Source organism: Triticum aestivum, chromosome 4A (assembly GCF_018294505.1).
Source record: "Triticum aestivum cultivar Chinese Spring chromosome 4A, IWGSC CS RefSeq v2.1, whole genome shotgun sequence".
Classification (NCBI taxonomy): Eukaryota; Viridiplantae; Streptophyta; class Magnoliopsida; order Poales; family Poaceae; genus Triticum; species Triticum aestivum.
This window is the reverse complement of record NC_057803.1, coordinates 659,505,532-659,577,620: the sequence shown is the minus strand read 5'-3', so window position 1 is coordinate 659,577,620 and position 72,089 is coordinate 659,505,532. Positions and strand designations below refer to the sequence as shown.

At 45.6% G+C, this 72,089-nt stretch overlaps 2 protein-coding genes and 1 pseudogene across 2 annotated transcripts; 2 read left to right on the top strand and 1 right to left on the bottom strand.

Moving 5' to 3' along the window:
- Positions 1–36,729: 36,729 nt before the first annotated feature.
- Positions 36,730–39,734, bottom strand: LOC123082946 (putative F-box/LRR-repeat/kelch-repeat protein At1g11620). Its single transcript, XM_044505131.1, has 2 exons — positions 38,426–39,734; positions 36,730–37,057 (listed from the first exon to the last, which is right to left on the bottom strand). The coding sequence occupies exons 1-2, from the start codon at positions 39,678–39,680 to the stop codon at positions 36,984–36,986; spliced, it is 1,329 nt and encodes a 442-aa protein (XP_044361066.1). The 5' UTR covers positions 39,681–39,734; the 3' UTR covers positions 36,730–36,983.
- Positions 39,735–47,548: 7,814 nt separating this feature from the next.
- On the top strand, positions 47,549–49,323 carry LOC123082945 (uncharacterized). Its single transcript, XM_044505130.1, has 2 exons — positions 47,549–48,336; positions 48,462–49,323. Exon 1 carries the CDS (start codon positions 47,623–47,625, stop codon positions 48,274–48,276), a length of 654 nt encoding a protein of 217 aa, XP_044361065.1. The 5' UTR covers positions 47,549–47,622; the 3' UTR covers positions 48,277–48,336; positions 48,462–49,323.
- Positions 49,324–52,411: 3,088 nt separating this feature from the next.
- LOC123087927 (protein RDM16-like) lies at positions 52,412–55,525 on the top strand (annotated as a pseudogene).
- Positions 55,526–72,089: the final 16,564 nt, after the last annotated feature.

Below are 72,089 nucleotides of genomic sequence, written 5' to 3'. Positions count from 1 at the left end.
AGCGTAACGTCCTCAGGGACCGACACCGTTGGGACCTAGTGAAGAAGGTTTTCGAGACGAACGCAGTCACAATGGAGTTCATGAGACTACTTGTAATTTTAGTTTCTGATCAATTCGACTGCATGTTAGTCATATTTGTAAACGATCCTTGTGCCTTTTGCAGAGAGAGCAACATAGGATTGAAGGAAATATGCCCTAGAGGCAATAATAAAGTTATTATTTATTTCCTCATATCATGATAAATGTTTATTATTCATGCTAGAATTGTATTAACCGGAAACATGATACATGTGTGAATACATAGACAAACATATAGTCACTAGTATGCCTCTACTTGACTAGCTCATTAATCAAAGATGGTTATGTTTCCTAACCATAGACATGTGTTGTCATTTGATTAATGGGATCACATCATTAGAAGAATGATGTGATTGACATGACCCATTCCGTTAGCCTAGCACTTGATCGTTTAGTATACTGCTATTGCTTTCTTCATGACTTATACATGTTCCTGTAACTATGAGAAATATGCAACTCCCGTTTACCGGAGGAACACTTTGGGTACTACCAAACGTCACAACGTAACTGGGTGATTATAAAGGAGTACTACAGGTGTCTCCGAAGGTACATGTTGAGTTGGCGTATTTCGAGATTAGGTTTTGTCACTCCGATTGTCGGAGAGGTATCTCTGGGCCCTCTCGGTAATGCACATCATTATAAGCCTTGCAAGCAATGTGACCAAATGAGTTGGTTACGGGATGATGCATTACGGAACGAGTAAAGAGACTTGCCGGTAACGAGGTTGAACTAGGTATTGGATACCGACGATCAAATCTCGGGCAAGTAACATACCGATGACAAAGGGAACAACGCATGTTGTTATGCGCTTTGACCGATAAAGATCTTCGTAGAATATGTAGGAACCAATATGGGCATCCAGGTCCCGCTATTGGTTATTGACCGAGAATGGTTCTAGGTCATGTCTACATAGTTCTCGAACCCGTAGGGTCCGCACGCTTAACGTTACGATGACAGTTTTATTATGAGTTTATAAGTTTTGATGTACCGAAGTTTGTTCGGAGTCCCGGATGTGATCACGGACATGACGAGGAGTCTCGAAATGGTCGATACATAAAGATTGATATATTGGAAGCCTATGTTTGGACATCAGAAAGGTTCCGGATGAAATCGGGATTTTACCGGAACACCAGGGGGTTACGGGAACCCTCCCGAGGGGTTAATGGGCCTTAGTGGGCCATGAGGGAGAAGAGGAAAGGCCGGCCAGGGCAGGCCGCGCACCCCCTCCCCCCTAGTCCGAATAGGACAAGGAAGGGGGGGCGGCGCCCCCCTTTCCTCTTTCCCCTCCCCCCTTTCCTTCTCCACCAAGGCAAGAGGGGAGAGTCCTACTCCCGATGGGAGTAGGACTCCTCCAGGCGCACCCCAAGGGGGCCGGCCGCACCTCCCCCTCCCTCCTTTATATATGGGGGCAGGGGGGCACCCCATAACACACAAGTTGATCTACGGATCATTCCTTAGCCGTGTGCGGTGCCCCCCTCCACCATATTCCACCTCGGTCATATCGTTGCGGAGTTTAGGCGAAGCCCTGCGCCGGTAGAGCATCATCATCGTCACCACGCCATCGTGCTGACAGAACTCATCCCCGAAGCTTTGTTGGATCGGAGCCCGGGGATCGTCATCGAGCTGAACGTGTGCTGAACTCGGAGGTGCCGTACGTTCGGTACTTGGATCGGTCGGATCGTGAAGACGTACGACTACATCAACCGCGTTGTTATAACGCTTCCGCTTACGGTCTATGAGGGTACGTGGACAACACTCTCCCCTCTCGTTGCTATGCCATCACCATGATCTTGCGTGTACGTAGGAAATTTTTGAAATTACTACGTTCCCCAACAGTGGCATCCGAGCCTGGTTTTATGCGTTGATGTTATATGCACGAGTAGAACACAAGTGAGTTGTGGGCGATACAAGTCATACTGCTTACCAGCATGTCATACTTTGGTTCGGCGGTATTGTGAGATGAAGCGGCCCGGACCGACATTACGCGTACGCTTACGCGAGACTGGTTTCACCGTTACGAGCACTCGTGCTTAAAGGTGGCTGGCGGGTGTCTGTCTCTCTCACTTTAGCTGAATCGAGTGTGGCTACGCCCGGTCCTTGCGAAGGTTAAAACAACACTAACTTGACGAACTATCGTTGTGGTTTTGATGCGTAGGTAAGAACGGTTCTTGCTAAGCCCGTAGCAGCCACGTAAAATTTGCAACAACAAAGTAGAGGACGTCTAACTTGTTTTTGCAGGGCATGTTGTGATGTGATATGGTCAAGACGTGATGCTATATTTTATTGTATGAGATGATCATGTTTTGTAACCGAAGTTATCGGCAACTGGCAGGAGCCATATGGTTGTCGCTTTATTGTATGAAATGCAAACGCCCTGTAATTGCTTTACTTTATCACTAAGCGGTAGCGATAGTTGTAGAAGCAATAGATGGCGTAACGACAACGATGCTACGATGGAGATCAAGGTGTCGCGCCGGTGACGATGGTGATCACGACGGTGCTTCAAAGATGGAGATCACAAGCACAAGATGATGATGGCCATATCATATCACTTATATTGATTGCATGTGATGTTTATCCTTTATGCATCTTATCTTGCTTTGATTGACGGTAGCATTTTAAGATGATCTCTCACTTAATAATCAAGAAGTGTTCTCCCTGAGTATGCACCGTTGCGAAAGTTCTTCGTGCTGAGACACCACGTGATGATCGGGTGTGATAGGCTCTATGTTCAAATACAACGGGTGCAAAACAGTTGCACACGCAGAATACTCAGGTCATACTTGACGAGCCTAGCATATACAGATATGGCCTCGGAACACGGAGACCGAAAGGTCGAACGTGAATCATATAGTATATATGATCAACATAGTGATGTTCACCATTGAAACTACTCCATCTCACGTGATGATCGGACATGGTTTAGTTGATTTGGATCACGTGATCACTTGGATGACTAGAGAGATGTCTGTCTAAGTGGGAGTTCTTAAGTAATATGATTAATTGAACTTAAAATTATCATGAACTTAGTACCTGATAGTATTTTGCTTATCTATGTTTGTTTGTAGATAGATGGCTCGTGCTGTTGTTCCGTTGAACTTTAATGCGTTCCTTGAGAAAGCAAAGTTGAAAGATGATGGTAGCAATTACACGGACTGGGTCCGTAACCTGAGGATTATCCTCATTGCTGCACAGAAAAGTTACGTCCTGGAAGCACCGCTGGGTGCCAGGCCTGCTGCTGATGCAAGTGACGACGTTAAGAACGTCTGGCAGAGCAAAGCTGATGACTACTCTATAGTTCAGTGTGCCATGCTTTACGGCTTAGAACCGGGTCTTCAACGACGTTTTGAACGCCATGGAGCATATGAGCTGTTCCAGGAGTTGAAGTTAATATTTCAAGCAAATGCCCGGATTGAGAGATATGAAGTCTCCAATAAGTTCTACAGCTGCAAGATGGAGGAGAGTAGTTCTGTTAGTGAGCATATACTCAAAATGTCTGGGTATAATAATCACTTGATTCAACTGGGAGTTAATCTTCCGGATGATAGCGTCATTGACAGAATTCTCCAATCACTGCCACCAAGCTACAAGAGCTTTGTGATGAACTATAATATGCAAGGGATGAACAAGACTATTCCCGAGCTCTTCGAATGCTAAAGGCTGCGGAGGTAGAAATCAAGAAGGAGCATCAAGTGTTGATGGTTAACAAGACCACCAGTTTCAAGAAAAAGGGCAAAGGGAAGAAGAAGGGGAACTTTAAAAAGAACGGCAAGCAAGTTTCTGCTCAAGAGAAGAAACCCAAGTCTGGACCTAAGCCTGAAACTGACTGCTTCTACTGCAAGCAGACTGGACACTGGAAGCGGAATTGCCCCAAGTATTTGGCAGATAAGAAGGATGGCAAAGTGAACAAAGGTATATGTGATATACATGTTATTGATGTGCACCTTACTAATGCTCGCAGTAGCACCTGGGTATTTGATACTGGTTCTGTTGCTAATATTTGCAACTCGAAACAGGGACTACGAATTAAGCGAAGATTGGCTAAGGACGAGGTGACGATGCGCGTGGGAAATGGTTCCAAAGTCGATGTGATCGCGGTCGGCACGCTACCTCTACATCTACCATCGGGATTAGTTTTAGACCTAAATAATTGTTATTTGGTGCCAGCGTTGAGCATGAACATTATATCTAGATCTTGTTTAATGCGAGACGGTTATTCATTTAAATCAGAAAATAATGGTTGTTCTATTTATATGAGTAATATCTTTTGTGGTCATGCACCCTTGAAGAGTGGTCTATTTTTATTGAATCTCGATAGTAGTGATACACATATTCATAGTGTTGAAACCAAAAGATGCAGAGTTGATAACGATAGTGCAACTTATTTGTGGCACTGCCATTTAGGTCATATCGGTGTAAAGCGCATGAAGAAACTCCATACTGATGGGCTTTTGGAATCACTTGATTATGAATCACTTGGTACTTGCGAACCGTGCCTCATGGGCAAGATGACTAAAACGCCGTTCTCCAGAACTATGGAGCGAGCAACTGATTTGTTGGAGATCATACATACTGATGTTTGTGGTCCAATGAATGTTGAGGCTCGCGGCGGGTATCGTTATTTTCTCACCTTCACAGATGATTTGAGCAGATATGGGTATATCTACTTAATGAAACACAAGTCTGAAACATTTGAAAAGTTCAAAGAATTTCAGAGTGAAGTGGAAAATCATCGTAACAAGAAAATAAAGTTTCTACGATCTGATCGTGGAGGAGAATATTTGAGTTACGAGTTTGGTCTACACTTGAAACAATGCGGAATAGTTTCGCAACTCACACCACCCGGAACACTACAACGAAATGGTGTGTCCGAACGTCGTAATCGTACTTTACTAGACATGGTGCGATCTATGATGTCTCTTACTGATTTACCGCTATCGTTTTGGGGTTATGCTTTAGAGACGGCCGCATTCACGTTAAATAGGGCATCATCAAAATCCGTTGAGACGACACCTTATGAACTATGGTTTGGCAAGAAACCAAAGTTGTCGTTTCTTAAAATTTGGAGCTGTGATGCTTATGTGAAGAAACTTCAACCAGATAAGCTCGAACCCAAATCGGAGAAATGTGTCTTCATAGGATACCCAAAAGAGACTATTGGGTACACCTTCTATCACAGATCTGAGGGCAAGATTTTCGTTGCTAAAATCGGATCCTTTCTAGAGAAGGAGTTTCTCTCGAAAGAAGTGAGTGGAAGGAAAGTAGAACTTGATGAGATAACTGTGTCTACTCCCTTGTTGGAAAGTAGTTCATCACAAGAACCGGCTCCTGTGACAACTACACCAACTAGTGAGGAAGCTAATGATATTGATCATGAAACTTCAGATCAAGTTTCTACTGAACCTCGTAGGTCTACCAGAGTAAGATCCGCACCAGAGTGGTACGGTAATCCTATTCTAGAAGTCATGTTACTTGACCATGATGAACCTACGAACTATGAGGAAGCGATGATGAGCCCAGATTCCGCAAAATGGCTAGAGGCCATGAAATCTGAGATGGGATCCATGTACGAAAACAAAGTATGGACTTTGGTTGACTTGCCCGATGATCGGCAAGCCATTGAGAATAAATGGATCTTTAAGAAGAAGACTGACGCTGATGGTAATATAACTGTCTATAAAGCTCGACTTGTTGCGAAAGGTTTTCGACAAGTTCAAGGGGTTGACTATGATGAGACTTTCTCACCCGTAGCGATGCTTAAGTCTGTCCGAATCATGTTAGCTATTGCTGCATTTCATGATTATGAAATTTGGCAAATGGATGTCAAAACTGCATTCTTGAATAGATTTCTGGAAGAAGAGTTGTATATGATGCAACCAGAAGGTTTTGTTGATCCAAAAGGTGCTAACAAAGTGTGGAAGCTCCAGCGATCCATTTATGGACTGGTGCAGGCATCTCGGAGTTGGAATAAACGTTTTGATAGTGTGATCAAAGCATATGGTTTTATACAGACTTTTGGAGAAGCCTGTATTTACAAGAAAGTGAGTGGGAGCTCTGTAGCATTTCTGATTTTATATGTAGATGACATATTATTAATTGGAAATGATATAGAATTTCTGGATAGCATAAAGGGATACTTGAATAAAAGTTTTTCAATGAAAGACCTCGGTGAAGCTGCTTACATATTGGGCATCAAGATCTATAGAGATAGATCAAGACGCTAAATAGGACTTTCACAAAGCACATACCTTGACAAAATTTTGAAAAGGTTCAAAATGGATCAGGCAAAGAAAGGTTTCTTGCCTGTGCTACAAGGTGTGAAGTTGAGTCAAACTCAATGCCCGACCACAGCAGAAGATAGAGAGAAAATGAAAGATGTTCCCTATGCTTCAGCCATAGGCTCTATCATGTATGCAATGCTATGTACTAGACCTGACGTATTCTTAGCAATAAGCTTGGCAGGAAGGTACCAAAGTAATCCAGGAGTGGATCATTGGATAGCGGTCAAGAACATCCTGAAATACCTGAAAAGGACTAAGGATATGTTTCTCGTATATGGAGGTGACAAAGAGCTAGTCATAAATGGTTACGTTGATGCAAGCTTTGACACTGATCCGGACGATTCTAAATCGCAAACCGGATACATGTTTTTATTAAACGGTGGAGCTGTAAGTTGGTGCAGTTCTAAACAAAGCGTCGTGGCGGGATCTCCATGTGAAGCGGAGTACATAGCTGCTTCTGAAGCAGCAAATGAAGGAGTTCATTACCAATCTAGGTGTCATACCTAGTGCATCGGGACCAATGAAGATCTTCTGTGACAATACTGGTGCAATTGCTTTGGCAAAGGAATCCAGATTTCACAAGAGGACCAAGCACATCAAGAGACGCTTCAATTCCATTCGGGACCAAGTCCAAGTGGGAGACATAGAGATTTGCAAAATACATACGGATCTGAATGTTGCAGACCCGTTGACTAAGCCTCTCTCACGAGCAAAACATAATCAACACCAAGACTCCATGGGTGTTAGAATCATTACTATGTAATCTAGATTATTGACTCTAGTGCAAGTGGGAGACTGAAGGAAATATGCCCTAGAGGCAATAATAAAGTTATTATTTATTTCCTCATATCATGATAAATGTTTATTATTCATGCTAGAATTGTATTAACCAGAAACATGATACATGTGTGAATACATAGACAAACATATAGTCACTAGTATGCCCCTACTTGACTAGCTCATTAATCAAAGATGGTTATGTTTCCTAACCATAGACATGTGTTGTCATTTGATTAATGGGATCACATCATTAGAAGAATGATGTGATTGACATGAATCATTCCGTTAGCCTAGCACTTGATCGTTTAGTATACTGCTATTGCTTTCTTCATGACTTATACATGTTCCTGTAACTATGAGAAATATGCAACTCCCATTTACCGGAGGAACACTTTGGGTACTACCAAACGTCACAACGTAACTGGGTGATTATAAACGAGTACTACAGGTGTCTCCGAAGGTACATGTTGAGTTGGCTTATTTCGAGATTAGGTTTTGTCACTCCGATTGTCGGAGAGGTATCTCTGGGCCCTCTTGGTAATGCACATCATTATAAGCCTTGCAAGCAATGTGACCAAATGAGTTGGTTACGGGATGATGCATTACGGAACGAGTAAAGAGACTTGCCGGTAACGAGATTGAACTAGGTATTGGATACCGATGATCAAATCTCGGGCAAGTAACATACCGATGACAAAGGGAACAACGTATGTTGTTATGTGGTTTGACCGATAAAGATCTTCGTAGAATATGTAGGAACCAATATGGGCATCCAGGTACCGCTATTGGTTATTGACTGAGAATGGTTCTAGGTCATGTCTACATAGTTCTCGAACCCGTAGGGTCCGCACGCTTAACGTTACGATGACAGTTTTATTATGAGTTTATAAGTTTTGATGTACCGAAGTTTGTTCGGAGTCCCAGATGTGATCACGGACATGACGAGGAGTCTCAAAATGGTCGAGACATAAAGATTGATATATTGGAAGCCTATGTTTGGACATCGGAAAGGTTCTGGATGAAATCGGGATTTTACCGGAACACCGGGGGGTTACCGGAACCCTCCCGGGGGGTTAATGGGCCTTAGTGGGCCATGAGGGAGAAGAGGAAGGGCCGGCCAGGGCAGGCCGCGCGCCCCCTCCCCTAGTCCAAATAGGACAAGGAAGGGGGGCGGCGCCCCCCTTTCCTCTTTCCCCTCCCCCCTTTCCTTCTCCACCAAGGCAAGAGGGGGGAGTCCTACTCCCGGTGGGAGTAGGACTCCTCCAGGCGCACCCCAAGGGGGCCAGACGCACCTCCCCCTCCCTCCTTTATATACGGGGGCAGGGGGGCACCCCATAACACACAAGTTGATCTACGGATCGTTCCTTAGCCGTGTGCGGTGCCCCCCTCCACCATATTCCACCTCAGTCATATCGTCGCGGAGTTTAGGCGAAGCCCTGCACCGGTAGAGCATCATCATCGTCACCATGCCGTCGTGCTGACGGAACTCATCCCCGAAGCTTTGCTGGATTGGAGCCCGGGGATCGTCATCGAGCTGAACGTGTGCTAAACTCGGAGGTGCCGTACGTTCGGTACTTGGATCGGTCGGATCGTGAAGACGTACGACTACATCAACCGCGTTGTTATAACGCTTCCGCTTACGGTCTACGAGGGTATGTGGACAACACTCTCCCCTCTCGTTGCTATGCCATCACCATGATCTTGCATGTACGTAGGAAATTTTTGAAATTACTACGTTCCCCAACAAGGATTGCGTCCAAAAGCGACTCACCATCTGAGGCGTTGGCGAGGCCCAAGTGGGACACTCCATTCAACCGGACATTGAACATATTGCAAGGACTCCCGGTGGAGACTCGACCGTCGTATGGACGCGTGCACGGTGTCGGAGACGGCGCAACGTGCAAGAAGTACTACCGTGAGACCACAGAGGAGAGAAAGGAAAGACGGAGGTTAACTGAAGAAAACATCGACAAGAAGGTTGAGATTGCGGTTGAGAAGAAATCATCTGAGACCGTCGCAACAGCGGTAGCTACCGCAAAACAGGTGGTTGCAGATATGTCTACTGTCTTGGTTCCGGCCGTTTTCAATTGGATCAGGCAAAATACAGAAAAAAAAATGCAGTAGACTTTCCCCTTGCTGACTTCTTCGGGAGCAGCTCGGCTAGCATTGCACCAGCACCTGCAGCCGCACCAGCTCCTGCACCTGCTCCCGCACCGGCTCTTGCACCCGCCCCGGCACCGGCTCCAGCACTGGACGTGATTGGCGGTGCTTCTTCTTTGGCTGAGCTCGACGCCCTCACGGTATCTCTCACACCGGCCCTTTTCAATAAATGTATAATCTCCCGTTTTCGTTGCCTTTCGGATGTCTCACATTGCAAACATTTCTTTGCAGGCTGACGTAACCCCGTGCACCATATTGTACACCATCGGCGACCAGAAGGTGGACGTGGGGAAGGCGACGATAATGGAGCCGAAGGAACCATTGTTCCACAGCCGGCCGATCTCCCCGGACTTCTTCAAGGTTTCCGTGGCCAGTGTCAAACCAGGCCACGAGAATTTGCCTCCTCTAGTACTACGGGGGGATGACGACCAGATCCCGTGGCGGCTTGGTGATTGCAATGGGTGGGTCCTGTTGTGACCAAAGAGTCTCCTTCGTCTGGAGGAGGCCGGGAGCACACCCACGAGCACACAGTTAGGTATGAACATCAACACCCCACCTACCCAATTAGCGTCGGTTGTCATGCTGGGTGATAGCGGACAGGGTGAGGAAGAGGCTCCATTAGTCGCTGGTGACGTCGCCATAGATGAGGATGAGGATGACGATGACACTCAATAATATGTCAATACTGGCGCCTACATAGGGTTTGAGCATCATAAGTCGGTGCCTGGATTGTCGCCTCCGGATTCTGAACGTATTATGGACGAACTTCTGGTAGCAAAGAAGTCTAGGAAGAGATTAAGGAAAGGCAACAAAGTTGCTTCTATGATCCAGCCGCCTTAGCAGCCTCGGGTTCAAGACCGTATAGATATCCCCGGTGCGGCAAAATGGCATATCCCCGGTGAACCAATCGTACCTAAAGCAGCGATCGGGGCCAGATTCAACGATGTAAGGAGACTTCATGACGATGTGCTATGGATAGATAAAGTCCTCATCGCCTCGAAAAATCCAGGATACCCACTCTACGTGGTTAACATGCCGTGGCAATTGTCATACGTCGACACATTCCCCGCGGAGAAGTTCTTCCTTTGGTTCGATTACATCTTCGACATGTTTCACTTGAAGAAGCTGGATTTTATGTTTGTCCGCCTTTATGCCTTGCACATGAACTACCTGGTCGGGGTTGAGCAGATACCTTATATCTGTGTCGCTGACCCATACTTCATGCACAAGGGCTTCTTCGCAATCTGCGCAAAGCACCGTGAATACGCGAGGGACTACCTCATCAATTTCATGCTCGGCAATAAGGACAAGGAGGCGATTCTCATGCCTTATCATCCCCTTTAAGTCATCCGCACGGATATCCTTCCTTCGATTTCAATCATTCATTTGCACGGTGGAGGCTAATTGATTTGAGGTGTACTTATTTTCTGCAGCGGCGGGCGCGCCGTCCCCATCATCCTCTACCCCCGATACTCTCAAGCTCTTTACTTGGACTCGTCGAAGAACATTAACAAAAAGGATTACACCCACATCATGTCTGTTCTCGAAAGTGCTATGTTTCACTACGGCACACGGGGTGGAGAGGTCAAGGACAAGAAGAGAAGGAACGGAAGGCCCCCCTTCGGCCATAAGACCAACTTCTGCTGCATCCAGCAACCGAGTGATTCTCTTAATGATGGATTCTATGTCCTACACCACATGCTAGAGTACAGACGGGATCACCAGAACCTTTGCATGTCACCTAGATCCGGCGATGCCCATATTCTGCAATAGGCAAAGAAGTTAGGAGACATCGAGGATCATCGACTTCGAGATGAGTTCTATCACATACATCGCGAACTTGCCCAAATCATCATGAAGGAGGTCGTCGAAAAAACAGGGATGTTCTACGAAGAAGGACAAATGTTGCGGGAAGACGTCCGAACACGCGTAGCCACTCAGTGTCTCGACCTGAAGCCTTTCACTAAGCTCGGGAACTATCTCCCTGACATGGATGGATGGCACGACATGTTGGAGTGATTGTCGATATATGACAATGTGTCCGCTTAGTCCATACTTTCTGTATGACAAAACTTTGAGTTATGCACGACGAAACTTTATTTGTGATGTAATTAAACGGTCCTCCTCGATTAGCAAAGATTACTCTAGTTAGGGCATTTTGGGTACGATGAACTTTGTTATTTATGCTTATGATATGTTGCTTCTATTTTTGCCAAGTCTGTCTCTTTTTGTTGCTCAACTATATATGTTGCATATCATCGACTCATGTGACGATGCAGGTGCATATATCTTCAATGGCGAAGAAGTCCTACGCCAGGAGTATACGACGAGTGGCCGGAGTGTCAGGCACAGGTGCGCTGGTTTCCGGTTTCCGAGCGACGGCCAGTAGTTAGTTTAGGTTCACGCTAATGCGAGAGAGGGATACGAACTCATGTACTGCATAGTTCCGCTCTCACTCATAGAGATAGCTCTTCTCGCATATATCATTGTTTAGATGGATGACGATGTAGTTGCAAGTAATCTAGACTTGTATCGCTATTTTAGAGATGATGACGAGAGACCACTTTGTGTTGGATGATGATTATGATGATGACATGATTTGATGAGACTATTTGTATGTATATGCTATGATTACATTTGTATGTGTATGATATGTTAAAGATTATTGTATAAAGCCTATTCAAATACAAAACAAATATGCAGAAAAAAACAGAAACTAATAAAACTAGCAGTAGCGAGGGGAATAAAGTTAGCAGTAGCGCTCCCTTACCAGTAGCGCTTCCTGCTAAAAAGCGCTACAGATATTAGCAGCAACGCTCTGCACTAAAGCTCACTACTGCTAGCCATGTATAGCAGTAGCGTGGGATGACACGCGCTACTGCTATACGTTAGCTGTAGCGCCTTATCAGTAGTGCGTCATCCCGCGCTACTGATGGGCAAAATACCCACACTACTGCTAGGGTTTTCCCTAGTAGTGGACACATGTACGATTTCCACCCATTTTGCTTCACTGGAGCATGTGCTTGTAGTTCAAATTTGAGTTATAAACTACATTAAATGCATAGAAAATTTAATTAGTAATATATACAATGACCAAACGAACCATAAACAGTTTCAAACTTCGACACGACACTCCTATTATTCTATGTTGCCTGTAGAAAACAAAGTTTAAGGCTTGAAGAGGCAATGATTATTGTTTCGCCCATCGAAACCATGAGGGTTGCGAGAAGCTTTGGTTTGTAAGAATCTTGTAATGTAGCTTCGCTCAAATTGGACAATTATATGTACCATGTAGTGACACCCTGCCAAGTTTCACGATTCCCTGGTGAGTTTTGGATTTACAGAGATTTATAAACCGAGATTCACAATGTTTGTGGCCAAGGCAGGACGGTGAGACGGTTGAATTCATTCCCATTCGTTCCATGGGACCTAAACATGCACCTCAAGGACACACATGTACGTTGTTTCTAGCCATTTTGGTGCACTGTAGCATGTATTTGTAGTTCGGATTTGAATTATGGCATGAAATGCCTAGTAAACTCAATTAATGAATAAAAAGGGTTAAATGGACCCTGAATAATTTCAAAGTTCTGCGTGAATCTCACGTTGTTCCGTGTTGCGTGTAGAAGAAAAATCGAGGCTAGAAGAGGGAGAGATTATCGTGTGGCCCACAAGGGGACACATTTCCCTATCGAAACCACGAGGGTTCTTGCGACAGGCTCCGGTTTGTAAGAGGTTTGTAATAAAGCTTGGCCCAAATTGGCAATGTTTTTACCACGACATATATGTGCCATGACATGACACCTGCCACCTTTGATGACTTTCTGGTGGGTTTTGATTTATAGGGATTTAAAAACCGAGATTCCAAATGTTTGAGGACGAACCAGGACGCCGGTAAGATTGTAATTCGTTCTCATTCTTGGCATGGGACCTAAACATGCACCTAAGGGCACATGTATAATTTTTCTAGCCATTTCACCATTTTGGTGATCTGGAGCATGTATTTGTAGTTCAGATTTGAATTATTGACATTAAATGCCTAGGAAACTCAATTAGTGTATAAAACGCCAAATGGACCCCGAATAAGTATAAATTTCAGCATGGATATCATGTCATTCCATGTTGCCCGTATAAGAAAATACAAGGCGAAAAGAGGCAGTGATTACATTTCGACAAGAAGGGGAACACGTTTCCCTATGGGGACCACGAGGCTTCTTTGAGAGAAGCTCCAATTTGTAAGAGGTTTGTAATAAAGTTTGGCCCAAATTGGACAATGTTTTTACCACGACATATATGTGCCATGACGTGACATGATGCCTACTTTCATGACTTTCTAGTGAGTTTTGAATTTACAGGGATTTAAAAACCAAGATTCCAAATGTTTGAGGACGAGCCAGGATGTCGGTACGGTTGTAATTCCTTCCCATTCCTGGCATGGGACCTAATCATGCACCCAAGGACACATGCATGTATAATTTTTCCATGTTGGTGAACTGGAGCATGTATTTGAGGTTCAGATTTGAATTATGGACAATAAATGCCTAGGAAACTCAGTTGGTGTATAAAAAGGCCAAACCAACCCTGAATAAGTTTAAAGTTTAGCACGGATATCTTGTCGTTCCATGTTGCCGGTAGAAGAAAATACAAGGCGAAAAGAGGCAGTGATTATCGTTTCCCCCACAAGGGGGACACGTTTCCCTATCGGAACCATGAGGCTTTCTTTGAGAGAGACTCCGGCTTGTAAGAGGTTCACCGTGCGCCGCAGCCCTCCACCGACACCCCTACCGATCTAGGGTTAGCGTAGGCCGACGGGAAGCACTACCGCTGCCGCTGCCCACGCACACACATGCCCACGATGTCGCCCCTCCACCATGGCCACCGGCTCGGGCTCCTGGAGCCAAGGAGAAGGTAGCCTACCATTAATCTTTAACCTACCCGATCCATAGGATTCATCAATGATTTATTTTAGGCTTGATGGGCATAGTCTGCACTCTGGAATACTGCACTGTTAAACTAAAAATGAGTGAAGCCAGAAAGTTTGTTATCTTCCACTTTTCTTGTGTTTGTTCTTGCCATGTATGATTATCATTTTGTACTGAAGGATGTACACTGAGGATTCATTTAGCATCCATAATAATCATTTGATTAAATGATTCAAAACTCAATTCATCTTTGCTCCATTAGGCCCACGAAGCCATGTGTTGATGTGCTCACCGAAATCCTTTCCCATGATCTAGCAGCTTCTTTTTTCTCTTCATCTACAAAATACAATACATTGTTGTCCAAATATCTTGCAGCTTTCTGTAACGGAAATTTGCAGATGACAAAATGAAATTATTTAGATATAGATGAGAAACGTTAACCTATTTGACAAAATAATGGCATCTAAATAGTTCTGCATAGTGAAATTAAGAACAATACCTGTGAATTCTGACGATTTTCAATAGTTCTAATGTATGTTAACTTTATAAAATACTCCCTCTGTAAAGAAATATAAGAGCGTTTATATCTTAACCACTTTTTATTGATAGCCCTAAAAAAATTATTGGGAGAAACACCATAGATTTCTATGAGCGCTAATTGTGTACTGGTCAATTAGACTTAGTAAAGTAAAACATGATTCTGCAGTTAACTATGTCATACTGTTAGTAATCCACACCAGCCCTGTAGGTAACTGGGTCATCACACGCAAGCAGAACCTGAATATAGGATAAGCAGTGCATTGTGCAAAACTGCAGTTATCTATTTTTTAGCATAAGAAAAGTTTAAAGAGAACAATACTTGCTAATGGACAGTACTGCATGAGTGTTACATGCTACAAGTTTAGCGTAAGTATATGGGCAGGAGTGCTCCAGAGTCTCCCACTGTATTAAGAATTTTTACCCCTCCAATGAAAGATCTATTGGTGATAAATATTTCCTATTGAGACAAATCTTCTACTGTTCTTTTGTTGAATGCGTATAAGGCACCCTGCAGTCTCTCTGCATGGAAAATAAATGCTCTACTTGGTACACTCATGACATTAGACCTTTCAGCTCAAGTTAGAGATTTTCATGTGATGGTTCTGTATAGTATATTTTTTAGGGTGCTTCCTATTTGGATATGATGTGCTTTTGGATTGGCTAAAAAGATTGAATATTCATGTAAATGTATTAGTTTAAATTTGTTTATTTAGTTGCAGTTGCAAAAAAGATCGAACATTTCCATAAATATGTTAGATCTCCTTTGCATTCACACAAAAATGTAGCCCAATGAAATCTCAACTATATATGTTTCAACCACATTATGCCAAGTTCGCATCCGTTTGACAGTTTCTAGGAGCACGGGGCAGAGGAGCGGAGGCCTGGGACGCAGCACGGGGTAGAGGAGCGATGGCGTGGCAGTTGCGCAGGTGGAATGTTCGTGAGGAAAAAGCGGTACAGATTTCTAGGGGCTAATTGGTGGGATTAATTAACCATGCGCTTAATGTATGTTCGGATGGGATTTTAACACCTTCCAAAACTATTAACATTTCTTAACATTCTGTCATGTTTAACGGGCAGACTTGCTTGCCTTTTGGAGTTGGTTAGCACTCCAAATGTGATATGTAACATCTTGCTACCGTATCATTGTCGTCAAGTTATATTCAAAAGTTTGACTCTGTTTGTTAGAGCTTTCATACACCTTTTCACTTTACATATGTAAAACTGGCATAGAATGGGTACAAAATGGTTTGATGGAGAATGATATGTCATAAGAATAAGAAAGCAGTATAATTTTTATCTAAAAGTGTTGCTTCTTGCAGGTATGAAGAAGTAACTCTACCAGAGAACATCATGGATATGGAGATGGAGCACCCATGCTTTCCATAGATACAGATACTGATACTGTCAGGTTCCTGGGAAGGGTAATCATTGTCAGTGTGCAATCTGGAAGTTGAAACTGCGACTAAATACATAGTAAGGGCTTCTACGTCATAGTTACTATGACTTACCACATGGATTGTCTTTTCTGTCCCCTAGCTTCTATCTGAACTTCCTACACTCATCTTTATTAGGATTTGGATGAATGGTATGTCGATGTCAACCTAGATGATGACTACTTCTGCACCGAGCATCGTCATCGAGGTATTTTTTTTCCTGCACACAGAAATTAAAATGTGTAGTGATAGATGAAAATGGAACCTAAATTCAAATGTTATAGCTCGAAAAACACTTGTATGCACAAATAGTTTCTACCGTCAACCTCCATAAGTGAAGCACAAACCTTGGTTAATACGATAATAAACTATTGGCTGACGGAATCCAATAGCTGGGATTTGTTGGAACCAGAAACTTGAACTTGTAATGTACTTTTACCATCAACTGCTAAGCCATTGATTCTTTAGTATTTATGCCTGAGCATTAGGTTTGTGTAGATTATATCGTTAGGTATATTTTTTGCTTACAAACATGCTCTGAACTGAGATGTGTCCATCTGCCTGCAGCTCCAAGATCCATAGAGCAGACAGGTTAGAAGAAATAAGATCGACCTTCTGCAGAAAAGAAAATGAATTGTGCTAAGTTGCGATGATGTTGATGGGAGAAATTATTCATGACAAGTATCTCAAGTATCCCAAATGTTAGTGTAATTACAAGTGTTTCTTAGACTGTTCTGTTACATGTCTGTAATGTGATATGTTGAGATATCGCAATTGTGGGTTGCCATATTTTCATGTGGAAGTTTATCTGGCGAAGCTCTACGCTTTGTGTATGTGAGCTTTCCACCAGTATTAGTTGTATGTATATTCAAGTGTTGCACCAAGTATTATGCTCGCTTGCATTTACCCAATTGACAGAACTTTATGTTGGGTATTGTCAATACAATGCTCTGTCCTGATCAATCAACTTGAATCAATACGTGGTGCAAACAAAATTCTTTCTGTTTATTTTAATTCTCTCGTATGTTTGTAATACTAGTGGAGACGTGTGTTTCCATGTGCAAGCTTACTAGTATGTCTAAAATTCAAGAAAGAGTTGGAGAAACGGGCCAGTGGTGCCCATTGAGTGTTGAGGGATCAATCAATGATAGTGACCTAACGACATTTTGTTTCCAGACGTAAAATCAAAACCGCAACACAGATTTACACCCAATACACAAATATAAAGAGTGTACTAGTTCCAAACAATTTTTTCAAGCAACCTCACGGCCAGTTCCGCCATCTCACGATAACAGAACAACAAAGTAGACCATACAGACTGGCCGCAACAGCTAAACAGCTCCTGAAGCATGGTGTTCAGGATCCCAGAAACTCAACCACAGTTTGCCACTAGCACTTGACCAAACACGACTTATAAATAGTCTGGACACTTGACATAACATGACCTCTGAAAATCTGTGCACACTTGTTATACTACCACATAATTAGCTCCTCGACATCCTTAACATGCTGCTACTGGGATGGGAACACTAGATAAGTAGATATAGATGCAGTTCAGCTCAGTTGCCACTGTACATCAGATCATCCTTGTTGCAGATATAGGACCAACCAACAATAAACTTCACCCTGCAGAATCCAAGGTTGCAAGTACCTTTACTTGTGAGGGAGACTCTGGACCTGAATTCAACGCAGTCTTCGTGACGAACACCTGCCTTTGTGTAGGCTTCCACCGAGACCGTGAGCATTCCCTCGCAACCCACACTTAGAACTCAAGATGGCAACGGGGCCCCGAAACCCGCGTCCCCGCGGGCTTTTACCCTATTAGGGGACGGGGATGGGCGTATTTTCATCCCCGCGGGGCTGTCGGTGGGCACATTATACAACCCGACACATTTCATGGGTTTGCACCCGTTTAGGTAGTCCCCGAACCCGAAACCCAGCAAACCCGGCAAAATACATTTTTTTTACCGAGCAGTGCTCCGGTGCGGCCCAACCCAAAACTTAGCCTGAGAGCGACCGAGCCCCCCCCCCCACCCCGCAGTGTCGAAGGCCAAACCAACCCCTCGCTGGGGTGGCCAGTCGCTCGCTCCTTTCCCCTCGCTCGCTCCTTTCCCCCTCGCTCTAACCCTAAACCTAGGACCCCAGCTGTCGCCTGGCTCGATCCCATCTCGCAAGATCTGCCGACCACGATCTGCGCCAGTGAGCCTCCTCCCTCCACGTCTTCTCCACCACCGCCGGTCTGATCTGGAGAAAGGGCGTCGCCACCGGTGACAAACCCCATGGTGGCCTCTTCCCGTCCCAAGTCTGGTGAAAGGGCACCACCGCCGGTGCCGCCGGCAAATTGGACATCTTCTTGAACAATGTATGACCGAAATAGCTTCCGAATCTATTTTGTTTCTTTCCTGCAGAAATATGCTTATGTTGCTGCTGAAATTTGCTGAGTATTGTGCTGAAATTTGTTGTTGTTTTGCTGCTGAAATGATATCATTGTTGCTACTATTTATCTTATGTTGCTGCCTCTGAAATTTACTATGTATGTTGTTTAAATCTGCTGAAATAAACTCTATATAGTTGTTGAACCATCTACTACTTTTTTGTTGAAATTTGCCCTTGTTATGCTGCTGAAATGTGCTTGTTTTGCTGTTCAAATGTTGTTCTTTGTCGCCACTATGTTTGTTTAAATATTTTGATTTTCTCGTGGGTTCCCCGTGGGTTCCCCGAAACCCGATGGGTTTAGGGGACGGGTGGAAAACTAGCCCCGCGCACGGTGATGAGAACGGGGACGGGTTTGCGATTTTTTCGTGGGGATGGGTTTGGGAAGGCAAAACCCAATGGGTTTCGTCCCCGTTGCCATCTGGACTTAGAACGGCCCTTTGAAGGATAATACGACCATCTGGATCCACTTGCAATGGTCCTTCTCCAGAGTCAAGCAGCACAAATTCCTTATCAAAGGGAGCAATGCGGGAAATCACGTGACCTCTCGAACCATCAGGCCATGACCCTTCTATAATATCAGCACAGACGATGGTTGCCGCAACCGTGCTGCCAATCAGCACAGAGTTGACCTCTAATGTGCAAAAATTACCCCTCCAGCGACGACATGCAAGTCCCCTCCAGCGACGACATGGAACGACAGGGAAGGACGTACGACAGCCCTTGCGCTCGAGCTCGACGGCGGGCGCTGCTCGAGACGCTTGCGGTTCTCGTCGGATCCTACAAGAGATCGACCAGATATGTAAACGGAAAGAGGAAGTTTCATCCAGGACGAACAATGATTGGAAAGCAATGAGAACAGGAACGTTCCCAGCAGGCAGCAGCGTCTTACTCCGTCTGTTTCTTGTAGATGTTTCTCGTCCGGACACCGGCTTGTTCTTTGTGATGCACGCAGGTTCCAGTCAGGGGATCAAAGCATCGAACACATTGCCTGCATGCTAAGCTTAAACGAGACAGAGAGTGAAGACGACCGAGGACGTGCGTACGTCGTTGGGAACGAGGAAGAAAAGTGGTGGGTGCGGGAAGATATATAGATTGCTGAAGTCCAAGGGCGTCGACGGGCGTATATATGAGGCGAGCAGTTCTACCGCGGCGATGGCTTCTTCCACCCTGCAGCTACGGACCGTGCTCGCGCAACTAAAGTTGGCATGCGTGCTGAACTATTGTGTACGCGTCCGTATCCTAGTTGTTTTGTATCCGGTCTGGTATCGTTTTGGTTATAGAGTCCGAGTAGGTTTTGTTAGGTCGTGCTGGAGCGGGCCTAGCTAGTAGCTAGGTCTTCCTCGAGATCACTCAAAAAAATAAATAGCCCAGGAGACATGCGATGCGAAAAAATTGGGTGGCGAACACACGGGACGAGAAATTGGGCCAGAAAATTTCTGATGGAAACACACATTGTGACAAATTGACCTAGGAACACATGGCGTGAGAAATTAGGCGGAAATATTCTGTTGGTAATATCAGGGCGGGATCACAAGGCGCAACAAATCAGGGCGGCAATTTCGGGGTGGAAAAAACATGATGCGAGAAATTGGGCGTAAACTTTAGATAAGTAACGGGGAAATTTTCTCTTTCGGCCAGAAAACAATGACAAGGGAAACTAGTTAGTATCACCATACACTAGTAGAAAAGGGGGCAATGGTCCAGGCCGGGTCAGCCCATTAGTCCCGGTTCAATCCAGAACCGGGACCAATGGGGGCATTGGACCCGGTTCGTGAGCCCCGGGGGCCGGCCAGGCCACGTGGGCCATTGGTCCCGGTTCGTCTGGACCTTTTGGTCCTGGTTGGTGGGACGAACCGGAACCAATGTGCCTTGCTCCTGGCCCACCACCATTGGTCCCGGTTGGTGGAATGAACCGGGACCAAAGACTTCCCTTTAGTCCCGATTCAAGCCACGAACCGGGACCAATTAATTGCCTATATATACCCCGCGAGCAGAGCACTCTCACTGCTCTGTTTTTTGTGGCCGGTGAGGAGAGAGCTTTGTGGTGCTCTAGCTCACCTCCTATGCACACGAGGTGTTCGATGGAATGCCCGAGCCACACTACTTAAGCTTTCTCCTCTCCAAGCTCCACCTCCAAGCTCCATTTTTCTCAATATTTGTCTAGGTTTAGCGGTCCGTCACGTCCCGTCCCCGTCTTCACCGCCGTCGATCGCCTGTGCCGATCTCGTCGCCGGCACCATCGTGGTGAGCCTCTTGTTCTTATCTTCTTTCTGAAAGGAAAAAAAAACTCTTACTTGTATGTTCATATAGATACTTGTATAATTTTCTTACTTTTATTATTGCATCTTATATAGTGCGATGGTTTTGGTATCCGCCCCCGTCGGCCCTCGTCCTGTCTATGATTCAGATCTGATATATATTATATTTTCATAACTATTGGTTCATTTATTGTTTATGACAATTATGCCGACCAACGTGACATAGATTTTATTTATCTAAGAGGTTGTTGAACCGGAAATTCCAACCGACCCTATTGTCGAGAGGTTAAATTTAGTTGAAGAAGAAAACAATTTGTTGAAGAAAAAAATTAGAAAAATTGAGGAGGAGAAGATGATATTGGAGTTGCATGTTGCGGATGTCGTCGATGATCACAAGATCAAGATGGATTCATACCGAGGCTTGGTATCATTATGCCGTTGGATCAGTTGTTAAATTGGTTGCGATTATGATCGCATTTATTTTCGCATTGAAATGTTTTACATAGTTTCAGTGTATGGTTTAATTAATTTAGATGCTCTGCAGAGCTTTATGTTGTTAGATGAGAACTATGTATGTACTTTGGTTTTAATGTGATGATGAACTTCTATTAATTTGGTCACTTAATTATCTATTCATGATGTTCTGTAATGATTTTTGACACACTTAATTATATATAATGCACGCAGATAAACTGACAATGGATGTACGGTTCAAGACACACCTCCGAGTACATTAAGGGCGTGCATGATTTTCTCGAAGTGGCTGAGGCAAACAAGCAGAATGGTTTTATGTGTTGTCCATGCCCTATATGTGGGAATACGAAGTCTTACTCTGACCGGAAAATCGTCCACACCCACCTGCTTTACAAGGGTTTCATGCCACACTATAATGTTTGGACGAGGCACGGAAAAATAGGGGTTATGATGGAAGACGGCGAAGAAGAAGAGTACGATGACAACTATGTGCCCCCTGAATACGGTGATGCTACTGAAGATCAAGAGGAACCAGACGATGTGCACGATGATGCTGCAACGGGCGAAGCTGCTGAAGATCAAGAGGAACCAGACGATGTGCCTGATGATGATGATCTCCGCCGGGTCATTGTCGATGCAAGGACGCAATGCGAAAGTCAAAAGGAGAAGCTGAAGTTCGATCGCATGTTAGAGGACCACAAAAAAGGGTTGTACCCCAATTGCGAAGATGGCAACACAAAGCTCGGTACCGTACTGGAATTGCTGCAGTGGAAGGCAGAGAATGCTGTGCCTGACAAAGGATTTGAGAAGCTACTGAAAATATTGAAGAAGAAGCTTCCAAAGGATAACGAATTGCCCGACAGTACATACGCAGCAAAGAAGGTCGTATGCCCTCTAGGATTGGAGGTGCAGAAGATACATGCATGCCCTAATGACTGCATCCTCTTCCGCGGTGCGTACAAGGATCTGAACGCATGCCCGGTATGCGGTGCATTACGGTATAAGATCAGACGAGATGACCCTGGTGATGTTGACGGCGAGCCCCCCAGGAAGAGGGTTCCTGCGAAGGTGATGTGGTATGCTCCTATAATACCACGGTTGAAACGTCTGTTCAGAAACAGAGAGCATGCCAAGTTGATGCGATGGCACAGTGAGGACCGTAAGAAAGACGGGAAGTTGAGAGCACCCGCTGACGGGTCGCAGTGGAGAAAAATCGAGAGAAAGTACTGGGATGAGTTTGCAAGTGAGCCAAGGAACGTATGGTTTGCTTTAAGCGCGGATGGCATTAATCCTTTCGGGGAGCAGAGCAGCAATCACAGCACCTGGCCCGTGACTCTATGTATGTATAACCTTCCTCCTTGGATGTGCATGAAGCGGAAGTTCATTATGATGCCAGTTCTCATCCAAGGCCCTAAGCAACCCGGCAACGACATTGATGTGTACCTAAGGCCATTAGTTGAAGAACTTTTACAGCTGTGGAATGGAAACGGTGTACGTACGTGGGATGAGCACAAACAGGAGGAATTTAACCTAAAGGCGTTGCTGTTCGTGACCATCAACGATTGGCCCGCTCTCAGTAACCTTTCAGGACAGACAAACAAGGGATACCACGCATGCACGCACTGTTTACTTGACACCGATAGTATATACCTGGCAAGCTGCAGGAAGAATGTGTACCTGGGCCATCGTCGATTTCTTCCGACCAACCATCAATGTCGAAAGAAAGGCAAGCATTTCAAAGGCGAGGCAGATCACCGGAAGAAGCCCGCCATGCGTACCGGTGATCACGTACTTGCTATGGTCAATGATTTACACGTAATCTTTGGAAAGGGTCCCGGCGCACTAGCTGTTCCGAGTGACGCTGGGGGACACGCACCCATGTGGAAGAAGAAATCTATATTTTGGGACCTACCCTACTGGAAAGACCTAGAGGTCCGCTCTTCGATCGACGTGATGCACGTGACGAAGAACCTTTGCGTGAATCTGCTAGGCTTCTTGGGCGTGTATGGGAAGACAAAAGATACAGCTGAGGCACGGGAGGACCTACAACGTTTGCACGAAAAAGACGGCATGCCTCCAAAGCAGTATGAAGGTCCTGCCAGCTATGCTCTTACCAAAGAAGAGAAGGAAATCTTCTTTGAATGCCTGCTTAGTATGAAGGTCCCGACTGGCTTCTCGTCTAATATAAAAGGAATAATAAATATGGCAGAGAAAAAGTTTCAGAACCTAAAGTCTCATGACTGCCACGTGATTATGACGCAACTGCTTCCGGTTGCATTGAGGGGGCTTCTACCGGAAAACGTCCGATTAGCCATTGTGAAGCTATGTGCATTCCTCAATGCAATCTCTCAGAAGGTGATCGATCCAGAAATCATACCAAGGCTAAGGAGTGATGTGGTGCAATGTCTTGTCAGTTTCGAGCTGGTGTTCCCACCATCCTTCTTCAATATCATGACGCACGTCCTAGTTCATCTAGTTGACGAGATTGTCATTCTGGGCCCCGTATTTCTACACAATATGTACCCCTTTGAGAGGTTCATGGGAGTCCTAAAGAAATATGTCCGTAACCGCGCTAGGCCAGAAGGAAGCATCTCCATGGGCCATCAAACAGAGGATGTCATCGGGTTTTGTGTTGACTTCATTCCTGGCCTTAAGAAGATAGGTCTCCCTAAATCGCGGTATGAGGGGAGACTGACTGGAAAAGGCACGCTTGGAAGGGACTCAATAATATGCAGGGACGGATATTCTTGGTCTCAAGCACACTACACAGTTCTACAGAACTCTACCTTGGTGACCCCGTATGTCGATGAACACAAGAACAGTCTGCGCTCCAAACACCCGGAGCAGTGCGACGACTGGATTACATGTGAACACATCAGGACTTTCAGCAGTTGGTTGGAAGCACGTATCAGAGGTGACAACACTGTTTGTGATGAGCTGTACTTGTTGTCCAGGGGACCATCTTTGACTGTATTGATTTGGAAAGGATACGAGATAAATGGGAATACATTTTACACGATTGACCAAGATCAAAAGAGCACCAACCAAAACAGCGGTGTCCGCTTTGATGCAACAACCGAGAGGGGAAAGGACACATATTATGGTTACATAGTGGACATATGGGAACTTGACTACGGAGTAGATTTTAAGGTCCCTTTGTTTAAGTGCAAATGGGTCAATCTGTCAGGAGGCGGGGTACAGGTAGACCCACAGTACGGAATGACAACAGTGGATCTGAAAAATCTTGGGTACACTGACGAACCGTTCGTCCTAGCCAATGATGTGGCACAGGTTATCTATGTGAAGGACATGTCTACCAGACCGAGAAAGAGAAAAGATAAGGAAGCGAATACATCATACGATGAGCCAAAGCGCCACATAGTTCTTTCAGGAAAAAGGGACATCGTGGGAGTGGAGGACAAGACAGACATGTCTGAAGATTATGAAAAGTTTCATGAAATTCCTCCCTTCAAAGTCAAGGCTGACCCCAGCATCCTGATAAACGATGAAGATTATCCATGGTTACGGCGCAATAAGCAAATGACACAAGCGAAGAAAAAGTGAAGACTTTCTCCCGCAACTATTATGATGATACCATGCCAACTTTGTAACTGACGAGTATGATACCATTGTCCGTTTTGTACATGCACATGCTATGTGGGTCAATTTATGATACCATGCCAACTTTCAACTTTTTCAGAGTTCATTTGAAATGCTTTAATGTCTTATGGTTCGGCCCTCGTAATAATTAAAAATAGCAACAATAAGTATTTTGTTGTAAGTAGAAACAAAATAAAATAAATAAAGCAAGAAAGAAAACAAAAAAACAAAAAAGTGTTTTCAAATTTGAAAACTAATGGCACTAACAGAAAGTTTATAATTTTCCTAAAACTAAAAGCAAAAACAATTAAAAAATAAAGCAAAAAACAAAAGAAAATAAATAATGCAGAAAACAAAAGAAAAAAACAACAATAAGTATTTTGTTGTAAGTAGAAACAAAATAAAATAAATAAAGCAAGAAAGAAAACAAAAAAACAAAAAAAGTGTTTTCAAATTTGAAAACTAATGGCACTAACAGAAAGTTTATAATTTTCCTAAAACTAAAAGCAAAAACAATTAAAAAATAAAGCAAAAAACAAAAGAAAATAAATAATGCAGAAAACAAAAGAAAAAACTGGAAAAAAATAAATATAGCAACAATAAGTAAAGAAAACAAAAAACAAAAAATGCCTCCTACTGGGCCCCCACGGCCTGAATACGACTAGAAACCCTACTATGGGCCAGGATTCAGGCCCGCAGTAGGCCCAGAAGGCCCATCAGGCAAAGCAATAGCAAGTAGGCCCGAAAGCCTGCGGTGGAGAGGAGCTCGAGAGGGGTGCGGCAGTGGGGCTTATAAACCACTGCGCGCCCCTCTCGACTAGCGAGGTGGGACTAAACTTTGGCCCCGAGGCGGGCAGCACAGAGGCCTTTGGTCCCGGTTGGTGGCACCAACCGGGACTAAAGGGTGGGCATTAGTCCCGGTTGGTGCCACCAACCGGGACCAAAGGCCGCCGGTTCCCGCCCTTTGGGCTGCCGAAAAAGAGGCCTTTGGTCCCGGTTGGTGGCACCAACCGGGACTAAAGGGGGCATTAGTCCCGGTTGGTGCACGAACCGGGACCAATGCCCTTCGTATATATACAGCACTTAGCAGTTTTCGCCAAAATCCATCTGTTTCTTCTCGCCCCGACGCCTCTGCTCCTCGTCGCCGTCGCCGCCGAGCCCTGCCCCGACGCCGTCAGGCTGTCCACCTCGCCGTCGCCGCCGCCGAGCCACTGCCCCGACACCGTCGCCGCGCCCGCCGCCCCTGCCGGCCCCGACCCCGTCGCCGTCGCCGCGCGCGCCGCCCCTGCCCCGACCCCGTCGCCGTCGCCGCGTGCGCCACCCGTTCTCCGACCCCGTCGCCGTCGCCGCGCGCGCCGCCCCTTCCCCAACCCCGTCGCCGTCGCCCCGACCACACGGCGCCGCCTTCGGTCCGGCCGCCGGCGCCCTTTCCTCTTATTTTTTTTTGCATGTTATGTATATGTTCTCTGTGTATATATATGTATATGTTCTCTGTGTATATATGTTCATATATGCAAAAGTTAGATTTTAGAAAAACTTTATATATGCAAAAGTTTAAATCTTCAAAAATTTATACATATATGTAAGTATATATGTATGTATAGATGTATGTATGTGGATACATGAGGGGGGTTGATATACCCCCTCTCCGATAGCATTTTTGTGCATTTTAGGTTAGTGTATATATATGTTGATGTATATATGCAAAAGATAGATTTTTAGAAAAAATACTATTTTTTCTGTTGATGATATGATGATGTTTTTTTTTTCATATATGTATTATTATTTTAAGTTGTTAGTAGATATCGATTTTAGGTTAGTGCATTTTATCACTGATTTTAGGTTAGTTGATCAATTTAGTGCATTTTATGTTTGTTGCATTTTAGGATAGTGCATTTTATGTTAGTGGAGAGGAAAAAGTAAAATAAGGAAAAGGAAAATAAGTAGAGAAAGAAGGAGAAGAAGAAGGAGAAGACGAGGAGAGGAAGAAGAGAAAGAAGAAGAAAAAAAGAGGAGAAGAAGAAGGAATAGAGGAGCTTCTTCTCCTTTTTTTCTCCTCTTTTTTTTCTTCTTCTTCTTAATTTTTATCGGGAACGAGGGTGTCGAGGATCGCCGAGGGGTCGAGGGTCGGGAACTAGGGTAGAGGGTCGAGGGTCGTTAAGGGGTCAAGGGTCGAGGGTTTCAGGGTCGAGGGTTCGAGGTTTCTAGGGTCGAGGGATCGAGAGGGTCGAAGGAAGAAAAGAGGAAGAAGGAAGAAAGAAGAAGAAAAAGAATGAGAGGAAAAAGGAAAATAAGAAGATGAAGAAGAGGAGAGGAAGAAGAGGAGAAATAAATAAGAAGAGGAAAAAGAAGAAAAAGAAGAGGAGAAGAAGAAAGGAATAGAGGAGAAGAAGAAAAAATAGAAAAATTTCTATTTTTTCTTCTTCTCCTCTATTCCTTTCTTCTTCTCCTCTTTTTTTCTTCTTCCTTCTTCCTTCTTCCTCTTTTCTTCCTTTTCCTTAATTATTTTCCTTTCTCGTCGTTGTCGCGTCGTTGTCGATATAACCCCCTCGAGATAACTTCGACATGAGGGGCGGTCGATATAAATACCCCCCCCCTCGGCCCTCTCGCTCGACCAAAACTCTCGAGGACACCCAAACCCTAGAGAGAAAACGATGTTGGTCTCCTACCCCCTCCCGCCGCGCCCCTACCCGACAAATTAACTCTCTCGAAGCGTTGTTGTGTCGAGGCGACCCCAAACCCTAGAGAAGCAGCGTCGAGGCCACTAACATGATTCCTTATTGTGATTAGCTGGCTAGTTCTACGTTTGCCATCTGTACCATATATAAACATGTTGTAAATATTTGCAGAAACTATGGAGCACTGCCGAGACGAAGAAACAGAAGCGATATTGAGGGACATAATCGCAAATGGAAGGGATGAAGTTGCGTCATTTCTCCTCGACTCCGTTGGTCAGCTGGAAGAACGGGGTGAAGAAGAGGGCTATGTTCATGATGGCTTCGGCCCATTAATGCCGGTACAAGAACAGGACTATGTTCATGATGGCTCCGATGACACAATAGAGGAACAAGAAGGAGACCGTGTTGACTGCTCCGGTGACCGAACCGAGCCCAGCCAGGTATATATATATATACTAGTTAAGCCCGTGCTGACTAGTTAATTGATGCTTCCATTGTTTTGGTATATGTACACATATTAATTACTCTCGTCTTTCTTCCTTATAATTTCTAGCCCTCCGGATCGAGCACAACTTCGGTAAGGAGACGAGGCCCGAAGAAAAAGTTGAGCTCGGATGAAAAGTTTGAGATCATAGAAATCGCGCCCGACGGCGAACCGATTGAACCCATCCGGACAAGGAAGGCATTTTCTTCTCAGTGCGGGGTTCTTGTTAGGGACAAGATCCCGATCAGCATCCAGCAATGGTATAAGCCTAAGGAGGAAGACCCTGAGGTGTCTTATGTCAATGATATGCAGAAAGAAGATCTTTGGACTCAGCTGAAGGCAAATTTCACCCTACCGCCAGAGGAGGATCCGGAGAAGCCAGTTAAAGAGGAATTAATCAAGTCTTGTGCTCTTAAGAAGATGGCAACCCTAATGAGGAGGTGGAGGAAAGAGCTGAACCAGTTTGTCAAAAATAAAAAGACACCAGAATTCATCGGCAAATATGAGAAGATCAAAGATCACTGGCCCGCATTTGTGGCCCACAAGACATCGGAAAAGAGTAAGAAGATGTCGGAGACAAACAAGAAAAATGCTGCGAAGAAGACGCTTCACCATCGCACGGGGTCAGGTGGCTACCTGCAAGCCCGGCCTAAGTGGTCCAAGGCTGAGAATGATCTGCTTGAAAAAGGGATCGAACCAGAGACAATGAGATGGCCAGACCGTTGCCGGACTTGGTTCTTCGGGTCTGGCGGAACCTTGGACCCTGTAACAGGGTTTTGCCAGTGGACGGACGAGCAACTGAAAATACCAGTCAAGAACCTTCGACACTATATCGATGCAGCGCAGCGAGGGACGTTCCTTCCAAACAGGGAGAAGGACGAGCTCACAATGGCCCTTGGGAATCCTGAGCACCCTGGACGGACACGAGGCATGCCAGGCTCCATTCTGTGGAAGGTTGGTTTTCTGGACGCAGGGGGTTACAAAACCCACGAGAGGAGGAAGAAATTGGAGCAGGACCAACTGCAGGCTCTACACGAAAGGGTAATGGGGCTAGAGGATCGAGAAGAGGAACGAGAAGCAGCAGATCGCAGCAAACGACCTGCCGAAGCTTCCCCCGAAGCTACCCCGCCATCTCAGCGGAGAAGCAGCGTGGCTTCCACCGAGCTGCTTCAGCCGGAGCATGTCTTGACGGCTCCTGCCAGCTATCTCATGGATGGTATCACGGAGTCTCAAAATTACCACATGATGGCGCGATGGATGACTTTGAAGGTCAAGGCGGCTGTTGGCCAAGTTTATCCTAGTGGACCCAGCACAACTTATCATTGCCAGCCGATTCCAAAAGGATATGCTAAGGTGATGGTGGATGAAATTACGGAGGGATTTGAGGACCTCGTGCTTGACCACCCTACCGGTGAAGGGGAGACTAGGCTGGGTTCTGCTCTGAAGACTCCATGCCTATGGAAGAAGGAGCTCATCAACCTTCTGAACTGAACGCCTCTGCCTCCTCCTCCTGCTCCGGTGAGTCAGGGCACTCCGCCTCCTCCTCCGGCGAGTGACGATCAGGGCATGCGTGGCGGCACTCCGCCTCCTTCTCCGCCTACGCTGGCGCTCCCGAGCAGCCAGCAGCATCCTCCTTCTCTGCCTCGCCAGCAAGGGCGGAAGAGACCCGCCGCCGCCCCGGCTGCTCCGGCGCGTCGTACTCCTTCTCCTCCGCCTTGTAAGCAAGAACGAAAGAAGACACACGCCGCAGCCGCTCCGTCTGCTCCGGTGTCTAGCAGCACAACCAGAGGCGGGAGGCAATACAAATACGGTCCATCATCTCTCAAGCCTCTAGAGAAGTTACCGTACGAGAGGTCCGAGGAGGAAAACGATACGATTGTGCGGACCCACGTGAAGGAGTTCTTTGAAGGGGTGAAAGCAAAGAGACATCCACCTCCGGAGGAGAAGGTAGATCCGGTGAAAGCAAAGCGCACTATCAATGCCCTGAGGAAACCACCAAAGTCTCCGCCGAGAACCAACTATGAGCGCATTACTGAACAGACATATCTCCAAGCCCAGCGGTCGGGAACTACTGTCAGTGCTAAAAGGTCAAAAGAACGAGCAAAGGGGAAAAAATTGCCCAGCTCGGCGAACAAGCACAGCAATCGTGCCCCCCGCTCAATGTGTCTAATGCTCCGGGGACGGTGGCCGGTTATGGCAATCTTGACGATTACCTGCCTGACGATGCACTTCCTGATTTCTTGGAGGTGGACGGACACAGATACGAGTACGGGAAGCCTCTCGTCAAAGATGAAAAATCTCTGACAACAATGATGCGAAGATTCCATAATTGGTACATGGAAACCTGCAGAGAGTCTGAGGGTAAGAATGCTTTGTATCTGCATATTAAAGAGGAGCACGATCTCGTTGCAAATGATCTGTTGACTGTTCCATTTGAGGAGTTCTTCGAGTTCTTCAATCAAAAGGCCCTCGATAAATTAATGGTCTTTTGCTACTGCCTGTAAGTACTATTTCTGTCATTAAGTCTCTATATATAGCTCGGCTCTTTCATTGCATGTATTTATAATTAATTATCCTCAATATATTATGCAGATTGAAGATCGTCGAGTGCAAAAAACAAGAAATTTATGATATTGGGTTCATTAACACAAATATCATAGATGTATTTCTGGTTGAAAAGAACGTCAAAGAGGCCGAGGACAACTTGCTACGATCGTTGATAAAAAATCAAAACAAAGATACCATACTCTTTCCTTACAACGGCCCGTGAGTGTTACTGTCGTGTGCATATTCGGTTTCCCTTATTACTCAAGCGAGGTTATAGTAATGTAATTGATGAGTTATGCATGCGTGCGCAGGTACCACTATATTCTTCTGGAGATTAAGCTTGAGCGTGGACTAGTAACCGTCTTAGACTCGAGACGGAAAGATCCCAAAACCTATGCGGACATGACTGAAATGCTCAGCAAGTAAGTTCAATCGATCATTATCGCACCATATCGGCAACTTTTTGTTCATTTCCTGATATCTCAAGTAATAATAATTATTTTCTTTGTCTTGCAGGGTTTGGAAACAGTTCACCGCAGAAGCTCCGGGACTGCCGAAGGAGCTGCGATATACATACCCGAAAGTAAGTACTACTGGCTAGCTAGTTGCGCGCATCTCCCGTTGATTCTATAGCTATACTTTCATCAATGCCATTTATAATGCTTCATTATCAGTTTGATTGACCTCTATTTCTCGTAAAGTGCTTGTGGCAGGAGGAAGGGAATGATTTCTGTGGATACTACGTGTGCGAGTTCATCCACACCGCGACTTTGAAAAACAAGCGGGGCTACTCTAGAAGACAATATGAAGTGCGTAAGCAATAATATTCACAATTTCATTTTATTACACCATCATTTCTGTTGAGTTTCATTCATATATATGTATTAATTAACCCCCTTCTTCAAATTAGACGTGGCAGATGCGGAATGAACTCCTAGAACCAGATCGCATGAAAGCAATTCAAGAGGAATTGGCGGGATTCTTTCTTGACCACGTCATCAGTAAAGCCGGAGAATACCATGTGGAAATTGATTTCAAATGCTAGGGGTTTGTAATTAAGAGATCTTATACATATTGTACATGTATGTAGCCAGTAGCGTCGGATACATGATACGAAAACTTGTTGTTCGACCAATCTCTCGGAGAAGGAGAGGTCGATCGATCACTTCTCTCGGTATGCATGACGAACTTCTGTACTGAATGGTTCTCTCGATCACTTATGTATATATAGTATGTAGCGTCGACCAAGCACGGACATAAGAGAGGACACTTCTCTCTATTAATTAGCTAGCTAACACAATATATGAAACACCTAAATTAACCCCCCAAAACCCCCAACCTCCCCTCCTTTCAAAAAAAACAAAAACCCCAGCCACTGGAATGCTGACGCGTGGATGCCTTTTGGTCCCGGTTGGAGCCACCAACCGGGACCAAAAGCCCCCTCACTGGGCTCGGCGCACAGGGCCACGTGGAGGCACATTGGTCCCGGTTCTGGTTTGAACTGGGACTAATGAGTGGAGGTATTAGTAACGGCCCATTAGTCCCGGTTCATGAACCGGGACTAAAGGCCCTTATGAACCGGGACTAAGAAAATGACACATGACCAAGTGGTCAGCTTGGTAAGATATCAACAAAAATTTGCAATCAAAGAAAATTAATGAGACATGCATAAAGAACTTTCTGGTGAACCAATCATAACTGATTTTCAATCGCGGTCCAAAAATAAAAATTATAATTTTTTTCTCACCTCCGTGGCATCGATTTAGCCATCTGATTAAATTTTGTGTGGGGTTTGATCTTCTCATACCTCCTTAACATAATTCAGTTGTGTTCATTCCCTGGACTGGTTTCAATGAGGCAACGGTTTCTTACTACCGAGGGAGTTGACCTAGTGAATCACGAAGGACCACTTAAGGTGGATGAAGGTCGTATCAATCATGTGCCACGTCTCACCACTCTCTTCGATGGTGCTCTCCATGTCATCGGCACCATGGCCGCAAACTCAACCTCTATGCCCACACCCTCCGGTGAACATAGTCTAGTTTTGAACTTTTTTGAAATATCCTAAACTTTTGCCAGCAAGTGGGCATGCCAATGATAGGCGTTCATGCCCGATTTGCATGAATTTTGACACTATATGCATGTTGTGTCGCGTCATGTCATTTATCGTCCATTTTTCATCGAGAGAAACTCCGGAAAATGCAAGAACTGTCCAAAATCCAAACAATTTGGTATGGCTCCTTGAATTAGTCATAAGCTCGTGGAAAAAAATGGTGTCATTTGCGATGCCAAAAAATATAATACAGACCCTCCGTTGAACAAGGCCTATTTATAGACATGCATGAAATGACCCTAACTTTTGCCAGCAGGTGAGCACGCCCATGGTAGGCATGCATACCAAGTTTGAATGATTTTCGACACAGCATACAAGTTGTGTCACGTCCGGCTATTTATCGGCCATTTTCATAGAGAAAACTCCAGAAGATGCAAAAAAATGTTAAAAACTCAAACAACTTGGCATGGTGCCTTGATTTAGTCATATAAGCTCATGGAAAAACTTAGAATCATTTGACGATGCCGCAAAAAAGTGCTGTCGTATGGACCCTTCTGGCCTACCCGGACACCCTCCATTGAACATGGTCTACTTTTTAGCATACATCAAATGACCCCAACTTTTCCAGTAGTGGGCATATGCCCATGGTAGGCATCCATGCCAGGTTTGAGTGATTTCTGACACCATATGTAAGCTGCGTCATGTTATGCCATTTATCATCCATTTTTCACCGAGAAAACTCCAGAAAATGCAAAAATGTCAAAAACTCAAACAACTTGGCATGGTACCTTGAAGTTGCCATATATGCCAACTGGTAAAATATGATCATTTCACGATGTCGAAAAAATATGCTCTCGTATGGACCCTTTTGATCTACCCCGAACACCCTCCATTGAATATGACCTATTTTGTACATGCATGAAATAATCCCAACTTTTGCTAGCAGTGGGCATGACCATGGTAGGCGTCCATGCTAGGTTTGAGCAATTTCCGCGTCACGTCTGGCCATTTATCACCAAGAAAACTCCAAAAAATGGAAAAAATATCAAAAGCTCAAACAACTTTGCATGATGCCTTGAATTGGTCATACAACAGGCCAATGAAAAAAAATTGGGGTCATTTGAAGAATGTCAAGAACATGGTCTCAGATGAAGTCTTCTGGCGTAACAGAACACCCTACATTGAACATGTTCTCCTTTTAGACATGCATGAAATAACCCTAACTTTTGCCAGCAGGTGGCATGCCCATGATAGGCATCCATGCTTGGTTTGAACGACTTCCAACACTGTGAGCGTCAAACCATCGCGGCTTTGCTGAAGCAAAGCAAGCGACCGACACGACACAGGTCAGCCCACTTCGAACGAGCAACCAATTTTGGGAACCTTTAAGATGATCCCTGATTCTTTTTACTATTTTGTCATCTTTTACAAAAAATTTCCTGTTTTCTTCATGTTTTATTTTTTTTTTGCTTATTTCTTCCTTTTCTCTTTTTTTACCTTATTATGCTTTTTTCTATTTCTTTTTTCCATAAATTTAAAGTTTCAAAAAATGTTCAGAATATTAAAAAAATGAATTTCTAAAAATTGAAATTCCATTTTTTTTTCATGTTTTCCAAATTTAATCCGTTTCAGAAAAGTTCAGAATTCCAAATTCCAATAAAAGTTAAAAATTCTATTCTTTTCAAATTGTTCATGTTTTAAAAAAGTTCACCGTGTTGAAGAACTATTTTCAGCGTACATTTTTGTAACATTTTGTTCGGCATACATTTTGTTTGAGGTATAAAAAAAATTTCATCATGCATAGAAATATTGTCCAGCGTGCATTTGAAAATAATTCACGCTATATTTGAAAAAAAAATCAGTGTGTATTTTAAATTTGCTTTTTGAAAAAATGTTTAGATTTCGAAATTTGTTCACAATTTAAAAAAATATTCACATTTAAGAAAAACATGATTTGAATAATAATATTCAAATTTCCTTAACTATTTTGAAACATTGTTCGCATTTTCAAAAGGTTTTGTTCACATTTTTTTCATGAAATATTGAACAAGTAAAAAAAACCTGGATCTACTGCTCTAATTAGTACTCCTGAGCTGCTGCCCAGGCATCAGTTGTCAGTTGACCATTTCCTAAGCTTACATTTCACATTTTTTGGACCGTATACCATTCTGGAGAAGACTGAAGTCAAACTTCGTAAAGTTTGACCAAGTTTATAAAAAACAATATAGACATTTATCATAATATATCTATACGATATGAAAGTGCATTCAATAATAAATCTAATGTCGTTGATTTGTTATTGTATATCTTAATATTTTTGTTTATAAACTTGGTCAAAGTTTGTAAAGCTTGACTTTGATCAAAGCTAATATGCGAACTAAATAAAAACGAAGAAAGTACTTAAAAGTTGGCGTTGGTCGCTAACTGGGCTGGCTAGCATGGTTAGGTTGGAAGTTCGTTCTCCTTCCACTTCGATGCCTTACCAGCTTCTGAAATTTGCTTTGCGTGGTCCTGATTGCCGATATGTATCATCCCTATCTCCATATATACACTATTTTCGCCGATTCACGTGCATACATGGATATTCCTTTTATAGTCTCAAGTTTCATTCCATCTTTCTTGTTTCAAAATTAACATATTGTCCAATGCTGTATTCTGGGACAACTAGATTAAAGTGTATGATTGTGCCTACAAAAGTTTGAACATCAGTTAACACATAGCTATAATCAGACCCACTACACATACTGAATCTGACAAAAAAAGAAGCATATCCAGGGCAATGTACCCCTCCAGCTCCATACCACCCATTAAGCTCGTATGTAGGAACTAGGAAAGACTAGAGAATGAAATTTTTTTGCACATCTTTTGCGCATGTGAGCCTGTAATTTTTTTCATATGCTCCGGTTGATTTGAAAAAGAATCAAAACTGATTTGATAATTACAATTCTTTTGCACATGTGAGCCTGTAATTTTCCTTAAAATGTCTACTTTGTGTGCAGCATAAAAAAGAGGGAACAAGCATGCACAGTCTGTTAACTCTGTACAACACACAATAAACAATTAACAAATTATATGTATTCTCTGTTCTACAGTTCTTGAAGGGCAATTGTGCGGGCTGGGGCACACATGAAGCACATCGGTGATTATTCAGAAACACCTCCTGAGCTGCTGCCCAGGCATCAGTTGTCTGTTGACCATTTCCTAAGCTTACATTTCACATTTTTTGGACCGTATACCATTCAGGAGAAGATTGGCCCGGCAGCATGCAAGTTAGACCTCCATATGTCACAACTTAAGCCTCTTGTCCCAGATTTACACCCAGTACACTTCTCTGTCGAGTCCGGTGTTACAGGATTTGGAACCTGAAGAATGCTGGACAGACACCCGGTAAAGAAGGGCAATCGGCAAATTCTAGTGCAATGAAGCAATCTGCCACAGGACAGGAGATGGCGACCTCGGGAGATGATGCGGTGCTGCACAAGCGCAATCCGTCGGCTGCAGCTTGGGAACTAGCTGCGCCTCAAGGGTGAACCAATGTCATGACTGGCTACAGTGCAGCCACACAACAACAGGAAGTTTTTTTTTTAGAGGAAAAGAGCACCAGGCTCCGGTTCCATTGCACGACAACAGCGACAACATGAAGTGGGCCCAAGTAATGGAAGAAACTACTTTGAACTCTCCTTCTAACACTCTCACCTGCAGCTTACTCTGTAGCTCTTCTATTCTTACACCGTTCGCGCGAGGTTTGCTCATATCTGCGCAATAGAATTCTGAAACGTGCCTGTGCGATGTCCAGGGCAGCAGCTGACAGCAAGAAAATAGCGACGGTTGTCACCTATTCAAATAACACATTAATCCAGAAGAATAAAAAAACACTATTGCAATGAGTCAGAACAATGTATGAAGAAATAGCAACACTAGAATGCATCAGAAGCACTTCTTCCAGGGGTATAGTATGATATAATTCGAAAATAAACCATGTTTATCAATGGCATATTCAGACTAAGGGCTTTTTTACATCACCCAATTTATTATGTTAAAAGGAAAAAACAGTACATGGGTCCTGCTTGCAAATTCTGGAAGCATAAATTCTACAGGTAAGAGAAAACACATAAAAAGTTTCCGTAAACCGTGATATCACCAAAGCCCGGCTCAACGAGATAGCAAACTTTAGTCTCGTGCTTGAGGGAGCAGAACTACATAAAATCAAGGATACAACCGAAAACCATAAAACGCATATAAATTAACAGAAAAGATCAGTATTCTAATTGATGTGTTGTGCCGCCTGCTCCACCTTCACCTTGTCCCCGACCATCAAGATCACTAAGTCCTGCATGAAGAACACTGTTTTAAATAGCCCGCTATAGCTCCGCTATAGCACGCTATAGCGTTTACAAAAAGTCTTGCGCTAAGAGACTTTGGTCCAAACAAATGAATAAACATTTTAAATAGCGCGCTATAGCTCCGCTATAGCACGCTATAGCATTTGGAAGAGGTCCGCCGCTAAGATGCTTAGCGCGCTATTTAAAACTTTGATGAAGAATGAAATGATTTACAGAAGCATCGACTAACTTTCAGTGATCGATTGGGTGAAATTTGTTTACAGTAGCCATTTAATTTACAAATATTCCATAAAGAGTGCACAATAGCTCCAAACCTAAAGATCGTTGTCCTAGATAATTTTCAAAAAGTTCCAATGTCATATATCAACCAAGGCGATAGGAAGCTCATGATTTCAATGTTTAATGGCCAGTTTATCTTCTACATTAAATCATTCTTTCCAAGAAGCAACTATTAATACTTCCCAAAAAGATATCCCAAACTGTTGTATCTTGCACAGTTTATAGCAAAAATTACTAGTTCAATACGGTCAGGGTTTTTCTAAGGCTTCCATTGAGCTATAAGTGCATTGATTTCCACAGGGCAAAGGTCCTGGTAGTGATGACCGATGGCTGACAGTAAACTTCCTGGGAGACAATGATCTTATCCTGAGGTTTCTGACTAAAGAGACTGCCACCTGAACCAGAACCCTTCGAAGGGACACTCACTCCTGTAGTTTAGCATTCAATCATCATTTTGCAGTACATTCGTTTGCAATAAGTTAGATAGTTAAAAATCAGTACTTCTGAATTAAGGTCAACAGAGCCTTTTGTTCTGACTTTTTGTTCCACCAATTGCTGCTAGGAGTAGGGTTAGCAGATGCTGCAAAACCTGTTGTGGGTGACTACGTATGCATGGACTACAACTGACAGAGCAGTGGCCTAAATAATACAAGTTTCCATTTGGAGTTTTCGAGACCTTTGAGTTAAAATGCAGTTATTATGTTAACTTGTTCGGTTACACAATCCAGCATTTTGTACCAATAAAAGATTAGTTGTTCAGATTTTTGCCAATTTCCAATTATTACATATCTCGTGGATGCCACAATGATCTGTACCATGCCCATACAAATATGAATTTACATAATACAAGTTTCAAACAGCGGCAATAGGAAAGTGAGTGAACAATATAATATGATCTGCTATGTTATTTTCTGAATAACAATATCAAATACAACAACAATACTTCATCAAGCAGCCAAAGAAATAATAATAATTGATATAAAGGAAATTAAATAGCCAGTCCAACACTTGCCAAACAAAACCATCAGAGAAATACTATATTTTCGTTATAATGCCATGTAAATGCATGTTATTACCTGCAGCAGCAGCAGCAAAGAAACTTTTGAATGGATATGGATAGATAGTGGACAGCCGATTATCAGGGTTGCTTTTAAAGATCTCCTCAAACTGCAATGACTCGAGATGGACCATGAACATGCCCCTAGATGTTGACAGAAATGCCACATTATCAGATTCATCCCCAGCAATAAACATTACTCTTTTGATCCACTCCCCTGATTTCAGAGGGAGAAGCCTGCGCAACTCGATAGTCTGTCCCGGCATCCACCCAGCAACACCGTCAAAATCAGTCGTCCTCTCCCATAGTTGTGCTTTGTAGGATTCCGACATGACGATGAAACCAAGCGCGCCACCGAGAGTACTCAAATAAAGTCCCTGATGGTTGGCGTAGGCATGTGGTGGCACCTCGATCACGGCTAGGCTCTGTCTGTCAAGATTAAGCTCAAGGATATCCACCTGAGGGCCAAAAATGAACCAGCACAGTGAATTCCCAAGCAGGATGCTTCTACTGCCAAGAGAAGGAGACATATCAAATGGAACCAAGGTTGAGATGAGATAGGCCCAGGCTCCCATCTCCGACGAGTAGACACAAGCTCGTGCGACGCCCTTGCTGACGCACGCCAAGACCACCTTGAAGGGGCTCGAATGGCAGGCACCATGCACGTGGCCCTTGTCGCCGGCAGCACAGAGCACATCCGCTTGCACACGGGACTCGCTCCAGTCGTGACCACCCAGCTGCGTTGGAGTGCCTATGCAGCGGCGGTCGCCTGTGACGGGATCCCACACTAGGACCTGGCGGCAGCCCCTGCCGGTACGGGCGCTGCTGGTGAAGAGGACGCGGCTGTGGCGGCAGCTGTGGACGGACCAGATGTCGTCGAGGCGCGGGGAGAAGAGCTCGGGCGGGATGAGGTCCGGCGGATTGAGAGTCGACCTGAAGGGGGTTTCAATGAAGCTGGAGTTGAAGAACACGCCGACGATGGGGGGTTCGCGGTGGTGGGCGCAGAAGCGGCGGAAGAATTGGGGGTCGGCGACGATGCGGCGCCAGCGCTTGCAGACGGAGGAGACGCGGGGGAGTGAGGAAGGTCGCGGGGGGAGCCGCAGGAGTATCTCCATGAGGAGGTCGTCGTCCTCCATCGGCGAATAGGCGGGCGAAATCGACGACCTGCGCGATGACGGCGAGGAGGTCGAAACTGCCTGCGTCGACGCAGCCGCGCCACTCGCCTTCATCTCCGAATTTCTCCGGCAGCGGCGGCGAGGCTGGGCGGCGCGCATCTCGGCGGCGGCGGCACGGGAGGTGCGTCTCCAGTTCACGCAACCGCCGCGATGGGGTACGTATATCTTGGCTGCGCAGAGAGGGCCCCGGCCAGGACTCTTTGGGCCACAACCGCGACTGTTTCGTCTATTGTCTCAAAAAAAAAAAAACAAAGCTGTTTCGTCTAGGGCTCGTGAACGGCGCAGCGACTTTTGGCCTCCTCGCCTTCAGCTGCCATATTGGCGATGCGAGGTGGAGCGACCTCACATCTTCAAGACTGTTATGTTTTTGTTAACGTCTAGTGATTTTCGTATTTATGGAAATAAAAGCACTCTCTTCCTTTTTAACGGTGTCATGAGGTTAGAGAGTTTTTTGTCCTCGCAAATCCGATTATTCGGATCTGATGAGTTTATGCTAGCGTGTCAAGCAATTTTTGTTGGTTTGGTTCTTTGTGGAGCTGAAATCTTTCATCGACAACATGCCGATGATATCATTGTTCGATGACCTGCACTTCTAGGGGATCATGCCCAAATACGTTCATCGATCAAGACTTCCCATCTTCTTGGACGAGCGACTAAAGGCGCTTTCAAAAATCATTATTAGTAACGTTCGTGCGGGTGAAAGAGGGACAACATTGTTGCTGCAGTCCAATTGCAGCCTTTTTACCGAAGTCTTTGGAGAATTTCTTCTAGCAGAGATTAATACCGCGAAGGTGTTTCAAGATTCATTGTAATTGTTGATTATAGGAGTTACATTGCATTTTTCTTGGATCTTAGATCCAAATCAATGTAGCTGTAATTGTTATGAGTATGAATAAAATTACAGGTGTTTCTAAAAAAAGCACAAGCAAAGTGTAGGTCGGTGATCTTGGGAGGTGACAGCCACCATTGGAGAGGGGGGGGGGGCATGGAGGTCAACTTACAGCATGTATCGTGCATTGAGGTCCCACCATGGCGGTGACGCCCAAGGGCCATGTTTTCTCCATGGAGGTATTGTTGAGGTCATTCCGTCACCCTTGGCCCAGTTTCCGGGAGAAATCCCATATTCCATTGTAGATTGTTCGACGGCGTCAAGTACTCCTTGCTGGCGGCGTTTGGGGAAGATTGGGTTCTCAGGTGAGTGGTGTGGCGTGGAGAATAATGGTTGTAGGGATCCTAGGGTGGTGGTGGCGAGGTTGGCTGGTTCGTCGAGCTCCCGCAATTATTCTAGGGTGTCCTCCAGTTGTGGCCTATGTGGTTGTGTCCCGAAGGTTTGACACCCTTGATCCTATGTGGAAGGAGGTACCCCCCCCTCTCGGTGGTCTTGACTTGCGGAGGCTATGGATGCCGGTGAGTCTTATGCATTTGTTAGATTTGCGCTCCCGTTCTATTTTGGACTTTTGGTATGCCTGCAATTCTACTTGTATTTGATTTGATTTTCCCTTGTAGCTTTTCTCTCTACACTTGGGTGTTCATGGTATGCGGTGGTGCATTTAGTGTGACTTGTCCACGACAAGGCGGCGGAGTTTTCCTTGTTGGTTGAGAGACCAACAATTCTCCTAGCTCTCAGGTGAGTGGCCCTACTTGTCGGTGGTGCGACACTTTTCGAACCAAGGCGATAAGGTAAGGTCCCTCTCTAGGGCTACATAACGATGATGTTGTGTATCTTGATCAAGATGTCTCTTAAACACAATATGACCTTTTTTCTGAACACCAGTTACAACATAGATGCGCACGCACGCACGCAGAAACTTGCACCGCAGACACGCATCACACAGTTTCTATCAACGAGAATGAAGGGATAAATATGTGAGTTGTGGACACCGCCTCCATTCTAAAAGAAAAGTCAAATTTGTTACAGGCCTAGTTTGGCAGCAAAGTATTTTTTAAACTGTGGTAATTGAAAACCAAAGTATTCTCATGGATGGGCAAGGAATACCACAGTTTTTTAATAACAATGTTTTTCTCAGTCTTACATGTGTTTGGCTGGTGCTGTCTTATCAAAGTTTTGACCCAAGTATTTCGAGTGGATGACTGAGTAATTAGCGACTGTTAACGGCGGCTGGCTGCATGCAGCCGCCATGCACCGTCCGACTCGATCTAGCTAGATACTAGGATCTGTAGAATATGACTATCTCTGATGCACCTACATGCACGTCAGCTGATCTAGAATATGTCCATCCTTCGTTCACGCATGGCCTTTGCATGGGCGGCTGACATTGAAAGCTCCAACTAATCCACCTATAGCCGAGGAATCGATGGAGAAGCATGCAAGATCATTGCATACTAATCAGTGCATAGACAAGCTCATACCTTTTTTCCGTGGTGGTGAGCTTGATTCACTCATGATGAAGAGAAGAGATGGAGATGACGCCGGCTGGAAGGACCCGAGAGACCTACTACTCGTAAACAAATCAAACTGAATCGGCTATAACATGGAGATATAATACAGGTCGTTTTACCATATAACAGAAAGAGGGAAAATAAGATGGGATCGTAGTATATATCCTTATCTTGATGTATACGGCAACGTCAACTGCGATCTGCCCGACGTTTTCTCTCCGTTCTGTTTTAAGAAAAGAGGTCGCCAGATACTTCAAAAAGACCATGGTTTCTGGCAAATACTGTGGTTTACAAAACTTCGTTTTTTTCTGAAACCAAACACAGCAAAGTATTCGAAACCGTGTTTTTTTCTTTCAGAAACCGTAGTATTCTCAGAAAACTTTAAAAAAACATTGCTGCCAAACGCAGCCTAAGCGAAGAACGGCGGAAGTCAAGACACGTACAGCCTGAGTTGAATCGATACACCTCTCCGTCGCTACCGCGCTGAGTTGAATCGGATGCCATACTTACGGTGCGCTGAGTCTCCACAGTCCGTACACAAAGCGGCAGCAGAACAGAACCGTAGACCAGCAGAACCCTAGACGCAAGTGCTCGATCGATCTTTCCTGCGCGAACAGCGGCCTGCTGCTCCCCCACGTCGTCCCGCTCACGCTGCGCGGCCTACAGCAACCGCACGAGCCCGCGCTTCTTCGCCCGTCCGGTCGCCTCGACGTAGCAGCCGGCGGTCGACGGCGATCTTGGATTCCTGCCTCACTACGGCAGCGGCTCCAGATGGATCGTCGACCACTGCAACGGCCTCCTGCTCTACCGTGACCGGAGGAGACTCTCCGTTGTCAACCCTTCCACGAGCCGTTGGGAAGACCTTTCCTAGGAGGACGATGACGGCTGCCACGACTCGTGCCTTGTGTTCGACCCTGCCGTGTGTCTGCACTACGAGGTATTCTCGCTCGAGCCCGGGAAGGTGATAGAGAACCCAGCCGAACCCGATTTGATTGAATGCCCACCATCCACATGGACGTTAAATGTATTCTCATCCAGCACACGTTAGTGGCAGAAGAGGTTGTTTGTCCGTGAAGCCGAGGCTACAGAGACTGTGACTAATGTGCAGCTAGATCCAGGCATCCAGCAGAGCGAAGATCAATGTGGTGGAACGGCCGCGGGTGTTGCTTTAGCAATGTGTATTGGCGAGGATCACTCTACCTGCTGCATTGCTGTGGTGTGTTTGATGTGAGGTATATACACTTCATATATAGCACATCTCTGCAAGATCACCTTTTCAACTCATGTAATATTAGTTCTCTATATATGTCACGGACAATTTTCTGATCATATTTTTCGAATGAATGACCATGTTTGCAGGTTATTTTTATCAAACAGGAAATACCGAGTGATGAAAATCCCAATAAATATTGATGAATGCAAACAAGCACGGCCTTACATTGGGAAATCGGAAAAAGGGTTGTACTTTGCATCAATGCATGATAGTTTTCGACTTCAGGTTTGGACACTCATGGAATCAAGTGAACGAGTAGATTGGGTGTCGAAGAACAATATCAATCTTAAGGCATGTGCAACTGTAAAGTCACATGGATCAAACAGTATGGAAGGAACCCTAAAAACTTGGATTTTAGATGATGATGATGACGACGATGATTTAGATGGAAACAATGCAAGGATAATGATAGAAAATCCGGATTGGGACTCGGACGATGATAGCATTGTGAATATTGAAGATGCTTATGAAGGTACCTGCAATGATATCGGCTTTCTCGGGTTTCACCCCTACAAAGAAGTTATTTTCTTGGGGTTAACATCATCCCAAGGAGGAGTAGGAGTGGCTTGTCATTTGAATAGCTCAAAATTTCAGTATCTAGGCATACTAAGCCAACACACTTACTGGCTTGGCATACGAGGATCGATTCCATACACCCCTTGCATTAGTGGACATCTTCTAAAAAGCTTCAGAGAGTAGTGTAAATAATGCATGGTACCCTGGTCTTTGGGTCCTTTTTTGTTTATGATTATTTCCATAAAGAATACCCTGCAAGTATGTCACTCTAACATATTTGGATTACTTTCCAGCCGTTGGTTCTTTTTTTTTGTATTATAGTATCTATAAAACCTCTCTCTTGACTTAACTGCACATGTGTATGGTATCGTAAAAGTTAACTTAACCCAATTGTTTTTATCCCAGCGATTCAAAATAAAAAAGGTTAGCTACATATCGCAATGACACCAAAGGCCGATGTACACCAGCCTCAAATATTTTTACCTAATTACTTAATAGTGCAGCTGCACTATCTCGCTATGTCGGGCGCACCCTCGAGCTGGCTGTCTGGCAGCTACGCGTGAGGCGCAAATGTCCACGCATGTGATGTATAGTTATTTTGGGCATAGTCTAGTGGTGGATTGTCCGTAAAGATTGATTGCATGCATGTGCTGACATCATCCCACTTTATTCCATCTCAATTTTTTTGAAAAGCTATAACTTATGAACTGGGTATCAAAATTAAGATTCGTCTTCACCATTAGGTTTCTCGCGATGAGATCTTCAAAACTAGATCCCATATGGACATGTTTTAATGAAAAAATTTCAGAAGCAACTTTGGTTCCAGATGAGGCAACTTCAGTGCAAACAGAAGCAACTTTGTTGTGCCGCGTGTACTAGTGGATTTATCTAGCAAGTATATTGTAGTAGCATAAAAACCATGCCGGACAAATTTTCATCATATATAGGCAACTAAGCATCAACTGTAGGCAACTTTGGCATTACATAGAGGCAACTTCAGCACTAAAGAAAGCAACTCATGTTATGAAGGTGCATACAACATATATTATGCATACACAGTCCTATTATCGTATCCATGTTTTGTAAAAAGACGGTAAAACATCCTCCTAGTTTTCTTTGAAGTTGCCTACAACGTAAAATGTCGATCAAATTAGGATTAGTGCTAAAAAATGGTAGACAACTTCCCTCCATTAAAAGAAACCAGTAGTCAACGATGTGCAACTAGTTAGCAACAGTGAACAACAACAGAAGTCGATAATATCCCATCACTCTTCCTAAGCAACTTTTCTTCTACGAGAGACAACTTAAGTTATAAAAATAGGAAACTTAACTACATTTCGTGTTGTAGATAATTTTGTTTAACATTCTCCTAACTTACTCACTACTACTTTCAGGTTGCATTCCATTGAAACTTGTATGTCGTTGTTTCTAAATTCCCTCGAATACTATGAAGTTGTCTATCGTCGATGCTAGTTTTTTGTCATTAATAGTTAGTTGCCTATGGTGGGTGCTATAAGGTTGATAGATATTGTTAACTAGTTGCTTACCAATGATGCCCAACAGCATCTCATCGCTAATTAGTTGCCTACAGTATTATGAAAGTTGTCCATCATCGTTGCTCGAGTAGTCTATAATTTGAACCATAGTCTTATGGTAGGCAACTTAGAGGTGAATCTAGTTAACTTAATAGTCATGGTAGCCAACTATATAAGGACTTCCCATTGGTAGGGAGCCATATTAGGAAAACTAAGAAGTTGCTTTCTTGTAGTAGTAAAGTTGCCTCTGTAGCACCCAAAGTTGCTCTGAGAAAGCACGGTGTGGAGGATGCACATGGACGTGGGGACCGGGTGCTTTTTTTTTCTATTTTTGATGTCTGGGGCGTCGGATCGAACCATATTTGCTTTGTATGGAAAGTGTGCCCAGACGGTCCCTCGAGTGCACGAGTGCTGTCTATCCACGTCCATATTTTTATATCCAAGACATATACCTATATAATTTGTGTTTCGAATAAACTTTTAAGACACACCCATTAATCATGAGATACATGTGCAAAATTTTCCGTGTTTAATTTTTGTCTTTTTTGCGGTTAATTTTACACTTTATTGTTCATATACATTGTGAAGTGAGGACGCATATAGTCAAACAGAAAGTATGAAGTATGGCTTTACTGGAATGAAAATTTGAGGGTGGCCATAACGAGATTGTAGAACTCAATCGGATAGTGATACAAAAAGTATCAAATATAATTTTATTGGGTTCAAATTTTGATTGATGAGGACCAATGTTTTGGATTCCACATGCAAAAAGAATCTCATGAGGGGCACCAAAATTTTCTGTTACCGCGTAACTAATAAATACCAGATGTAAACGGTTCTTTTGAATATAACAAAATTTTCTGATCGATAACCAAATCCCACATGGTGACTATAACAACATTACAGAGTAGCCGTTTGATCAATATTTTTATAATACACATGGTATAGAACATAGCAATGATGCCAAAATGGTACATGATAATTGAAATGCAAGCTCCACCTTACTAATAGAGGGTGACTATATACATGTAAAGTACTATAGTCAAGTGAAACATCTTTATGACAAGGAATAGAAGATGAATGGCCTACTGGTTGGAGATCCTGATGTGGAAGGCGATAAAAGCTATTATCTCCACTACATCCAACACGAGGCCTCCAAATCTTGACCAGGGAGTTGCCACCACCGAAGCCACGTCGACAACAGAATCACCCACCGCCCTACCCTCGCTACCCTCATAGCCAAGAGGAGGCTCACTGCCTCCGATGTAACATTGCTCGCTACAAAGCCACCCGCACAACCTCCCCATGTGGGGCCGCCACCCCGACATCCAAGAATGACACCATGATGCCGCCAGAACATCGAACTGTCGAAAATCCGACACCTTGGCACACACCACGCAGGAGCGGTACAATCGTGTCGTAGCACCACCTCAGCCAGAACAGGACATCATGAATGTCGCACATGCACAAAGGGAGTCCCCAACCACAGACGTCGGGTCCCAGCAAGATACAACAGCCAAACATCAACCGAGGACAAAGACCTACGACCTATATCCTCACAAGGGAGGGGCCCGGGGCCCGCTGCCTCCCATACAAAAGCCCCCCCCCCCCCCCCCCCCGCCCTAAGGCCAGTGATCAGATCCTTACCACCACCTGATGCATGCCACTAATAGAAAAACACCACCCCCAAACGCGCGTGAGCCCTACGCCACCGAGAGGTGGCCAACACGTGCCAACCACAGCCGAATCTGGGCCAAGGCCGCACCCAACCAACACTACCGCTACGAGCCCGCCCTGTCACCGTACCCAAGGGCACCACCGCGCCCCCGCGATGCTGCGAAGTGTACACTTTGTCGCCGCCACGACACACTCGTGGATCATGCCATCACGCGCGGCACTTACACCCGATTGATCTGCCTGCACCGCCAATGACCAGCACACGAGGGAGAGATACCCTGCCACCGGCGACGCCGCACAGGCTTCACCCCAACCACGCACAAAGAAAGGGGAGAGGGAGGAGAGGAGACGAAAGATGGTTACAATGTTAGGACTCCCATGGCACGAACGGGATACGTCGCTGGAGCGGGAAGGGTGTTTTTGCAAAACATGCGCAGGGATCCTCCATGAACACATCTACTAGCTAGTAAGACGATTGAAAATATTAATGTGAATTATTTTGTGAAATACCTTAGACGGCCCGCACTTATGTACTTATTATCTCCATACAAACACACAGCGGCGGCAGTCTTCCTCTTCATCTCTCTCAAACAGAACGAGCCGCAATCTAAGGACTAAGGCCGGCCCCTGCGCGGCAGCCATGGACGACAAGACGGAATCCCTGCCGGACGACGCGCTCGCCCAAATCCTCCGCCGCCTGCCGCCGCGCGACCTCGCCGTGTCCCGCTGCGTGCGCAAGGCGTGGTGCGCCATCGTCGACGGCCGTCGCCTGCTGCTCCGCAAGATGCTCCCGCACGCCGTGCGCGGCCTCTTCTTCAACTACGGCGACCGCGCGCGCCCGCGACCGCGTTTCTTCGCCAGCCCCTCCTCGACGCGGATCGATAGCGATCTCAGCTTCCTGCCTTCGTACGGCGGCAGCTCTACAGGACTGGTCGATCACTGCGGCGGCCTCCTGCTGCACCGCGACCGAAGGACCCTCTGCGTGATCAACCCCGCCACCAGGCGCTGGGAAGATCTTCCGTGGGAGGACGACGGCTGTGACGCCTACCTTGTGTTTGACCCTGCTGAATCGCTGCACTATCAGGTGTTCTCAGTGCCGCGCGAGCTCGAGAAGGTGGTACTGAACCCACACGATGAGTTAGAAGAGGATTTCATCCGTTGGCCACCATCCATCTGGACGTTAGATGTGTTCTCATCCAGCACAAGGCAGTGGGAGAAGAGATCGTTTGTTCGTGAAGCAGAAGCTCCGGAGACGATGGCCATTATCCATGTCATGGAGCCACCAGACGGGTAGCCGCAGTGTGTATTGGCGAGGATCGCTCTACGTGCACTTTTACGGTGTGTTTGTTGTGAGGTACTCTAGTTTTCTAGCACTAGTTCATCTCTGCAAAATCACTTTTAATTTCCAGCACTAATTTTCTATATATATCTTGGAGAATGTTTCTAATGTTATTTTTGAATAAATGGACATTTCTATAGGTTATCTTTCTCGAATGGGAAGTACCGAGTAATCAAAACACCCATAAATAACGAGGAGAGCATTCACGTGCACTCTTATGTTGGGAAATCGGAAAATGGTGTGTACTTTGCAACAGTTCATGATGGATGTCGACTTCAGGTTTGGACTCTCGTGGAATCAAGTGGACGGCTAGATTGGGTGTCGAAGAAACATATTGATCTGGGAAATGCAACTCTACCATTGTGCCAGCCAGATTATATGGAGGTAATTGGAAAAACTTGGATTTCGGACGACGATGATGATGTGAATGGCAACAATAGAAACATAAGGAGGGAAAATTTGGACTGGGACTCCGACGATGATAACATTGTGAATATTGAAGATTCTTCTTATCATTATTCCCACACCTATGTCTCCTTTCTTGGTTTCATCCCTACAAAGAAGTTGTTTTCTTGGCGTTGGCATCATACAGACGGCCAGTTGCAGTGGCTTTTCATTTGAACAGCTCAAAATTTCAGTATCTGGGCACACCACAGCTAGCAGATTACTCAGGTGCCGCTCGCATACAAGGATCATTTCCGTACACCCCCTGCGTAACTGGGCATCTTCTATATCACTTCATAGAGTAGTACATTTGGGCTGCAAATAGTCTAAATAATGATACCCTAGTCGTGGGGTCCTTGTTTTTGTTTATGCTCATTTCTAGCTCACCGTATTGGAAGCAGTATCAAATAATCTTCGGGTTCTTGTTTTTTCTATGTAGGGAAATATCTATTAGTTATTAGTTTGTTTTAGAGAAAGATTAAGATTAGGATTCAAACGTGGACCTCTCCTGGATATTTATACTCTTAGTTCTCGAATAAGCAGAATAATTATCTGTGCCTGGACAAGCTTTTGATAATTCGGTAAGTACTCCCTTACTCCCATAACATAAAATGTTATTACAACCTACTCCCTCCGTTCCAAAATAGATGACCCAACTTTGCACTAACTTTATTACAAAGTTAGTGTAAAGTTGGGTCATCTATTTTGGAACGGAGGGAGTATATATGAGTACATTAGTTGTAAAATAACATTTTATATTATAGGACACATGGAGTAATTATTTTTGTTTTGTTTTTGTAATACTTTGTTTTAGAGAGAGATTATGGAATCAGTATGCCATGTATTCATCTATCTCAATTGCGTAGTGCATGGATTTTATTTAGAACTTGCACGTTTCTCTTTTATAGTCAGTTTCTACTTTGACGCCATGATTCTACTTTTCTTTTAGAAAGATGGTTGTCGCCTGTCCTTAAAATGAGGCCCTAAAGTTAACTGTAAAGGTTCGATACAAGGCCACAATGATTCTACCAATAAATAAACCAGGCTCTTTCCATTATATACTTCAAGAGAAGTGCTTTTTGCTTTCCCAAAAGAATTTGCCCGAATTATGAAGCACTTGCATTTTCCTAACTCGTAATGGTAGATTGATTGGCACATGATTATGTTAGGAGTTTATATATATCATTACTGTGAACTACTAAACATAGTGTGTTGATGGATTAATTTGGCTAGTAACATCGTGCATGATGTTTCGAAAACTGTCATTCTGCTTGGTTATCTTCAATTTTAGTTTTGGTTCGGCATAATCATAATGTGAGTGACGACTCAGAGGGCAAAATGATCATCTCACTGTTGGTGAAACGTAGGGCGGGTGCTGGTTTTTTCGTAAGAAGTTCCAGACTTCGAGCTAGTGTATTTTTCCTTTATTTCCTGCAATTGCTAAGGAGTCGCTCATGACAGCGTTTGGCACTCCATGTAAAGAAGATTGTGTGATTATGTCGTAGTTGCCGCCTGTAGGATGTAGCACACGACTTCTATTTCTGAAACTAGCACAGTCTCAAGCGCCTTATCATCCATAGTTGTAGAAAGTTCTACTGGAGTGCCTCTGCACCCTTCTGCTGCAGAATCACCCATCTATTTCTGCACCCTTCTATTTCTGTAATAGTATCTGTGACCAACCCTCTTTTGCTTGATCGATACAAGTGACCCATGCATGTCCCGATGTTCACATAGAATTGTCAGGTGGAGTTGGCAGTGGCACCACCACCCTGAGATCCTCCTCATCCGTCTTGACAAGGATGAGGATGATGAGAATAATACGTAGCCGGCTAATGATCGTGAGAACTAAGAAAGACGGTGATTGCACTGGCAAAAGGCCAAAGAATGAAAAGGTAACAGGGAAAGTTTCTTTTACGCCTGCAGCTGAGTTGGTGTTCTGTACATCGCCCATGAGCAAACCGGCATTGTTGTTGTTGCTCACCCTGCTAACGGCGATCCCAGTTCAGCTCTTGGGGGTGCACTGAGCTCCTCACCGCCTGGAGTTAAATGCATATGGTGGATAAGGAGGAGCTCGTCGAGCATGACACAATGCGGTCTATGGTGCGACGACAGACGAAGCCAGGCGGGCACTTTGCAGTATGCATCACCATCATCAAGAATCATCATTATTATCGCCGTCTGGCGTCATCTTGGTCATCATCCAATGAAGAGGAATCCATGAGCTCGGCATAGAAGTACCCCTTGTCTGAATCCATCACATTTGCTTCAAAGTAAACAACGAAAACATAAACAAATGTGTTATGACTTCCACCAAACACTTGTCGTCCAAGGCACACGCCATGGATGACATCGCCAGGGGCAAATGGTACCTGGGCGACATGCGGACTCGGGGGGATGCGGCGGCAACACTGACGGTAAGGCAGCTGGGTGGAGCGGCAAAGGTCCGGCAAGGCTTAGGCGGTGTCTGGGGTTGCGGCAGTAGTTGCGGGCTCTGAGAGCGGAGAGAGAGTGCAAAGGAGGGACTGAGTGTGAAAAACCCAGGCTTCGGGCGGATTGATTGAGTCCGGACTTTTCTAGACCTTTTCTGATTTGGGATCCCACTGCATGATTTCGACCGTTCAAACTGGTTCAGTCAAATTTAAAATGCTGAGTTGGAGATGTAAAAAGTGTTTGAAGCAGCAAATCCAAATATAGATTTGAGCGTTTGCATTGGAGATGCACTTAAAAATATACAATCCAAACGCATCTAGTTTGGATTTGTATTCCTAATTGGAACCCGGGTTCGACGGGTTGCTTTTAACCAGCTTGGGGTTTTTCCGTCTCCGGATGGTAGTCATCATCTACCTACATGCCTCCATAGCACTCGTATATGGAGGTAGGTCGTCCCGCATGCCAATTAGCGTCGCTAGACGGTCGCCCCTAGCACCGCCACACCCCAATCTCTGACGCGTTGCTCCCATCTGACCATCTGAAACTCATCTCCAACCCTAACCCCGGTCCCTCCCCCTCGGACCGTAAATGATTTTTTTTCCGGGTGGACCGCGAATGATCTTCCCGCCACGACCATGACGAGGACCGCCACACCATCCACGACTGCGGCGAGGACCGCCACCGATGCGACAACCATTTACGTGAGTCGCTGCCACCGCTGTCGTCATAGAAATGGAAGGCCCACGACCGCGACGAGTGCGTCCAGGAAGGGAGGAAGCGACCTAAGGCCTCAGTGTAGCCACCTTTGAGGAACGATGAAAGGCCAAGGACTACGGACAATGCTTAATGTAAGTATCTTGTATTGTTTTTTTTACCAAACACTTATTGTGCATGGTGCCCGCCATGGAGGACGTCGGCAAAAATATGTGGTGGCAGCGGCAGCCTTGACAAAGAGGCTGCTGGATGGAGTGACTGAGGTCGGGTAAGGCCTACGGTCTGGAGGATTGCGGTGGTAGCGGTGGACTCCGAGAGCGGAGGAGGGCAGCAGAGTAGAAAAAACACAGACTCCGGATAACGGTTTGGGTGGGTCTAGATTGTCAGAGCCCGACGTGGCAGACATCTAGGCCCCTCTAGAGGTCCTCTAATTTGTGGTCGTACTATGGGATTTTGAACGTCCAGAGCTTGACTCAATTTAGATTATGTTATTTGGAGGTCTGTAAATAGAGTCCACATCATCCCCCACGCAAACGCCCCACGCGCTAACCACCGCGGCGCCCCAATCTCCCTCCCATCCGCGGATCCGCCCGTCTGAATCCATGGATCGCAACCGCCACCGCGATGAGGACCGCCACCGACGCCGCCGCCACGGCAGCGACGGACATCACCACCACCACCACAAGGCTCGGGATTCCGTGGGGCGCCGCGATTCGGCCGACCGCGAGCCGCTGCCGCCGCCGTCACGGAAACGCAAGGACCACGACAGCAGCGAGCCCGGCCGGGAAGGGGGGAAGCGACCTAGGGCCTCAGTGGATCCGCCTCCTCGGAAGGAGGAAAGGCCACGGCGAGAGTCAGGTGCAAATGGAGATCCACAGCGCGGCGCAGCGCCTAATGTAAGCATCCACTACTGTTTGTTTTCTTATACTACTGTTCATGCTTTATAGTGATGTGATTTATGTTTCTGAAATTTGCGAAGTGATTCCTGATATGCTTGAGTTTGAGTACCAATTTGATTTGATGACGAACTCATAATTATACATTTAGTGATATACCTGTCCTACTACTTTCTGTTTGTAAAAACTGTGAGGAAAGGTTTGCTGTTGAAGATGATATTTACATTGCTGGTGAATATGATGCTTATTTGGTGAAATATACGAGGGTCTACAGTTCGTCTTCTCTTTAATTAAAACGTTCATGTCAGGTTCATCGTTAATTGATTCCATTCATATGCTGACTTTGCGTCTTAATTATATTTTGCAGGGTGGTGCTCTCAATTCTGCACCTGCTGTTGTGGTGCCATCTGCTGACCCTGTTCCTTCAAAGGTATATTCGATCACTGCCACCAATGAAAATGGGGGAGTTAGTATTAGGTCTGACGAAGTTACCGGAAAATCTAGTGAAGATGGAACTGCAAATTCATCTGCTGGCAGAAGTAGCAACTTAAGTCTTGATGCTTTAGCGAAAGCTAAAAAGGCTTTGCAACTGAAGAAGGAATTATCAGAAAAACTCAAGAGAGTACCTGTGGTAAGACAATACTGCTATTATTACTGCTAGTCCTTTGCTTCATTGTTCTTTTTATACTTTTGTAACCATTCTAAGCTCATGTTTCCCCACACAGCTTAATTAACTTGGTACTGCTATTCCTGATACACAGATTCCTTCACAAGAGATTGCTACTAAGAGGGGATTTCGCCAGGATCCACAGTTTGCACCTTCTATCAACATGCTCCCTGGTACATCCAGTGGACTGAATGTTCCTCAAAGACCTGCCAAGGCCCCTGTTCTCCGTCTTGATGCTCAAGGTAGGGAAATCGATGAGCATGGAAATGTTATCAGCATGACCAAGCCAAGCAACCTGAGTACTCTGAAGGTAAACTTCTTCTGAGACTTAACATATATTTCAGGCTGATATATAGTTCTGTACATTGACTCACTACTTTTGGTTCATCCTTTGCTAGGTCAACATTAACAAGCAGAAGAAGGATGCATTCCAGATTATCAAACCAGACTTGGAGTCGCTTGCAAAATCCACTGTTCATTTTGATGAAAGGATGGGCATCAACCCAACCAAGCTCCTTCGTCCTAAAAGGCCAGGATTCCAGTTTATTGAGGAAGGCAAACTTTCGAGGGAGGCTGAATTGCAGAGGATTAAGGTCTGTAAGGATTAACCTTTTTTTGAATATATTAGTTGCAGTCATGTTTTAGTTTATTGTCCCTTTGGTACCTAAACTTAATAGTTTGATTTGATTGTGCAGAATCAATTTGGTGAAGCACAAGCCAAAGAGCATAAAGTAAATCAAGCTCATCTTGCCGAGGCAAAGGTGGAAGTTGACATGAACCCAAAGCTAATTGAAATTGCTCCTGGTGGAAGGCCTCCGAAGCAGAAGCAGAAGGAAGAGATTCCGGATATTGAGCAATGGTTTGCTGCTACCTCACTCTGTTGATTGTTTGTAGCTCTCCTTTATCAGTATACAGCTACTTACTATGCCTATTTTATTTCTTTCCAGGGACTCAAAAATCCTGATATCTGCCACGTACGAGGACATCTCCTTGGAAAAGCTTAATATGGATAAGATCACCATCTACGTGCAACATCCAGAGCCATTGGAACCACCGGCTAAGCCCATGACACCACCGCCTCAGCCACTTAAGCTTACTAACAATGAACAGAGGAAGTATAGAACACAGAGGCGCCTCGCTACGGAAAAAGATAGGCAAGAAATGATTAGGCAAGGCCTCTTAGAGCCACCAAAGCCCAAGGTCAAGATGAGCAACCTTATGAAAGTACTTGGTGCTCAAGTACACAGGACCCGACACGCATGGAGATGGAAATACGAATGGCTGCTGCAGAGCGTGAGCAGGCTCACGTCGACCGCAACATTGCCCGCAAACTCACGCCATCTGAGCGCCGCGAGAAAAAGGAGAGGAAGCTTTTTGATGATCCTGACACAGTAGACTGTTTCACTGTTTGTGTGTACAGAGTCAGAGACCTGTCACACAGTCAGACACGCTTTAAAGTGGACGCGAATGCCCGAGACAACCGGTTGACTGGCGCTGCAGTTATCACGGATGGTATAAGTGTTGTGGTTGTGGAAGGAGGGGTGAAGTCGATCAAGAGGTACAATAACCTGATGCTTAACAGGATTGACTGGGCTGCTGCAGTTGGCGACGAGGATAATGATGCCGACGAGGAACCAGACAAGCCGGTGAATAGCTGTGCATTAGTATGGCAAGGTAGTGTGGTGAAGCCTGCCTTTCCCAGGTGGTTCGGTGTGCGTAAGTGCCAGAGTGAGGCTGCTGCCAAGGTGTTTTTAGATTCTAAAGTTGCACACTACTGGGACCTGGCTGTCAACTTCTCGGAAGATTTGTCTTGAGCTCAAACTTCTGTTGAGGACAGTGAGAGCGATAGCTGTGGATCACTATACTTTGTATTGTCACCAACATGCCATTTTTAGACTGTTGGTGAATTGAACGCATGAAAGGGCTGTTGGATTTTTGCAATATGCTTTCAAATAAAATCTACTAGTAGGCCTTATCAGTTTAAGATTGTGCAGGCCTTGAATATTTTTATGCTGCGAATTACAGTATATTGTTGCGTGCGTTGCTAGGTCGATGAAGTTGCTATGCTGTTTTCAACGGATGTTGCTGTGAACTACGATCTAAACTTTTACGTCCCTGGATTATATATACTCCATGACAGTAACCTCTGAGTAACTTTTTATAGGACGTTTCTGTAGTACATGACAGTGTAAAAAAAGTCTTATAGTTGTGTGGTTTTGCAGCCCGGGTTCCGCAAAATAACATGTTTGAGTTTTCTTTTTACAAAACCATATGTTGTCTAATCTTTCACAACGGGCCAAAATCAATCTAAGTGGCTTTGGCAGGAGGTGATTTTGTGCTAATTTTGCCAAGCTACTTTCCCTTTTTACCTTTGTTTCTGCTGACCATCTCATTGTCGAACACCAGCCGATGGACGTGACTTCTGTCCTCCAGATCACCTCCCACCATGCCCCTAGCCTCTCCCTCTCCTTGCCTCTCCCCTAAACACATGCCTTCCACAACGAAGTTACCTGTGTGGGGTACGACTGCGGCCGTCAGCAATGGATGGTGGCGCACAACACTGATTGTTCCCCAGGGAGAGAAGAGCAAGGTTGTGCAATGTCAGTCTCAATTATTTCATAGCAGTTCATTGTTGGTGACGAAAGAAGGCGGCAGAATCTCGTCGGACTTGGGAAAGCTGGGTCAAAATCCAGCATTGGAGTTGGTTAAAACTTAAGGAGCTAATATGTACCATCGCCACATAGTCTTCATCTCATAGCCCGACAAGTCATTGCCGCAACACCATCTCCTTCTTTGGCAATACTACATCTCATGTTCGGCTTTACGAGCTCTACAAAGACGGTGAATGAACCCAGCTGAAATATGTTAAGGAGGTATGAGCAGATCAAACCCCACACAAAATTTAACCAGATGGCTAAATTGCCGCTGCGAACTTGAGAAAAATGCCCAATTTTTATTTCTGGGCCGTGACTGAAAATCAATTATTATCGGTTTACCAGGAAATTCTTTATGTGTCATTTTCGTTAGTGCCATATGGTGTTATTAACTAGTTTCTCGTGCCTTGTGTTTTCTGACCGAAAGAAAAAACCTTCCCGTGTCTAAAGTTTACAGCCCAATTTCTCGCACCATGTTTTTTCCACCCCAAAATTTCCTCCTAATTTCTTGTGCCTTGTGATTCCCCTATGATCCTCAACATGAAAGTTTCTCGCCTAATTTCTCACGCCATGTGTTTCGAGCTCAATTTCTGACAGTGGGTTTTTCCGGCCCAATTTCTCGTTCCGCACCGTGTGCTTCCCGCACAATTTTTTTTTTTTTGCATCGGGTGTCTCTCGCCCAATTGCCATTTCTTTTGAGTGATCAAGCAAGACCTTAGCTACTAGGTCCACTCTAGCACGAGCTAACAAATCCTACTTGGACTCTATAACCAATACGAAACCAATCAGGACACAAAACGACTAGGATACGGACACTTACACAATGAGTTCAGCACGCAAGCCGTCTCATACGAAAAAAAGCTGGTGTTGGGATAAGACGCTGCGGCCTGCTGGAACGTTTTCCGATCATAGTTGGTCTCAGATGCTACTCCCCTTTCCGTTTACAAATCTGGTCGATCTCTTCTAGGATCCGACGAGAACCGCAAGCGTCCCGAGCAGCGCCGGCCGTCGTAGGTCCTTCCCCGCGCGGGCGGAGCCAGTAGGGGGGCGAGCGCCCCCCCCCCCCCCCCCCCCATGGATCGGCCACCCCCACGAATTATTAGGGGGGGCTAATACTAATCTACTGATTGTTAGTACTTACGCACCGGCCATTAGCAAAGGGTATAGGCTTTTATCCATGCGTGCGTATATTCCTGGCTGGCCCAAGCCCAAAACAAATGGCGTTTTGGTGGTTTTCCCGTCCGTGAATCACCGATCCATCTGTAATACACACATACAGGCCGTTCGTTTCTATTCCATGCAGTTTGACCTAATCAAGCTCCACCTGATCTCTTTGCCGCCACCGCCCATGCTAGGATAGGGTTTAATCTTTCGTTATCATCGACCATCGTCGCCACCACACTAAGGCATAGGCGCGCACAATCTTTCGAAAGCACGAAACCTTCCATGCTTGACCAGCGATGGTTGCCGCATGCCTGCGGCCTGCGGAAACAATGCTCATCCGAGTAGATGGGACGAGCCGGAAAAGAATTCTATGAGACCAGGTCTCACGGGTTAGCAGATAAGACCCATCCTGATGAATGACACGTGGCATTCACAAATCACAAAGCATCTACCCCACCCCTCACTTGAAATCAGGGGGGAGAGATTAGATGCTTTGTGATTTGTGAATGCCACGTGTCATCCATCGGGACGGGTCTCACCTGCTTTATATGAGACCTGGTCTCATATAATTTTTTTCCGGACGAGCCGGGGCGACGAGCCGGAAAAGAATTCTATGAGACCAGGTCTCACGGGTTAGCAGATAAGACCCATCCCGATGAATGACACGTGGCATTCACAAATCACAAAGCATCTACCCCATCCCCCACTTGAAATCAGGGGGGAGAGATTAGATGCTTTGTGATTTGTGAATGCCACATGTCATCCATCAGGGCGGGTCTCACCTGCTTTATATGAGACCTGGTCTCATATAATATTTTTCCGGACGAGCCGGGGCTGGATTTGATTTCTTTTCTGAGGGATTGCCGGGGCTGGATTTGATTTCTTTTCTGAGGGATTGCCGGGGCTGGAGTTGATACTCTAGCAAGGTATGTATTCTTGAGACGCTGCTCACTTTTTTCTAATATACTACATATTGATTCTATATGCTTATGTAGGTTTGCGTTGACATATATCAAGTATATCAAGTAAATGTAAGTGGTGTCCCAAGCAGTGATTGACTTTCAATTCAAAACTATATGAACGCAAGCTAAATCCTGCTGTTTAGTTATACATGATTGGTCATGTTCTTCTTAAACCTATAGCTAGACCTGCCCGATCGGTAGTGATATCTGGATATAAAAACTCTTCTGTAGTTTGTGAGACACAAAAATTTCTGGGCTTCGTTGTTGCCTCGCCCCCCCTATGTCTAAATCCTGGCTCCGCCTCTGCCTGCGCCACCACCGCCCCTTTCACGAGCATGAGACCCCCAAGCAGTAGCATCGATGAACATGAATGGAGGGGTCGAGAAACAGTCATGCAGCAGCGCAATATTCAGCCCCAAGGAAGCTGCTTTAGGCAGACGCAGATCCAGGTGCCGGTGGCGGCGCCGTCTGTGAGGGGGGCCACACCCCGGAGATGTGTGCCGCCTCTTCGAACATGCCACAACACCACCCGATTGTGGTAGGTCATCCCATAGAAACACTTGGGAGCAATGTCCCCTCCGTATAGACCCGATGCGGTTGTTTCCGCCCTCCAGGTGCCGGCGACGGCGCTGTCCGTGAGGGGGTGATGAGGATACAGACCTGGGGTAGGGTCATAGGCCTGACCTATACGCCCTACCCAAGGTCACTACCCTGGAATATAAAAGGACCAAGAGACAACAGGAGAGCCCCGGTTGTACACGTCGAGTGCAATCCACTCGACAGCCACATCACTCGGAGGTCTTCCTCCCTACCGTCACTCGACCATATGGAGAGTCACTCGACCATGCCGAAGGCCAGGAGTCACTCAATGCTGTAACGGTCAGGGATTCACTCCGTAGTCTTTAAGATCATTAATAGCACTTAAGGCCGACGTTACCAGTAACGCCCAGACTTTATGTACATTAAACCCCTTGTAATGGAGGACGACTGAGGTCCTGACGCACTCTATATAAGCCACCCCCCTCCTCTGGGACAAGGATTCGCACCCCCTGTAACACTACTAGGGAAAATCTTATACACAGAATCTTACCAGTAGCGCGTGTTAAAATGAGGCTGCTAATTAGCAGTAGCGCGTCTGCCAAAACCGCGCTACCGTTACCCCCTTAGCAGTAGCGCGGCAGGAACTGAACGCACTACTACTATAATTGCCACACCGTTCCCGACGTGCTAGGTATAGTAGTAGCGCCCTTCTAGAAACGGCGCTACTACTACCGATTTTAGCAGCAGAGCGTTTTCCCCTCGCATGCTACTGTTAAATCTATTCTGACCTAATCCCCCGCGCGGCCTGATTCCCTCCTCTTCCTCCCCCAGTTCACCACTCTCTCTTCTCTCCCTCGTCGCCTCTGCCTCGCCGACGTCTCGCCGTCGTCTCCCCCGACCCCGCCTCGCGGCCGTCTCCCCCGACCCCGCCTCGCGGCCGTCTCCCCCGACCCCGCCTCGCCGCCGTCTCCCCGGCCTCGCCTCGCCGTCGTCTTCCCCGACCCCGCCTCGCCGCCGTCTCCCCTGACCCCGCCTCGCCGCCGTCTCCCCCGACCCCATCTCTCTCCCTGCCCTCTGTAAGCACTCTCCCCTCCGATCCCTCTTGTTAATTTTCTTAGTATGAACCCTAGCTATTTAGTGCTAGGTAGTATGAACCCTAGGCTATTTTTAGTGTTAGTTAGTTAATTTAGTGTTAGTTAGTTAGTTAGTATGAACCCTTAGCAGTAGTTCCTAGGTACTAATTAGTTAGTAAGAACTAGGTACTAATTAGCTAGGTACTAGTTTATTTTTATTTATAGTAAGTTTATTTTCAGTAAGAACTAATTGAATTAATAGAACATGTTAGTAAGAACTTGTTGCTATTTTTTTAGTTAAAGCAATTTTTCCCGCATCGACGTGGACGATGCCTATCCCGCATCCTCGTCGTCGAGTCAGTGGAGGAAGACACCTGCTTGACCAGATGGGCCATGTCCGGGACTGGGCTCCGCCGGGGTGGTACTGGGAGGCGCTACCTACCGGGGGCGCAGGTTGGTGAGGAGCCAGCCTGTCGTTGACCCGAACCTTCTTTGGTGGCGGTCGCGTGGGCCAGTGACGGTCCAGAGGCTCGAGGACCCCGCGGAGGTGGTGCGTCACCGTGTCAGTGAGGAGGACGCGCACGTCCGTCGCTACTTGTTTGCGTTGGAGCACAGGTTCTCCAATACCTGGCAGGTTCTCCAGGGATCTCACTGGAGCTATGATCCCGTGATGGTTCCTTCTCTGTGGGTGTCCACCGCCCGCGCCGATACCCGTCGTGTGCTAGGGTTTTAGTTGTATTAGTGATGTTATATGTATGACACTATTCGGGATGTATTAGTGATAATATTCGACGCTGTACGAACACGCATGAGATGATTTACTTTTGCTTATTCAATGCATGCTAATTTGAGTCCTATAAGATATTTTGAAATGTATATCTTGTGTTGCTCAAATATGATATGTGCTTGCCCAAGTGGCCGGTCATGTTTGCAGGTTACACCTCCGAGTGGCCTATGTTTTGCCGGAGTGTTGATTCATTTCCGTTCCGGCAAATTTCAGGCGCTCGATATGTCCTATTTTAGCAAAGGTCATGCCGGATTTTTCCGTGAATTTTGGCATGACTTGTGCCAGAATATGTAGGAAATATCGAGTGCCCCGGATTTGTGTGTTGAGTATCCTGGTACTTGTCTTCGATCGATTTTCAATTAATGTTTTAACGATGAACATAGGAAATGTCTGACGACGAAAAGGATTTCGGTATTTGCAAATACTGCGAAGACGAGCGCGGCCTGTGCGACGGAATCTTCCTAGATGATGATAGGCGCTTCAGCATCAAGCTTGACGAGAACTTCGAAGTGGATACAGTAAGTCACAACGACAAGTCTTTTTTCGTAATTAAGCATGACATATGCTTCATTTGCTTCAACTTATAATTTGTTTTTACTATTCTACTAGCGTATCCCCTGCCATGCAAGAGTTTTTGTATTGGATAAGATAGGTTGCAGTCGTACTATGGAGGTAAAGAAATTTTACTTGAAGACCGAGCATGGTTATATTTTCCACACAAAATTATACAATTCAGACGACTACACCTATTTTGGATGCAAAACATGGCGAGCACTATGCAAGACTTATGCATTTGAGCCTGATATGGTTATCACCTTTGATATTCGTCCGGAAGATGATATTGAAGGTAATACCGACATCTGGGTCGATGTGCAGACGCCTCCAGTTATACCAAAATGTGAGTTTCTCAACCATATTTATGTCTTTGATATTGTTTATTCAAAAATAGTTGACAATTAATTTCTATTGATAGCTTATTTCGGTGCAAGCAAACATGTCCAGCGCTTGGTAGACAGGACCGTATACTGTGCCGGGGCTGAACTCAACTGCGAGGAGCTCAGTCATTATGTTTCATGGCTTGCGGATCTTGATACTGTCAAGACAAATTTTCTTCCTGGATTTAGAAATGTTAGTACTGAAAACGTGCGACCAATAGTGTTCGTACTGAACTACGGTCACATCTATTTAGGAAGGATGGTAAGATTTTTAATATTTGTCCTCAGTGCATCTTTTCCATACATTATTTTTGAAGCTAAACTTCATTGCTAAGTATGTTACCATACGATGTTCTTCAACAGGGAGTCCCGATGAATGTTGTGCCTTATGGGATCGAGACTAAAGGTACCATGAGTATTATTAGCTTACGGCCAAGATATCCTACAGATTACTGTAGTGCATTCAAGATTAGCGACGGATGCTTAATAGTGCAAGACTGGACCAAATATGTGATGGGGGAGCGCAGAGAAGTACTAGGGGGCAGCAAACAGAAGCGCATCCCACGATTAGGAGACAGGTTCATCTGCATGCTCCAACTTGATCAAGAAGGAGAGCTACACATGTTTTATGTTATTTTACCTAAGAGAGAGCATCAGGAGTGATTAGCTAGCTAGAAATGAGTTTGAGGATGATGATGTGCTACACATTTACTATGATGATAAAATAGCTAGTGTTGGTGGTAATGACTATGATGATTATTATTAGCTAGTGTTAGTGGTGATTAAATAAATAATGTTGGTGGTAATTACTATGATGATGATTAAATAGCTTGTGCTGACGGATTAGATTCAAGTGGAGGCAACATGTGGTGCACATCGAAAGTACTACTAGTCCAAACTAGATCAAGTTTGAATTAGTAGTATACTTTTGACATGCACCACATATTGCCTCTACTTGAACCTAATCCACCTTTATTTGACACACTAGACATAATGATGTAAACCTCATAACTGGTATTGTACCAATATTTGTACGATGGAGAGAAAACCGCATAAATACACTAAAAATAAAAAAAATAAAAAATGAATACTAGTAGCGATGGACAGAAAACGTGCTGCCACTAGTTTCATTAGCAGTAGCGTGGGGATGAACAAACGCTACAACTATTTGTCCTAGCAGTAGCGCGCGCCGGCACGCGTTACTGCTAAGCAATAGCTGCAGCGCCTTATTAGTAGCACGCCTACACGCGCTACTAGTGAGCGCAAAACCAGCGCTACTGCTAGGGTTTTCCCTAGTAGTGTAATACCACACACATAATCCAATCGACCGCCTCCGGGCACCGAGACGTAGGGCTGTTACTTCCACCGAGAAGGGCCTAAACTCGTAAACCTCATGCGTACACCTTAATCATAGCTAAGATCTTGCCTCTCCATACCTATGCCCCTTTCTACTGTCAGTCTTAGGACCACAACAGTTGGCGCCCACCTTGGGGCAGGTGTCTTAGCGACTTGTTGGTGAAGTTGCAAGTTTTTTTGATCATCATCGTCATGGTTTCCAGCAGCGGATTGGCTGAGAGCCGCGAGATCCGTCTCGGCGCGCTCGTGTTCGTCGCCGACGACTCCGCGTGGCTTCAAGAGGCTCCCCTGGACGTTGAGGCGCTCCCCGTCCGAGGGGCAACGCACTTTCGAGCGTGTGTTCGCGGCGTTCTCCTTTGGCAGCCGTCAACTCAGTATCAGTCGACCCCGACGGTGTTTTCACTCCCTGCCGTTCGTCGCTGCAAGCGGTCCGGTCGATCGCGGCTTCAGCGGTGGATGAAGCACGTGGTGGCTCGACGTTCGACCACCCATCAAGTCGCGGCAATCGAGCCCGACGAAACTCTCCACGGCCTGTTCGACCTGTCGACTGGCTCCGCGGAGACCGCATCCGAGTGCGATAGCAGGGACCCTGCGGCTGAAGTCTTGATGGTCGACGGACCTCATAGCCCGCCCGGTTTCCGCCATGAGGGCGGTTGAGACGGGGGCGGCGATCTGTCGCGCGGCCACGAGGAATACCGACCCGAACCACTCTCTTTGCAGCAGAGGGAAGAACTTCGTCGCCGGAACATGGATGCACTCCACACGCCCATCGTTGGAGAAACCCCCGAGGCTCGGGCCTTGGAAGAGGTGCACCTGGCTAACTTGGCTGAGCACACTCGACTGGATAACCTTCAGTGTGCTCTCGACGAGCGCATTCAGGAGCGGATCCATGAGTCCAGTCGACGACAGCTTTTTCCACCTCCACCCAAGGTATACCGCACTCTGATTCAGAATCTCACAGCTGCGGCCCGAATAGCAGAGTCGATCCAACCTTCCCAGTCAAAAGTTGGCAGAGGGTTGATGCAGATTCGGGCCTTGCTCCGGGTTGCTGGAGAGTAAAACATAGCAGTATCTCAGTCGCGGAATAGGATTCACAACAGATCCATGGCAGCGGACACGGTTCAGTCGGCTCACAGCCCAAGATCGCCTCCACGACGTGAAGGCCGTGGGCAGTATGATCATTCACTCGACCGTGACAATCGTCGTCGAGGACCCACGCCTCCTCCGAGGAGTGCGTCGTATGTGCCTCGGCGGAACGATGACATGCGCCATCACAGTGGCGAGCGCAGAGCTTCAGTTGACCCAAGGGAACCAGGCTTCAACGCAAGGTCTATCCTCGTTCAAGGCCTGGTCGACCGGAACATGGCACATAGAGAAGACCCTGGCAGAGATCGTCCAAGTGGCAGCAAAGTGCATGTTTCCGGTGCCGAGTGTTTTAGCAGGGCTATCAGGGCCGCGGTGATTCCTCCGAACTTCAGGTTGGCGTCCGGGGTCAGTAAGTTCACCAGCGAATCCAAGCCTGAAACCTGGCTTGAAGATTACCGAGTGGCTGTGCAGATTGGAGGCAGAAACGATGAGATAGCGATGAAGCATCTCCCTCTTATGTTGGAAGGGTCGGCCCAAGCATGGTTGACTCAGTTGACTCCGGGCAGTATACACAGTTGGGAGGAGCTATCTCGAGTGTTCGTAAGAACTTTTGAGGGCACGTGCAAGCGACCAGCAGGGTTGCCCGAGTTGCAGCATTGTGTGCAGAAGCCGAATGAGACTTTGAGGGAATTCATTCAGAGATGGACCACTTTGCATTACACTGTTGAGAATGTGTCAGAGCATCAAGCAGCGTGCGCTTTCAAGGAAGGCGTCAAATATAGAGAGTTGGTCCTGAAATTCGGTCGGACTGGGGATATGACTCTAACTCGGATGATGGAGATAGCAACCCGATATGCTAACGGAGAAGAAGAGGATCGACACCGTAGCGGGAAGAGTAAACCAGTCGGCCAAGAGGCCGGTGGAGGTAACTCCAGTCGGAAACAAAAATGTAAGGCTGAACCAGCGGCACCTGGAGAGATTGCGGCAGTGAATCAAGGAAAGTTTAAGGGAAAACCTAAGGGGCCCTAGCCCCCTAAGAAGGTCAAGGATCAAGCAGGAAATGATGTGCTGGATTTTCCATGCCACATCCACACGAAGAAGGATGAAGAGGGTAATCTGATTTACCCGAAGCATACAACTCGACAATGTCGACTCCTGATCCAGTAGTTCCGAGAGAAACAGCCCAATGAGAAGGAGAAAGAGTCAGACAAAGATGAAGAGGAAGAGGAAGACGATGGTTATCCCAAAGTCAATTCCACTCTGATGATTTTTGCTGATGTTGAAAGCAAGAGTCGATTGAAGGTCATCAATCGAGAAGTGAATATGGTCGCTCCTGCAGCGATGACCACCTACCTGAGATGGTCTCAGACAACCATCACGTTCGACCAGTCTGACCATCCCGCTCATGTGGCCACCCCTGGGAGGCAAGCACTGGTGGTCGACCCCGTGGTTGGGGGCACTCGACTGACCAAAGTACTGATGGATGGTGGCAGTGGTCTGAACATCCTTTACGCTGAAACCTTGAAGGGGATGGGCATCCCGATGTTCAAACTTAGCGAGAGCAACATGAGTTTTCATGGTGTAATCCCTGGAAAGAAAGCTGAATCACTTGGCCAGATCGCCCTCGACGTGGTTTTCGGTGATTCCAAGCAATACCGTAAGGAGAAGTTGACATTTCAGGTCGTGGATTTTCAGAGTGCCTATCATGCCATCCTGGGTAGGCCAGCCTACGCACGCTTTATGGCTCGACCATGTTATGTGTATCTCAAGCTGAAGATGCCTGGCCCCAAAGGTGTGATCACAGTTACTGACAATCGGCAGAAGGTAGGGGAATGTTTCCATAAAGGTTCCAAAATCGCCGATGCTCAGATGGCAGCGGTTGAATTGCAAGAGTATCAGAAGAGTGCAGATCCGGGTGATTTGCTCCGAGCCAAGAAGCCCGCTACAGACTCTGCATTTCAGTCGACTGGTGAAACAAAGCCGATCCATATTCACTCGACCGATCCCAATGCTGCACCGACTCATATTTCAACAATACTCGACAACAAATAGGAAGAAGCGCTCATCCAGTTCCTCCGTGAGAATTGGGACATCTTCGCATGGAAACCCTCTGACATGCCAGGTGTACCCAGGGGACTGGCTGAGCACCGTTTGCGTGTCGACCCCAAGGTAAAACCCGTGAAAGAGCACCTTCGGCGGTCCGCCGTGCAGAAGAGAAAAGCAATTGGCGAAGAAGTGGCTCGGCTGTTGGCAGCAGAGTTCATCCGTGAAATCTACCACTCCGAGTGGCTAGCCAATGTAGTCACGGTCCCCAAAAAGGATGATTCACTTCGTATGTGCATTGATTTCAAGCATATCAATCGGGCCTGCCCGAAAGATCACTTCCCTCTCCCTCGCATCGATCAGATTGTTGACTCGACTGCGGGGTGCGAGCGCTTGTCTTTCTTAGATGCATATTCCGGATATCATCAGATCCGACTGTATGGTCCCGATGAAATAAAAACAGCCTTCATCAACCCATTTGGGTGCTTTTGCTATGTCACCATGCCTTTTGGTTTGAAAAATGCCGGAGCCACATTCATGAGAATGATTCAGAAGTGCTTGCTCACTCAAATCAGTCGGAATGTGGAAGCATACATGGATGACATTGTGGTCAAGTCTCGCAAAGGTTCTGACCTATTGACTGACCTTGCAGAAACCTTTGCCAACCTGAGGAGGTACGATATCAAGCTTAATCTGTCAAAGTACACATTCAGAGTTCCAGGAGGAAAGTTACTCGGTTTTCTCGTTTCCGAACGAGGGATCGACGCCAATCCAGAAAAAGTTGATACAATCCTCCGAATGAAACGCCCCGTGCGAGTGCATGACGTTCAGAAGCTGACTGGTTGTTTGGCCGCCCTGAGTCGATTCATTTCTTGTCTCGGTGAAAAGGCCTTGCCTCTTTACCGACTGATGAAGAAGTCTGATAAGTTCGAGTGGACTAAAGAAGCTGATGTAGCATTTGCAGAGCTCAAAACCCTGCTTTCCACCCAGCCGGTGCTCACTGCGCTAATCAGCAAAGAGCCTTTACTGCTTTACATTGCAGCCACTGGACAAGTTGTCAGTACAGTACTCACGGTCAAGCGAGAGGAAGAAGGAAAATCTTACAAGGTTCAACGCCCAGTCTATTATCTCTCTGAAGTTCTGACTCCATCCAAGCAACGATATCCACATTATTAGAAGCTTGTCTATGGAATATACAGGACCATGAAGAAGGTTGCGCATTATTTCTCTGATCACTCCATCACAGTCATCAGCAACGCACCATTATCTGAAATTCTGAATAATAGAGACGCAACTGGTCGAGTGGCAAAATGGGCGATTGAACTCCTTCCATTGGATATCAAGTTTGAGGCAAAGAAGGCTATCAAGTCCCAAGCAATTGCTGATTTCCTTGCCGAGTGGATTGAGCAGCAATTGCCGACTCAAGTTCACTCGGAGGATTGGACTATGTTCTTTGATGGATCCACACTAGTAGAAAAAGGGTCAAACGTGAAGCACATTAGTGCCGGTTTGTATTTGAGCCGGCACTAATGTATACATTAGTACCGGTTCCAATGGCTAGCCGGGCCGCTCTCATTAGTACCGGTTCGTGGCTAACCTTTAGCACCGGTTCGTGCCACGAACCGGTACTAATGAGAGTGGTGGCAGGATGTTGTCAGTCTGGGCCCCCTCCAGCACCTTTAGTACCGGTTCGTGGCACGAACCGGTACTAAAGGTCGTCCTACATAAACCCTTCGTCCACCCGAGCTCGCTCTGTTCTTGCCCTTTCCCCTCTCCTCTCTGTTCTTCCCCTCTTCCTCTCGAGCTCATCACACATTTTGCCCAAAATTTGTCAAGATTTGAAGGCCCCCATCCATTCAAATGATCACAAAGGTTAGCAACTTTGTCCTTTCATCTCTCATTGCTAGATTAGCTCTTGAAATGCTTTATATAGTTATTAATTTGTGAGTTTAGTAATTTGGGAGGAAATATATATATGTGCTAGTATTTGATTTATATGCAATTTGAGGTTAAAATAACACTTAGTTTGCATATGTAGGTGTGGTTTACTTAGTGCCTTCTAAATCTCCGTCGTAACCACCGTCGATCGCCCGCACCGTCCCATCGCTGGCACCACCTTGTGGTGAGCCTCTTGTTCATGAAATTTTATATAAAAAATTGATGTTTGTGTGATTTGGATATATAGTTACTCGTATAATAATTATCTTACCCGTACGTTGTTTGTTATACATAGTGCCATGGTTTTGATATCCGTCCCCGTCGGCCCTCGTCCTTGTTATGATTCGGATGTGCTATATTCTCTTTTAAAACTATTTGTTGCATTTCGTGTTTATGACAAATTATGCCCATCAAGTTGACATAGATATTTTTATCTAGGAGGTATGTGAACCGGAAATTCCAACCGACCCTATTGTCGAGAGGTTAAATTTAGTTGAAAGAGAAAACGAGTACTTGAAAGAAAAATTGAAAAGAATTGAGGGGGAGAAGATGGAATTGGAGTTGCATGTTGCCGATGTCGTCGATGATCACAAGATCAAGAAGGAGAAAATGCGCTTGAAGATTAGAAAGATTAGAAAATATGCCATCGATAGTGAGGCCTGGTATCATTATGCTGTTGGATCAATTGTTACCTTAGTTGCGATCTTAATCGCATTTGTTGTTGCATTTAAATGCTTTAGATAGAGAGTTATTTGTTTGTTGCATTTAAGTGTTGTATGAACTTTATGTATGAACTTGTATTAATTTGGTCTATTCGGTGTTGTGTAATGAAGATGAGCCGGCAATGGATGTACGATGACCGATGCTCTCCCCAGTTCGTTGAGGGCGTGCATGCTTTTCTGCTTGCGGCTGAGGCAAACAAGCGGGCGGATGGTTTTATGCCTTGTCCATGTGCTGGCTGTAAGAATGGTCGCAATTACTCTACATCAAGAACCATTCACGTCCACCTGTTTGAGTCCGGTTTCATGCCCCACTATAATGTTTGGACCAAGCACGGAGAAAGAGGGGTTATGATGGAAGACAATGAAGAAGAAGAGGACGACGACAGCTATCCTGGCAATGGGTTCCCTGAATACGATGATACAACAATGGGGGAAGAAGCTGAGCCGGTAATGCGGGAAGAAGCTGAGCCGGCAATGCGGGAAGAAGCTGAAGAAGAGGCATCAGATGAGCCCGTTGATGATCTAGGTCGGGCCATTGCCGATGCAAAGAGAAACTGCGCAAGTGATTTGGAGAAGAAGAAGTTGCAGCGCATGTTAGAGGATCACAAAAAATTGTTGTACCCGAATTGCGTAGGTGACAAGAAAAAGCTGGGCACCACACTGGAATTGCTGCAATGGAAGGCAGAGAATGGTGTATCTGACAAGGGATTTGGAAAGTTGCTGGTAATGATAAAGGATATGCTTCCAAAGGACAACGAATTACCCAAGAGTACGTACGAAGCAAAGAAGGTTGTCTACCCTCTAGGGTTAGAGGTGAAGAAGATACATGCATGCCCTAATGATTGCATCCACTACCGCGGTGAGTACGAGGATTTGAACGCTTGCCCGGTATGTGGTGCATTGCGCTATAAGATCAGCCGCGATGAGCATGGTGATGTCGAGGGCGAGCGCCCCAGGAAGAAGATTCCTGCCAAGGTGATGTGGTATTCTCCTATAATACCACGGTTGAAACGTTTGTTCCAAAACAAAGAGCATGCCAAGGCGATGCGATGGCACAGAGAAGACCGTAAGAAAGACGGAAAGTTGAGAGTACCCGCTGACGGGTCGCAGTGGAGAAAAATCGAAAGAAAGTACGGGAAGGAGTTTGCAGATGACGCAAGGAGCGTATGGTTTGGTCTAAGCGCAGATGGCATTAATCCTTTTGGGGAGCAGAGCAGCAACCATAGCACCTGGCCTATGACTCTATGTTTGTATAACCTTCCTCCTTGGTTGTGCATGAAGCGGAAGTTCATTATGATGCCAGTGCTCATCCAAGGCCCTAAACAACCCGGCAACGACATTGATGTGTATCTAAGGCCATTAGTTGAAGAACTCTTACAACTGTGGAATGGAACAGGTGTACGTGCATGGGATGAGCACAAACAGGAAGAATTTGACCTAAAGGCATTGCTGTTCGTGACCATCAATGATTGGCCTGCTCTCAGTAACCTTTCAGGACAGACAAACAAGGGATACCACGGATGCACGCACTGTTTGGATGGTACCGACAGTATATATTTGAATAGTTGTAAGAAGAATGTGTACCTGGGACATCGTCGATTTCTTCCGAGCAGGCATCCCGTAAGAAAGAAAGGCAAGCATTTCAAAGGTGAGGCGGATCACCGGACGAAGCCTCGCCACCGTACTGGTGCTGATGTACATGATATGGTCAAGGATTTGAAGGTGATATTTGGAAAGGGTCCTGGTGGACAATCTGTTCCAAAGGACGCTGACGGACGCGCACCCATGTGGAAGAAGAAATCTATATTTTGGGACCTACCATATTGGAAAGACCTAGAGGTTCGCTCCGCAATCGACGTGATGCACGTGACGAAGAATCTTTGCGTGACCCTGCTTGGCTTCTTGGGCGTGTATGGGAAGACAAAAGATACACCTGAGGCACGGGAGGACCAGCAACGTATGCACGAAGAAGACGACATACATCAGGGTCATGCAAGCTACGCTCTTACCAAAGAAGAGAAGGAAATCTTCTTTGAATGCCTGCTTAGTATTAAGGTACCGTCTCGCTTCTCGTCGAATATAAAGGGAATAATAAACATGGCAGAGAAAAAGTTCCAGAACCTAAAGTCTCATGACTGCCACGTGATTATGACGCAACTGCTTCCGGTTGCATTGAGGGGGCTTCTACCGGAAAATGTTCGATTAGCCATTGTGAAGCTATGTGCATTTCTCAATGCAATCTCTCAGAAGGTAATCGATCCAGAAATCATACCAAGGTTACAGAATGATTTGGTGCAATGTCTTGTCAGTTTCGAGTTGGTGTTCCCACCATCCTTCTTCAACATCATGACACACGTCCTAGTTCACCTGTGCCAAGAGATTAACGTTTTGGGTCCTGTATTTCTACACAATATGTTCCCCTTTGAGAGGTTCATGGGAGTCTTAAAGAAATATGTTCATAACCGTGCTAGGCCAGAAGGAAGCGTCTCCAAGGGCCATCAAAATGAGGAGGTCATTGAGTTTTGTATTGACTTTATTCCTGACCTTAAGCCGATTGGTGTTCCTGAATCGCGGCATAAGGGCAGACTGGATGGAAAAGGCACGCTAGGAGGGGAACAAATAATATGTATGGACGGACATTCTCTCACTGAAGCACACTACACAGTTCTACAGAATTCCGCCTTGGTGGCTCCGTATATGGATGAACACAAGAATTTGCTACGCTCCAAACACTCGGAGCGGTCTGATGACTGGATTACACGTGAACAAACCAGGAGTTTCGCCAGCTGGTTGCAGACACGTACCATGCATGACACCTCTATTGAAGATGACCTGTACTTGCTGTCCTAGTTACCATCTTCGAATATAATGACTTTCAAAGGGTACGAGATAAATGGTAATACATTTTACACGATCGCCCAAGATAAGAAGAGCACCAACCAAAACAGTGGTGTCCGCTTTGATGCAGAAACAATGACGGGAAAGGAAACATATTATGGTTATATACAGGACATATGGGAACTTGACTATCGACGTGGTTTAAAGGTCCCTTTGTTTCGGTGCAAATGGGTCAATATGACACGAGGCGGGGTAACGGAAGACCCGTAGTACGGAATGACAACAGTGGATCTCAACAATCTTGCGTATGCAGACGAACCATTCGTCCTAGCCAATGATGTGGCACAGGTTTTCTATGTGAAGGACATGTCTACCAAGCCAAGAAAAAGAAAAGATAAGGAAGCGAATGCATCGTACGATGAGCCAAAGCGGCACATAGTTCTTTCTGGGAAGAGAAACATCGTGGGAGTGGATGACAAGACAGACAAGTCAGAAGATTATGAAAAGTTTGATGAAATT

What these genes read in the sequence shown, in the direction of transcription:
- LOC123082945 (XM_044505130.1), top strand. Translation starts at nt 47,623, where the DNA reads ATGGACGACAAGACGGAATCCCTGCCGGACGACGCGCTCGCCCAAATC.
- LOC123082946 (XM_044505131.1), bottom strand. Translation starts at nt 39,680, where the DNA reads ATGCGCGCCGCCCAGCCTCGCCGCCGCTGCCGGAGAAATTCGGAGATG. An exon ending in CTTTGCTGCTGCTGCTGCAG is followed by an intron (nt 37,058 to 38,425) that starts GTAATAACATGC and finishes TTCTTCATGCAG; the next exon opens with GACTTAGTGATCTTGATGGT.